At 35.3% G+C, this 72,089-nt stretch overlaps 1 protein-coding gene and 1 long non-coding RNA gene across 3 annotated transcripts; both read left to right on the forward strand.

Annotated features, from left to right (window-relative positions):
• Positions 1-23,591: 23,591 nt before the first annotated feature.
• LOC146921759 (uncharacterized) lies at positions 23,592-27,288 on the forward strand. Of its 2 annotated transcripts, XR_015010798.1 has the most exons (6): positions 23,592-23,949; positions 24,038-24,132; positions 24,889-24,946; positions 25,029-25,099; positions 26,496-26,637; positions 26,734-27,288. It is a non-coding gene; the product is annotated as an uncharacterized LOC146921759 (long non-coding RNA). The 2 variants fall into 2 exon arrangements; XR_015010799.1 differs by lacking the exon at positions 24,889-24,946 and having other exon boundaries at positions 26,734-27,287.
• Positions 27,289-31,818: 4,530 nt separating this feature from the next.
• LOC146921760 (uncharacterized) lies at positions 31,819-43,732 on the forward strand. The gene has a single exon (XM_085715050.1). It carries the CDS (start codon positions 35,535-35,537, stop codon positions 37,023-37,025), a length of 1,491 nt encoding a protein of 496 aa, XP_085571176.1. The 5' UTR covers positions 31,819-35,534; the 3' UTR covers positions 37,026-43,732.
• Positions 43,733-72,089: the final 28,357 nt, after the last annotated feature.

Raw genomic sequence — 72,089 nt, forward strand, 5'->3', positions numbered from 1 at the left:
CGAAACTATTTCATATTTCTCTCTTCTATTTTCCGAAACAACTATTTCATATTTATCTCTTCTATTTTCCGAAACTATTTCATATTTCTCTCTTCTATTTTCCGAAACAATTATTTCATATTTATCTCTTCTATTTTCCGAAACAATTATTTCATATTTATCTCTTCTATTTTCCGAAACAACTATTTCATATTTAAGAGATAAATAATTTCTTCATTGGCATAAGTATTACTTCAAAAATTTATTATCATTGTCTTTTATTAGCGCTTCGACCTCTAAATGTACGAAATTTATTTTTAGATTTACCTCCGGAAGGTGTTAATATTTTTCTGAATGTTAGATAGTCATTCACCAAGTTGGTATGCTTGATGGAGAAAATTCAATACTGATTTGGCTTGAGTAACTAGATCCCGCGCATTCACATGTTAAATTAAAAGTACAGATTGAGAAAACCAAGTTAGTATGCTTGCCTTTGCTTAGTATGTGTTCAAGCGAAGGAACATTTTATAATGTTTTAAACAAGTATGTAAAAAATCATTAAAAAATTTAAAATTTTAAGCATAATTAAACAAATTTTAATTTAATAGGGACTAAAATTACGTGCTGAAATTTTTTATAGGAACCAAAATCTATCAAAAAAATTTATGAGGACTAAAAACAAAATTTGATATATTTATAGGGACTAAAAACTTAATTAATTCTTCGTTTTATTATATATCAAATTATTCCGGCCCGTGAGACCCGTGCGATGCACGGGTCGGCGTTCTAGTCTATATATAAAAGTTGTCCCAAGCCAATTTTGAAGCCCTAATTTTTCCAAAACCCTAATGGCTACAATTACTGTTTTACCCTAACTAAATCGTTAATCTATTTATCTATAAAAGTTAACCCGAAAGCTTATTCTAGCCCTAATTTTAACCTAAACCCTAATGCTTAAATTTACTGTTTTAACCCTAATGCTTAATTCCAATTTGTTTAATCTATCTATATATAAAAGTTGTCCCAAGCCAATTTTGAAGCCCTAATTTTTCCAAAACCCTAATGGCTACAATTACTGTTTTACCCTAACTAAATCGTTAATCTATTTTTATCTATAAAAGTTAACCCGAAAGCTTATTTTAGCCCTAATTTTAACCTAAACCCTAATGCTTAAATTTACTGTTTTAACCCTAATCTATCTATATATAAAAGTTGTCCCAAGCCAATTTTGAAGCCCTAATTTTTCCAAAACCCTAATGGCTACAATTACTGTTTTACCCTAACTAAATCGTTAATCTATTTATCTATAAAAGTTAACCCGAAAGCTTATCTATCTATATATAAAAGTTGTCCCAAGCCAATTTTGAAGCCCTATTTTTTCCAAAACCCTAATGGCTACAATTACTGTTTTACCCTAACTAAATCGTTAATCTATTTATCTATAAAAGTTAACCCGAAAGCTTATTTTAGCCCTAATTTTAACCTAAACCCTAATGCTTAAATTTACTGTTTTAACCCTAATGCTTAATTCCAATTTGTTTAACCCTATTAACCCTAATTTTTCCAAAACCCTAATGGGTACAATTACTGTTTTACCCTAACTAAATCGTTAATCTATTTATCTATAAAAGTTAACCCGAAAGCTTATCTATCTATATATAAAAGTTGTCCCAAGCCAATTTTGAAGCCCTAATTTTTCCAAAACCCTAATGGCTACAATTCCTGTTTTACCCTAACTAAATCGTTAATCTATTTATCTATAAAAGTTAACCCGAAAGCTTATCTATCTATATATAAAAGTTGTCCCAAGCCAATTTTGAAGCCCTAATTTTTCCAAAACCCTAATGGCTACAATTACTGTTTTACTTACCCTAACTATGAGAATGATGCTTGATTATATTTTGCTTTCTTTAGTCTTTAGATATACATTGATGAATAATTTGGAGGCTTATTACTTATCATGTTTTTTGGTTCCTGTAGGAATTTTGGAAGTTGTTTTGATGTATTTTACTTTTTCACATGCCCTGAGTTTTTCATGTCTCGATAGAGAAAAGATATATGCTAATAGAGTATGTTGTTTTTACCCTGACATATCACAACCAAAACCTGGCATAATGTGGTCAACTAAAGCTATATTTGATGAGATGCTCTACATGTTTTCTTTAATCTTATTGTTTTTGACATGTTTTCTTATCCAAAAAAGGGGAAGTCAAGTCATGATAGTTTGGTCATTTTGCCTTTGATTTAGCCTGTCTTCGAGTTGGAGTTGTTCTGTCTGAGTAGTGTGTTGTAGTTTTTGCAGTGTTGATATATGCATACTGTTTCAGGATTTTGGTTGCTGTATTGTATCTTCAGTGGGGAGTTGATGTATCAATCAAGAGAGACGTAGCTAGCAGACTATCCATATCACTGTTTTTCAGCTTGCCGAATTCATTTAGACTGTTGTATTTTGTGAGAGGTGCCTTATAATTGTGCAACTCATGCTTCTCTGTGGCAGAAGTTGCCTCTGTATAGTTTGCTGAGTATAAGTGATCAAGTTTCTTTCAATTGAGGCAAATAATGTGTCTTGATGAATTTTTTTAGTGGCTTTGGTGTTATAACACTCTTTTTCCCACATTATAATGGTGTAAGTCCGTGACCAACTTATTGGTGTTGAATACTTATGTAAACTATAGTTATAGTTATGCTGAAATATTCTAATACATTAATTTTACTAACTATATAAAGAACAACCATCAATTCTCCTAAAAAAGTCATATTGTTTTAAGCCAAGAGCACTCCCACGTGATTTTTTATAGTGAAGTGATGTCATCTTGGATCAGTGGCTTTCACACTCTTATAAGGGTTCTATTGTTGTCTGATGTATCAAATTATTTATTTTTTAACAGCAAGTGAAGTATCAATTTATTTCCAAGTTTTCAAAAACTACAGGTTTTGCATATTAGGTATGTTCCTAATCAATTGGCACACTTTTAGTAAAATTGAAAGAGAATAAAGAGTAAAATACAATTGTATTCCACTGAAGTGTGTTTATGTCACATTACTAATTCAATCTTAAAAATCATAAATCACTGATATTGAACAATGAATTAATAAGCTTCCTAGACACACTTTTGCGACAAGCTATTGGTTTTTTTTTTTTTTGAAACAACAAAATAAGCTATTGGATGTATAGAGAGTGAACTGAATTGGATCACAGAGGAAACAATCAAACATGTGGAGGACATTAATATGATTAAGTTGTGATCAAGTTGTCTAAAAAATATCAAGTAGTGATCACGTTCCTATTACCCCATCCAGCAAAAACTTATAACTTAGACTACTTTTGTAAGATAAAATCTTATATTAGTGTAAAGTTGTGATAAATTTATTTTGTTTCATGTCATTATATTCGATTGTCTTATTGCGAATATAATATAAATGTCATACATGTTAGTCGCAACTAGCAATTTAAAAATCATTTGTTCAAAAATAATCTTCATCTATATCAGACCCGTGCGATAGCACGGGTGAAAAGTCTAGTTATATATAAAAGTTAACCCGGATGATTATTTTAGCCCTAATTTTAACCTAAACCCTAATGCTTGGATTTACTGTTTTATAAAAGTTAACACGGGTGACACACCAACCACCAAAACAGGTGCTAAGAGGTCTTATAATAGCATTGACTCTGTGGCTGTTGATGATGGTGAAGCTGGCCAGGCGTCGGCCACAAAACCTACCAGATTTGTTCGTGTCAAAATTGAGCCTAAGGACGACAAAGATGTTTAGCTTGCTCGAATGCTGTAGTTGTTTGCTTTGTTATCGAATTCCTTCAATCTGCATAAATCAGACGTTTAATAATCCGTGTTTGGTTCAGTCTTTGAAAAATGTTGGTGTCTACCTACTGTCTCCTGTTTTTTCACATGGACAATTGTATGTCGCAATATCGAGGGTTACTTCAAGGGATGGTTTAAAGATGTTGATCAATGATGAGGACGGCCAAGATACTGATGTGACATCAAATGTGATTTGCATAGAAGTTTTCCGTAATGTGTAGCACTTTGTTTTGTAGTATTGTTGTTATTGCATATTGGTACTATTTTTATGTTGACAGACGTTGGATTTTCTTTTCTTCAATAAACTATGTCATTAAATTTATATGTTATGTTACCGTAACAGGGTCGATGTCGTGGAAATTGTTTAATATGATACATTACAAAGGTTTCTGACAATTTATTTTATGAATTGAATTATACTATTTTTTCGATTCAAGTAAAATGTTTACTTTCATATTTGCGTAATATTTGTTCTTTCGTATGACCCGTGCGTTAGCACGGGTCGATGGTCTAGTTATGTAAAACCAAGGGGTAAATTAACAGAAGGTATTCATCCATCAATGAATAGGGTTTCAATCCTACCAGATATGTCTTCATCAGTTACTTACAAATTTTTATTATGTAAAACTTTCATGGAACTTACGAATTGTATCATAACATTCAAATATTAAATAAAATTTGTGTGTAGTTTTTAAAAGAGGTAATAGTCATTTTAGCCACGGGATGTGTAACAAGAAGCTACAATACTCCCTCAATATATCAAAATTTTAAGGGTTAATATGTCTTTACCCCCTTTAAAAAAGATTCTTTTGATTCCAACCCTGAAATATGAAGATTCTTTCGAAAACCCCCTGATCCCATCTGCCACACTCCAGGTGCTGACGTGGCATGCTGAGTCACCTTTTTCTGATGATGTGGCGCGCTGACTGTATAATTGATTTTATTTTTTATTTTTTTATAGGGTACACATGGCATTTGAGATTTTTTTAAAAATCTAAAAAACGAAAAAAGTTCTTAAAAAATTAAAAAAAATACCGAAATTTTTTTAAAAAATTGGAAAAATTAATAAAAATGAAAACAAAAATCTGGAAAATTTTTAAAAAAATAATATTTTTTAAAAAAAATTCTGGAAAAATTAATAAAAATGAAAACAAAAACCTGGAAAATTTTAAAAATAAAAAATAAAATCTGGAAAATTTAAAAAAAAAATAATTTTTTAAAAAAATTCCGGAAAATTAATAAAAATTGATAATAATGAAAAAAATACTGAAAATAATGAAAAAATTCGCATGACATGTGTGTATATACATACCACATCATTAAATCATTTTAATAATAAAAAAACATTAAAAATTGAAAATCTTTTAAAAATAACAAAAAATCAGATTATTTTTTTAAAAAAATAAAAGATTGAATTTCAAATTTAAAAAGTGAGTACCTCAAGTTGCTCTTCCAATCTCTTTTGAACTTCAATTTGTTGCCTCAAGGCGTCTGCTATTGGGATTTCTCTGTGAATTTATAGTTAAACTAGTTAGGAAATATAATAAGTTGCATTTACCTAAAAATTAAAATGCTAATTATACTGGCAAGAAGTTTTAGATGAGAATTTGGCTCACGGAAAATATAGTCATACATACATATAATGAATGATAACGATTAAGCAATATAAGTGAATTTTGATTAAATTCTAAACATCCACTTGAATCATAAAGATTCATACATATAATTAGAAATCGACTCGAAAAAGATTTTATAAAAATTTAGGAATAAAATTTTCGAAAAATATCTGAAATTAAAATTTTAATAATTAAACTAAAATTGATTTTTTTTCTTAAGATTATATGATTTTCAAAATTTAATTTTCATATTGTAATTGGATTTTAAAAAAATATATATCCAGATTTTTAAAATTTTAAATATTTTCCAGTTTTTTTATTTCGAAAAAAATTTAAACTTTTTATATTTTGAAAATTAAATTCCAGTATTTTTAAATATCTTCTAAATTTCGAAAAAAATCCAAACTTTTTTCTAATTTTATAAATTATGAAAAGAAATCTAAATGTCTTTTCTGCTTTTTTCTTTTATTTTTTGATAAAAATAATCTGATTTTTTGTTATTTTTAAAATTTTAAAAAATCAATCTTTTATTTTTCGAAGAAAATAATCTAATTTTTTGTTATTTTTAAAAGATTTTCAGTTTTTAATGTTTTTTTATTATTAAAATGATTTAATGATGTGGTATGTATATACACACATGTCATGCGAATTTTTTCATTATTTTCAATTTTTATTAATATTCCAGAATTTTTTTTGAAAAAATTATTATTTTTTTAAATTTTCCAGATTTTATTTTTTATTTTTAAAATTTTCCAGATTTTTGTTTTCATTTTTATTAGTTTTTCCAGAATTTTTTTAAAAAAATATTATTTTTTTTAAAATTTTCCAGATTTTTGTTTTCATTTTTATTAATTTTTCCAATTTTTTTAAAAATTTTCGGTATTTTTTTAGATTTTTTTTTCGTTTTTTAGATTTTTTTTAAAAAAATATTTTTTAAATAAAAAAATCACAAATGTCACGTGTACCCTATAAAAAAATAAAAAATCAAATTAATTATACAGTCAGCGCGCCATATCATCAGAAAAAGGTGACTCAGCATGCCACGTCAGCACTGGAGTGTGGCAGATTGGATCAGGGGGGTTTTCGAAAGAATCTTCATATTTCAGGGTTGGAATCGAAAGAATCTTTTTTCAGGGAGGAAAACCGGAACTCGCCTAAATTACAGGGGATAAAGACATATTAACCCAAATTTTAAAATGTTTCTTCATTGTGCACTTTGTTAGTTAAAACAATCTCTAACATTAAAATAGTCCCTCAATACTGACATTTAATCTTTTTACATAGGACTTATATGATAATAAGTATATTGAGGGACTGATATGATAACATTAACGAAACATTTTAATGTAAAAGACTATTTTGACTAACATAATAGACAATCATAGACTATTTTGAAATTTTGATAGATTGATGAACTATTTTGATTACTCGTTACACAGTCAAGAACCAAAATTCAAAAATATTAGTTTGAATAATTAACATAGACATAAAAAAAATAGCTTGAATATATTAACATAGACATAAACTACCTTTGGTGGATGGATTTGAGACTAATCAATTTTAGTAGAGACGTTCTTATTTACAAAACGGTAATCACACGCTCATTTATTTTGTGTGCGTTTCTCCCAAAATCAACGAAACCGTAACTACAGTAGAAACTCTTTAATTTAATACTCGGTAAATTAATAAACTCTCTAAAATAATAAATTTGTCAGGTCCCGATTTGGGCAAATGTAAAAAATTGAAAAACTCGATAAAATAATAAGATAATAATTTTTCGGGAGATCCCTTTATAATTTTCGGTCCCAAGAAAATCATAAATTAATAATTCATAGAAACTGAAAAAAAATATATTAAGAATACATTGAACACATTTGTTCCTCTTGTTTACATTTACTGTACTTCAAAAGTCATATTGATTTCCAATGCATATGAACACAGTAGTTACTAATTTACGTTGAGTCCCAAGGTTTGCTGCAACGTAATTCTAATAGGCATAGACTAATTTGCCTTTTTGTTTGGTATGTACAGTATAATTACTTAAAAACTCTTTAAATTAATAATTATTAATTTATCGATAAATTAATAATTCTCTAAATTAATAAATTTCTCCGGTCCTGACATTATTAATTTATAGAGTTTTAACTGTATAACCCCTTTCTGATACTGAATGAAAACAACCTTCTACTTGAATCACCACCTTCCCAATTATAGCCGCTTCAACCTCTCATGTTTCCTCAAAACAAAACCTCCTCTTGAAGACTATTTCTTGTCGCCCGCTTCCCTTCCTTCGAAGTGCACACTACTGAGTTGTTATTTCTCTACGGTTAGTTTTGTTTTTGTTTTATTCAGATTTTGTCATTCCTTTTATTAGAATTCTATGGAATGTGATTCCAGAATTTTAGGATAATTTATTTTATATTCCTTTTTTTTTTTCCTTTATGATATTTTCATTTGTTATTTGCAATCCTATGAGCTATGAAGTTTCACTTGGAGCTACTGAAAGTCATTGTTTTATTCAAATGAATATTCATCCATGCATTTTTCAAAGAGGAGTTATTCTATTCAATGAGTTCAGGTGTGAAGTTCCTTTCATCCATTTCTTTTATATGATGTTATATTTACCTTACATGGAATTTGGTTTTTCTCCATTTTGGGGTCTCAATTTGCTTTGTTTTATTATTGTATAACATGTTGGATACATGAACATATGGTGTATACAATGTTTAAGAGGGCATAATTGAATTGAATTGGCAGAATATAGTGAGATATAGTTCCCTTCTAGCAGCACCATATAAATTTGTTTAAATCTTCTCTTTTGAACGATCTTTCTCTTTATAAGTATTTCCCATAGTTGGCCTACAATTCCAGTCCACCATGTGCAGTACTTTAACAACAAGTGGGTAAGTACCTCTTAGAGAGTTCAAAACATTCTTCCAAATCATTATGTCTAAAACAACATTTTGCACTGATTTCATCTTTTACTCTTAGAAGGTTTATTAGTCTTCCACTTTTTTTTATTTGAACATACCAATAAATTCACTTTGATGTTCATTCAAACACCTTAATTTCAAATAGATGTTGTAAAATGAGTCATTTCCTTAATCAACATCTCTTGTTTTCAAAATCTTCCAACATTAAGTCGGTGCAGTGAGCGGCACATGACTTTGATCTCTTCTTTATCAATGATTCCCCCGTTGACTTTTAATTTGCTCCATTGTTCGTAACTATTTAGACAACATTTTCTTTTCCAACCTCTTCAACAACATCATCTATATATTATCTTGAAATTTTTGTCAACAATCTTGGATGTCAGATCCATCAATAGCCTTAAAAAAAATACACTTCCCTTGAGCTATGTGCCTAAAATTTAAGTATAGCCATTCTCCTCCTACAAAGGAATTAGGGCTTAGAGATTTCAATCAAATCAATTTAAGGATTCAACATCAACAACTAGGGCATGGAATACTTTTAACAACTTTGTTCATAAGAATTGTTTTCAACCGAGGTGAAAATTGTATCAAACCTAGGTGAAAAATTGTTTTTCCATAAGAATGCATTAATAACTTCTATTTGAATAGAAGTTATTAATACATAAATTGTGTCCTGCTTTTGCTTCAATTAAATGATAAATCTTAATCTATCATTCTAGTGTTTGCTTCCGTAATGCCTAGCAGAGAATGCTTTGTTCTTTTATTGAATTTATTTTTCAAAATGAAATCTTTTGAATAAACACTTTTCAGTTTCAACTTGTATTTTATATCATGTTTAAACCATTGGCAGACTCGTATATGATGGCTAAAGGAGATTCTTTGGGAGAAGAAATATGATATGGATGTATACCGTTGCAAAGGAGTCTTAAATGTTCAAAACTCTGATGAATTGCATACTTTGCAGGTAAATTATTCTTAATATCGTTACGATATTTTTTTCAAAATTTTGTTCATACACTACTAGAATGTTCTGTTTCTAAGTAGGGGGTTACCACCCCTTACTAACATAAGTAGGGGGTAACCCCCTACTAACATAAGTAGGGGGTATTCCCCTACTAATATAAGTAGGAGGTAACCCCCTACTAACATAAGTAGGGGGTAACCCTTACTTATGTTAGTAGTGGGTAACCCCCTACTTATATTAGTAGGGGGTAAACCCCTACTAACATAAGTAGGGGGTTAACCTAAATAGGGGGTAACCCCCTACTATCATAAGTAAAAATATCATACTAATTATTATTATTTAATTGTGTTAATTAAATAATTAATCTGTTATAATTCCCTAAACCCTAAACCCTAAACCCTAAACTATAAACACTAAACCCTAAACCCTTTCGGCTACACGTTAATTGAGGCTATACCAATAGCAGGTTTGATAGAAAGCTAGAGAGGGAAATAAAGGGGAAGTCCCGTGGAAGGCCTAACGGTGTACCACAAAGCAGTCCTATGGAAGACCTTATAAAAAAAGTACTTTGTTGCAAATATTCAAACTATAATGGATATCTACAATGGAGCAACGACTAGAGTACAAATATATGGAGGGACAACAAGGAATTTTTCATAACAATAACATAACAATGGAATACACAAGAATGTTAAGTCACACCCAAGCTGTGAAAGTGATCTATTAATGTTGCCAGCTTCCTTCAAACAGTTTCCTGCTGCACCTGTTGATTTCTGACGTTCTGACCCAGCTAAATCAAGAAGATTGATTTTACTTGTTTTACATCTGATAATACAATTTGCAATACTCTGCAAATTGAAAATATGAGCTTACATCAGTTACTCTTTTATTTTCAGTTATATTGTGATGCAATTCAATTTTCTTATGCGTTGTTATTTGCTTTCAAATAAGGTACTACTAGCTTAATAAAGGAAATATAAAATATTATTTGATAAAATAAGAATAATAGTATTTGTTTGAGTTGAATTTGTCCCAGCAAGGCATATTTATAAGACGTAGGTTATGTGATATATAAAGCTTGCAACGGGATACTGTATTTTTGCATCTTAATATGATTTAATTCTAAAATATATATGAGTAAGGGTTGAGTTAAGGTAGGTATATGTAGTACAATCTATGGAAAACAGATGAAGTGCATAAACACATGTGTCTAGAGACTAGTAAAATAAGTGATACTTAATAGCCAGTACGATACTACAAAATGAACATAGTTATACATAAATAAACATGTAAAATAGCCCCTTAAACAAAATTATGAGTTTTGGGGTATGAAGTACTCATCAAGAAGAGACAGAAAGCGTTCCAAGGATATTCAGGACAATTAATAGATTAATAATAGAAAGTTAGTCATTGTATGTCTTAGGTACTGTCTTTATCCATGCCGATCTCCTTACTACAGGCTGAGGTGCAGCTAACTTCCTTCGGGTTTTAGGCTGAGGTGGAGGCGAAGCAAGTGCATGATCACCCAAGGATAAAGAGGCCACATCCTCCGTCAAACTTTCATTCTTCTCCATCTCACCCACATCCTCCGTCAAACTTTCATTCTCCGTCTCATCCGGCACATCCTTTGTCAAACTTTCATTCTCCGTCTCGGCCGCCACATGCTCCTTCAAACTTTTATTCTCCGTCTCGGACGCCACATTCTCCTTCAAACTTTTATTCTCCTCCTCGGCTGTCACACAACATTCACATGGTATAATATGAAAAATGAAAGGAAAAAACCAGAACCAGTGGGCCTATATGTTAGGAAAAAGCCAGAACCAGTGGGCCTATAAACTTCCATAACAATCTCACACTCCCTCACCTCACTCTATATACTACTAAGAAGCATAACAAATAATGCAAAAAAAATACCTCGTCGGCTTTGATAGTTTTTAACACTTCCCAATCATTCCTTTTATAATTATACTTTTGAATTGGTGGGTAATGAAAAGACGATAGGTTTAACTTTAAAGAAGGTATTCTCTCAAACATAACAGCCTAACATTAATTAAGTAAAATATGTTAGCAAAAAATAAACGACATGAAAAATATAAGATAATAACAAAAAAATGGAAATTAACAATTACCTCGAAAACTGGCGCACACCCTTTAAAATTGTGTTGTTTTGCAAATCCTGTTTTGATTTCATTTTTGAGGTTATTGAATGATACATGTAAGTCATCATAGATTGCTTCAGCCCAGTTCACTTTTTCATATATATTAAGATCTTATACCATTGCCCAAGCCAACGTACGCGGTTTCTTGGGATTCAGGGAGGGTATAAAAAACATCTCAATCAAAAAATAGCAGAAGAGTTTCTTAAAATTTAATTTACTTTCCTCGTCAATCACATCCATTTGACTCAAAAGTTTCTTAATTGTTGCTGTAGAGATTTCCCTAGAACTACCTAGATCACATTCTTTCATTAGGTCATAGACAAATTTTGGAACTCTTTTTGCAGCAGGGGTGGATAAAATAAGCCCGGTATTTTCAAGACCCAACACATCTGCCACCTCTTTGGCACAGAAAGAAAAAGATGTGTTATTGTTTAATACAAACCTTCTAGTTGTTGGATCGTAAAAATCACTAAATAGTTTAATCAAAGATGTTGAACTCTGTTTGTCATTTTGTATGTTTGTAACATGAGAAAATACAGAGTCCCGCATGAGGTATTTTTTTTCCTCGGACAAATTAAGTTTGTGAAGAGTCGCTAAGCTAGCACCAAGTTTTACTGGTTGTCTATTTTCTTCAGTATCCTAGAAAATAATTACAAAATTAAAAGTATTCAATAGTATTCAATTGAAATTTACCCTAATAAAATTGAAGAGAGACTCTTACCATTTTTGAGGATGAAGTCGTCATTACTGCCGGAGCCTATCCTAGTTCAAGGGGTGCAAAAAATATTCTCTATTAGTCAAACCGTTATATTTGGTTAGTGAACCGAACTGTTATTTTACTAACGGTTCTGAACCGAACCAAATTAAAATTATCCAAACACAAACCAAAACTAACCAAACTGAACCATGAGTGAAGTTGAGATACTGGAGATTTGGTGAGAGTGCTATTGTTGCTAGTGACAATTATGTCATCAACATACACTAGCATGTAAACCAGATCCGAATTTTGTGAATAAACAAAGAGGGATGGATCACTAAATAAGTGTGATCCATCCCTCTTTGTTTATTCACAAAATTCGGATCTGGTTTACATGCTAGTGTATGTTGATGACATAATTGTCACTAGCAACAATAGCACTCTCACCAAATCTCCAGTATCTCAACTTCACTCATGGTTCAGTTTGGTTAGTTTTGGTTTGTGTTTGGATAATTTTAATTTGGTTCGGTTCAGAACCGTTAGTAAAATAATAGTTCGGTTCACTAACCAAATATAACGGTTTGACTAATAGAGAATATTTTTTGCACCCCTTGAACTAGGATAGGCTCCGGCAGTAATGACGACTTCATCCTAAAAAATGGTAAGAGTCTCTATTCAATTTTATTAGGGTAAATTTCAATTGAATACTATTGAATACTTTTAATTTTGTACTTATTTTCTAGGATACTGAAGAAAATAGACAACCTGTAAAATTTGGTGCTAGCTTAGCGACTCTTCACAAACTTAATTTGTCCGAGGAAAAAAAATACCTCATGCGGGACTCTGTATTTTCTCATGTTACAAACATACAAAATGACAAACAGAGTTCAACATCTTTGATTAAACTGTTTAGTGATTTTTACGATCCAACAACTAGAAGGTTTGTATTAAACAATAACACATCTTTTTTTTTTCTGTGCCAAAGAGGTGGCAGATGTGTTGGGTCTTGAAAATACCGGGCTTAGTTTATCCACCCCTGCTGCAAAAAGAGTTCCAAAATTTGTCTATGACCTAATGAAAGAATGTGATCTAGGTAGTTCTAGGGAAATCTCTACAGCAACAATTAAGAAACTTTTGAGTCAAACAGATGTGAATGACGAGGAAAGTAAATTAAATTTTAAGAAACTCTTCTGCTATTTTTTGATTGAGATGTTTTTTATACCCTCCCCGGATCCCAAGAAACCGCGTACGTCGGCTTGGGCAATGGTAGAATGTAACGCCCATACCAGACGTATCTAGAAAGTCTGGCACGTGCGTTTAATTTAGTACTGGATACATTAAAATATACAACATAAAAACTTCGAATGAATTTATATACAACAGAACGCATTTGTACATTATCAATACATCATATCTTATCTAATTTAAAACATGTACATCCTTGAGATCCATATTCTTCATGCTTCTTGTACGAACGAGCTCTTGCTGAAAATCCATCCGGCTACTACCTTGACATCCAACCTGTTTATCTGAAACAAAAAGGATTGGGATGAGACATAATGTCTCAGTGAGTTCCCCTAAATCCTAGACTATAGGTAACCTCAAGGGAAACCTACGGTCACCACGTGTCTACATTACAACCTGACGGTTGATTATTCGTGTGTGGGGACTTGCATACTAGACGGTCGTGCATACTAGGGCCGTCATAGTCTCACCTTAACTTGTTATAGGCTTCACTTCCTATACGTGTCATGGCGGCCGAGGGAACCTAGGACCGCATTGCCAAGAATATGCTTACGTATCGAGGCCTAAACATAACATAATCATGGCACGATTCTAAACCGGACGATTAGGGGAAACCTAAGATCGTCATCGGTATCATGTTCTTTACTTGCTCTAGTCCATGCCTTGTACTTATCATGTAGCATCTAATGCTCTTATTCTTAAACATAAACTTGCATGGATTACTCTTGCATAATCATGAACATAACATAATCATAATCATATCATACATAAACGTATCTAAGTTCATTCATTATGTTAGCGTTGAACAAACAGTTATCTTAGTTCATTTTACGGAGAGCCCCGGGTGGAGTAACCCTGAGAACAATCCCATACATGACCGATGTACGTACATCGGACTCACTCGGTGTCGTGCGGGTCCCTTGCGGCTTGAACCATTCCCCTTAGGTCGAGAACCTCCCGTATCCCCCTGGCGTGGATAACAAGAGACACGAGCACTGCCATGCGGTTATAATCTTAGTCTTGCTAATCAAACCACACTTATCATGCTTGTAATCAAACCACACTTATCATGCTTGTAATCTTATTCTTAATCATGTGCGAAGATATATACTTTGCGTCCTATCATTCTAGGAAATCATGCTAACTTGCTAGTTCTCGACGACTATGTCGAGGCTCTAGTTTTCCCTTGCTTAATGGATAACTTGCTACCCCGTTCATGACATGATTCTCTCAAATGCCATGCCTTACTAACATGCTTAATACTTGCTTCACATCATAAGAATCATGCTTCCTTTAATCATCATTTAGGACCTTGGTTTGAGGGGTTTACATTTGTAAAAAGACACCACGGAGAAAACCGCGTCGCGAATCCCCATGCCTGCCCGAAGCAAGCAAAACAGTGAGATTTCTCACTGTCTTACTCGCCTAGGCGAGTGATTCTGCTGGGGAGGTGAGTGGTAGCTCGCCGTGGCGAGTTGGGGGCGAGCAGGACCCCCCTTTCGGAGTTCTAGCTCGCCGTGGCGAGTAATAGCTCGCCGTGGCGAGTAATAGCTCGCCGTGGCGAGTTAGGACAGTCCAGAACACTTAAAAATGGTATTTTTGACCCAAAAACCTCAAACCAAGTGTCTCTATGTGTTTTGGAACATATTTGATCATTGGAAACTTATAAAACATTCATTTGGCAAGTACAAACATGTTTAGTAAGCATGGCAAGAAAAGGGGCAACTAGACTAATACATAAACCCTAGAATTTCTTGTTATTCATATTAAACATACATGGCATAATCATAATCCCAAAGGGTGGGGAAAGCTATCTATGGAACTCACCTAAAACAAGTTCTTGAAGCATCACTATGTGCCAAGCCCAACATGCTAAAACCCTAGCTTTGTCCCTCTTGCTTCCTTTGCTCAAACCATCACTATCTTGATGTCTTTCTTGCAATCTAAGACATCATGATCCTTGATTGATCATGAAGAAACCATACTTGAATCATCTTTGAACTTACTAACCAACAACCCTAACTCTTGCTTCTTGCCTTTCTTGAAACCTAGCCCTTGATTCCAACTTCTATTCATCTTCTATGTTCATGGAGAACCACATCTTGCACTAGATCAAGCTCCCACTTCCAACATAACCAAACCCTAAATTCTTGATTCACTTATTGAGAGAAAGAAGTAGAGAAATCAAACACAACACAAGCTTCCCTTAGTTCAAAAGATCATGAGGATACATAGTTTAGAAGCTTGCCAAAGATGGGAGAAGATTTGGAAAAGTTTGGTTGAGAGAGAAAAGAAAGATGGCGTGGGAGAAGAGAAGAGAGAAGGAGAAGAAAATATTTTCCCAACCAAGAGAGAGAAAAGGATAAGGGAAATGAGATATTTTCCCACACAAAACATATAAATATTCCTTTTCGTGAAATTACGGAAATGCCCTTGCCTTAGGCGTATTTAATACGTCACTGATACTTTATCCGTAATAAGCTGACATCTCATAAAATATTTTCATTAACTTACTTTCCATGATTTTAAATCCTCTGACATGATCGACTGGTAATATATTGATACTGACAGGCGGGATATTACATAAAAGATCTTAATATATATGAAAAAGTGAACTGGGCTGAAGCAATCTATGATGACTTACATGTATCATTCAATAAGCTCAAAAATGAAATCAAAACAGGATTTGCAAAACAACACAATTTTAAAGGGTGTGCGCTAGTTTTCGAGGTAATTGTTAATTTCCTTTTTTTTTGTTAATATCTTATATTTTTCATGTGGTTTATTTTTTGCTAACATATTTTACTTAATTAATTTTAGGCTGTGTGTTTGAGAGAATACCTTCTTTAAAGCTAAACCTATCGTCTTTTCATTACCCACCAATTCAAAAGTATGATTATAAAAGGAATGAATGGGAAGTGTTAAAAACTATCAAAGCCGACGAGGTATTTTTTTGCACTATTTGTTATGCTTCTTATTAGTATATATAGTGAGGTGAGGGAGTGTGAGATTGCTATGGAAGTTTATAGGCCCACTAGTTCTGGTTTTTTCCTTTCATTTTTCAGATTATACCACGTGAATGTTGTGTGACAGTCGAGGAGGAGAATAAAAGTTTGAAGGAGAATGTGGCGTCCGAGACGGAGAATAAAATTTTGAAGGAGCATGTGGCGGCCGAGACGGAGAATAAAAGTTTGACAAAGGATGTGCCGGATGAGACGGAGAATGAAAGTTTGACGAAGGATGTGAATGAAAGTTTGATGGAGGATGTGGGTGAGATGGAGAAGAATGAAAGTTTGATGGAGGATATGGCCTCTTTATCCTTGGGTGATGATGCACTTGCTTCGCCTCCACCTCAGCCTAAAACCCGAAGGAAGTTAGCTGCACCTCAGCCTGCAGTAAGGAGATCGGCAAGGATAAAGACAATACCTAAGACGTACAAAGACTAACTTTCTGTTATTAATCTATTAATTGTCCTGAATATCCTTGGAACACTTTCTGTCTCTTCTTGATGAGTACTTCATACCCCTAAACTCAATTTTGTTTAAGGGGCTATTTTACATGTTTATTTATGTATAACTATGTTCATTTTGTAGTATTGTACTGGCTATTAAGTATCACTTATTTTACTAGTCTCTAGACACATGTGTTTATGCACTTCATCTGTTTTCCATAGATTGTACTACATATACCTACCTTAACTCAACCCTTACTCATATATATTTTAAAATTAAATCATATTAGGATGCAAAAATACAGTATCCCGTTGCAAGCTTTATATATCACATAACCTACTTCTTATAAATATGCCTTGCTGGGACAAATTCAACTCAAACAAATACTATTATTCTTATTTTATCAAATAATATTTTATATTTCCTTTATTAAGCTAGTAGTACCTTATTTGAAAGCAAATAACAACGCATAAGAAAATTGAATTGCATCACAATATAACTGAAAATAAAAGAGTAACTGATGTAAGCTCATATTTTCAATTTGCAGAGTATTGCAAATTGTATTATCAGATGTAAAACATGTAAAATCAATCTTGTTGAATTAGCTGGGTCAGAACGTCAGAAATCAACAGGTGCAGCAGGAAACTGTTTGAAGGAAGCAGGCAACATTAATAGATCACTTTCACAGCTTGGGTGTGTTTTAACATTCTTGTGTATTCCATTGTTATGTTATTGTTATGAAAAATTCTTTGTTGCCCCTCCAGATATTTGTACTCTAGTCGTTGCTCCATTGTAGATAACCATTATAGTTTGAATATTTGCAACAAAGTACTTTTTTTTATAAGGTTTTCCATAGGACTGCTTTGCAGTTGCATAAGACAATAGTTACAGATTAATCTATGAGTAAAATAGCAAACAATGTCAAAAAATTTAAGAGAATAGTCGCGCAGAATTATATGTTCAAAATTCAAGACCTAATTATAACAGATTAATTATTTAATTAACACAATTAAATAATAATAATTAGTATGATATTTTTACTTATGTTAGTAGGGGGTTACCCCCTATTTAAGTTAACCCCCTACTTATGTTAGTAGGGGGTTTCCCCCTACTAATATAAGTAGGGGGTTACCCACTACTAACATAAGTAGGGGGTATTCCCTTACTAATACAAGTAGGGGGTTACCCACTACTAACATAAGTAGAGGGTTACCCCCTACTTATGTTAGTAGGGGGTTACCCCCTACTTATGTTAGTAAGGGGTGGTAACCCCCTACTTATATTAGTAGGGGGTTACCCCCATAATTGTATGGTCCGTGAGTGATGCGGTGAAGAGTTGCTTCAACTTGTAAATGTAACAATAAGTTAGATGTGATATGAGTTGTTGAGTAGGTGGAATGTATTGTGGATACTGGATGGGATGAATTGAAAGTGGTTAGAGCGGTGAGTGAGTATGTCAAGAAAAGTTAATGTGAACTCTCAGAAAAAGATACGAGTATCAAATATTGTCAAATGTCATGCTTTATATTAATTGATTAGATAAGGCAAAAAATATGTATCTTGTCATCATTAACATATCTTACCAAGATTGAATATTGACCGTATATAGATTAATCTATTGCAGTAGCATAAGACAATAGTTACAGATTAATCTATGAGTAAAATAGCAAACAATCTCAAAAAATTTAAGAGATTAGTCGAGCAGAATTATATGTTCAAAATTCAAGACCTAATTATAACAGATTAATTATTTAATTAACACAATTAAATAATAATAATTAGTATGATATTTTTACTTATGTTAGTAGGGGGTAGGGTGTTCGCGGGGCGGTTTGGTTCGGTTTTGAGCAAAAAAGTCATCCAAACCGCAAGATAAAAAAGCATGCGGTTTGGTTTGGTTTGGTTGATTTTTAAAAAGACATCCAAACCAAACCAAACCAAACCAATGCGGTTTGGATTGGTTCGGTTTGTGCGGTTATCGCGAGATAAAAAAATATTACATTAACTCTAATATTGCCAACTTGTTACAAAATAAACATAGGACATTTTATTTTGATGTTTATATGATAAAATATTAGGTAAAACTTATATCAAAATATAGGTAAAATTAAGAAGAAACATAAGCATGAAACAAATTATTGGGAAGTAAAGAAAACAAATTCATCACTGGAAATGAATTGAAAGAGATGGAAAGCAATTATAAACGAACCTGATGGTGCAACGATGGAAAAATCAAATCAAAAGAGATTATTCTTGAGCTATGTAATTGGGCTAGTACATATTTAAGTAATATTCATTATTCTTGCGGTTTGGTTTGGTTTGGTTCAGTTGCTGAGATGCAAACCGCAAACCGAACCGAACCGCGTGGTTCAGTGCAAAAGTCATCCGAATTCATCCGAACTAAGTGCGGTTTTTTGCGGTTTCGGTTTAAATTGGTTTGGTTTGCGGTTTTTCTATTGGGTTGGTTCGTTTTGAACACCCCTAATTGGGGGTTACCCCCTATTAGGGTTTAGTAGGGTTTAGGGTTTAGGGAATTATAACAGATTAATTATTTAATTAACACAATTAGATAATAATAATTAGTATGATATTTTTACTTATGTTAGTAGGGGGTTACCTCTTATTTAGGTTAACCCCCTACTTATATTTGTCTAGTGCCTACCATCATAATGGCCAAAACAAACTATTCTCATAGGTAAAGAGCCGTTCCGCTCAGGGAACACCTTTTGGAGGGTTACCCCCTACTTATTGTTGTAGTAGAAAACACTGAACTCTGGACGTTGAAGGTAAAGAGTTCATTCTGCTCTACTTTTATTCACCATTGCCTAATACACATTGCATATATTGAGAAGACACTTGGTTTGGAACTTCCTCCGCTTGCATTTTTTGGTTAATTTGTCTTGGTGTATTTGAATGTGTGGTTTTCTTGTAAGTTGTCAAACATTTTAAAGATATTTGCACTGATGATGGTATCTGCATTTTGCATTTTAGGTCTTGGAAGCAATGACCGCAAAGTCATGCAAGGAGACCTTTCATTATGAGTCACTAGAAACACTTGGAGATTCTTTTTTAAAATATGCTGTTAGCCAACGACTTTTTAATATGTATCAAAATCAGGACGAGGGTCTTCTTAGTGTGAAAAGGGAGAAGATTATTTGTAATGCTGCGCTCTCTAAGTTAGGTTGCGATTTTAAACTTTCGGTATTCTTTCTTTCCCTCTCTTTCATATGTTATTCTTCAATCTTTTATGCTTTACATCTCTTATGATGCTATCTTTTCAGCATTTTTCATATTTTATTTGATGTTATTTCATAGAACGTCCATCTGTATATAAATAATTCACTTGTAAGACTGATTTCCCATTTAGTTGTGTTGAGATATGATGTTATAAATAGAATATTTGATTGGGATATTATGTCCCTTATTTTCTTCGATGTAAATATATTGTTAATTCCCATGTATATATATTTCTGATGTGATTAGTTAGGTATAAGGCCACATTTAATCTCTATAATCATGGGATTCTCTCTGTAAAATTTTTTGTAAATGCCAAATGTTGAGATCTATTCTTTCAACTATTTAGCACCAAAAACATCATTCTCAACTAGTTGGTGGCAGTTTGTAAAAGATTATTTCTAAGTTAATTCTGTTGTTAGATGACAAACATATAACAAATACATATAACAATAAGTTCATATAAGCATATCAATATTGTACAACTCATTAATCATACAAATCTTTTTATGAACAAACTATAAAGTTTAGTGACAAGAGTGTCAACAATAATATCATACATGCATTGAATATCTTAATAGATTATATAACCTAAACAAAAAGTTTCGCCTCAAACACCTAAATTACATACCAATCTTTATTTTTGACTAATGTATATAACATGTACAAAGATTGGTATGTAATTTGACAAGGAGACGGAGAACCTGAACAGAAAAAAACAAGTAATATAAACTCTTCATAAATATCATTAGGATCTTGGAATAATGATTCCTGACTTTCTTCACTATCCTGATTGCAGGGATTATAAGGCCATTTTGACTCCATTTATCTTCAATCTCCATTCACTATTTTGATAGACCATCAAACGTTCTGGGCATCTACTATTCTTATAATTCATATAATACCTAACCAATGACCGTCCATTATGAGTATCTGATTTCACCTAGGTTTAATACACAAATAGCCTTAAAAAAAATACACTTCCCTTGAGCTATGTGCCTAAAATTTAAGTATAGCCATTCTCCTCCTACAAAGGAATTAGGGCTTAGAGATTTCAATCAAATCAATTTAAGGATTCAACATCAACAACTAGGGCATGGAATACTTTTAACAACTTTGTTCATAAGAATTGTTTTCAACCTAGGTGAAAATTGTATCAAACCTAGGTGAAAAATTGTTTTTCCATAAGAATGCATTAATAACTTATATTTGGATAGAAGTAAATATGTGTCTATAAATAAACATAAGATATCATTCTCTAATATTTATCCAAATCACAAACACTTGCTCATATATCACTTATCACATCTTTTTCTCTTTGCATCAATGGCTTATAATAGAAAACAAGAGTTTGTTTAACTATGTGGCTATGTAGTCCCAATATGCCAAACCATTAATGAGGACATGCAACAAGCTCTGAAGTTCAGGTCCAGTGTAATCGTGGGCGGGATAACTATCACTTCTAAAGACGCTAATGCATGATGAAAAGACGCAAAGCAAGAAACTGCTAGAATTTCTTTGTAGTGTTTCACATAGAAGATTAAAGAATTTGAGTTGTCTCTTTTGTTATTGAGGTATAAAACTGTTAATATTCTACCTCACTAGGGTTACATATTTGCCTAATGTTGTTCACTAATTTGAGTTTACCATACATACATACATACATACATACATACATACGTACGTACGTATGTAGGTATGTATGTATGTAAAAGAATTCAATATCAAAAGTTTCAAAATGCATAATTGACAAAAATATGCTCAAATTAGTGAACAATAGTTAGCAAATAAGTAAATATAATTGAACCTGAATATTAACTGTTTTATACCTAGAGAACAAAAGATCACATGTCACCTTTAATCTTCTTAGTGAAAGACTCAAAGGCAATTCTAGTAGTTTCATACTCTACGTCTTTTCGTCGTGCATAGGTGCTTTGACAAGTGATAGTTATCTCACTCATGGTCACGCTAGACTTGAACTTTGGATCGTGATGCAGGATTTCATTAATGGTTTGGTATGCTGGAACTACTTAGCCAAGTTTTTTAACAAATTCTTGTAACTCACTCATGGTCACGCTAGACTTGAACTTTGGATCGTGATGCAGGATTTCATTAATGGTTTGGTATGCTGGAACTACTTAGCCAAGTTTTTTAACAAATTCTTGTAACTTACTCTTGTATTCAGTATTTGCAAAGATAAAAGAGCTGGTGAGTCGTATACTAGCAAGTATTTGTGCTTTAGATGAATATTTAATAAGGATACCTTATGCCTATTTATAGACACATACACTTATATCCAAATAGAAGTTATTAATGCATTCTTATGGAAAAACAACTATCACCTAGGTTCAATACAATTTTACCGAGGTTCAAAACAATTCTTATGAAAACAATTGTTCAAAGTATTCCCCACTCTAATTGTTGTTATTGATATAGTTTATTAACATAATTACTAACTCCACATTCAATTCATAAGTTAGGGATTCAACTGCAGTAATTCAGGGTTAGAGATTTTAATCAAATTAATTTAGGGATTCAACATCAACAATTAAGGCGGGGAGTACCTTCAAAAACATTTTTGCATAAGAATTGTTTTGAACCTTGTTTTATCTTGGTTTTTCGGGTGTCAAACATTGATTACGTTTGAACCTTTCTAACTGGTGATATCTTATTTTTTTCTTGGGAAGGGAAAAAGTAAGCAAAACCCTTGAGAATCGAGGTTCGGGAGTTGTTTTCGCTACGGGAAGGTGTTAGGCACCCATAACGACTATAGTATCCTATAGGAACCGTCTTTAATTTCTACGCGCGCGCTTTATTTTTAAATGCTATTTTGAAAGATGTTATTTAAACCTAAGAGTTTCTAAGTGAAGAATTGGAGGGAGAAGAATGTTTTTGGATTTTTATTTTATTTGAATTGAAGGAATTGTGTTCCTTGCCTACGTACCCGTTTAAGGGATCAAATCCACCGTAGTTCTCTTCCAAAAATGTTTTTGTTTTTGTTGGTTGATTTTAAGTTTGAAAATTGGAGTTTTGAAGAATAGAAAGAGGCCTCAAGGGCATGAGGTTAGGAAATTGTGAGGTTGGATTAGTGAATTGCAAAAAGAAGTCAAAGTTTGATTATTTTCATTGAATTTTTGATTAAGAAAATAAAAGGAAAATTCAATGGGGTTTTGACCCCAAGGTTTATTATGAAAATGGTTTGAATGATGTTGTTCGACACTACTAGAAAAAACACATTTCACAACAGGATATCCACATCAGTGGTCAAATACCTGATGGGAAATGTCAAACGGAGGGGTATTCACATCGGTGCATTAAATGACTGAGGGGAAAATTTGTAACCGAAGCTTTTTCACATCAGTGGGAATAACACCTGTAGGGAAAAGCAAACGCGGTGGCATTTTTGAAATTTTGATGAACTTGGTTTGACATCAGTCGCATATACCTGTGGGGAAAAACAAGTCACGTTTACAATTTTATTCAAAAAAAAAAAAAGTCACTTTTACAATTTTCTCTTTCCCTTTCAGTTTTCACACTTACGCGTTCTTCACTTTCCTCTGCAGAGAAACCATAACATCAAACCCTTCTCCTCCCAAACTCAATCAATCACTCACAAAAACGTTTTGGTTTTCCCTCTTCACTCCAAATCGAACAACAAACTGAAATTGGAGATGTTTTTTACCCTTATCCCCAAACGACTGAACCCCAAAATCGAATCTGGATCCCAACCGAGTGAACCCTAAAAATCGGACCTGAATCACTCTATCTGAATCTCAATCTGTTGAACATGAATCTCAATCTGAATCACTCACTCAATCTCGATGTGAACTCACTCGTCGAAATCTGAATCAGGTGAATCTCGATGTTCTTATTTCTCTCACTCACATGTTTTGATTTTCTTTTAATCCGACCTCTCAATCACTTTTTAACTCTGAAACAGGTGAATCCGTTCTTATTTTTCTCACTCACTCGTTTTGGCTTTCTCTCACTCACTCAATCGAATCTCGTCGGGTCGATCTCGTTATCTGAAAACAGGTGAGTCTTCATATATATTTGTTGTTGATCCAAACACACACCAAGTATGATTGTCTTATTGAGATTGTTGTTGAGTCAATTGGGATTGTTGTTTTTGAACTATTGCACGAGGAAAGTATGCGTATCACAGCATGAGAAAGTGATGTGTTGGTTTGATTTATTTGATGGTTATAGTTTTTTGTTTGTTCTTTCAATATATATGTACTGGTTTGGTTTTCCAGATTGGAATTAGATGTTATGCCCAATCACTTGTATGTTTGTAAATATGGATGTCGATTTCTCCAAAATTTCATTATTGTGCTGCGAAAACAAATTGTTGCTGGGATGCCTGAAGCAATGTGAAGTTTTTTTTATCTATAGTTAGAGTGATATATTTCTGCCAAAAGCAAAGAGTTGCAATTCTAGACAATTTTCATACTAATATGGAGTCACGTTTATATTATGTAATCATAGAAAATAGGAATTAGGTCTATGACTTCTGCAAATTGTGTCGACTACTTCAATTAGTGTTAGTGTAGGTATTGAAGTTGATGATCATCTATTGGGATTTTAGGTACAATCCATGAGATAATTTCATTTAACCTACTTTTGATTTATATATACACATTGACTATTTGATACAAAGAGGTTAAGCTTCTAAAACAATCATTTCTCAGAAAATGTCACAGTATCTTAATTTTGTTGAGCCTTTTGGTTCAATAACGTGTTATTTATGAGTTATGAATATTCTAATTGAATATATTGTGCTTTGTTCAGAAAGAGAATTACAGAACAAGCTGGTGTTGTGCTCACCCTTAATCCAAAACCATTTAAGGTACTATAATCCTTTTAGTTACCATTAGTTCTTACCTTATGCTTATTAATTTTACTACTTGTTTTGGTTTGAACCTTAACAGGGTGACTGGAATGGTACATGATGAATTATTCTCAATCTGTGTGGTAAGAGACACTGAGAAGAATGACAAAGGTGAATTATGCCACTGTTAACATTTAACTTTATTTTCCACTGTTTTCTATTAATACCAAGGCCACTTTACTGCTAAAATCTATAAGTATACCGTATATGGTTTTGATACGCATATGTTAGTTATTGGTTATACCCTGCTATATTTACCTGAATTCTAACAATTGCACAAATTTTAGTACATTTCAATTAAAGGCATTCTCCATTAATATTTTTTTACAATTTCGGTCCAAAGTTTTCATATATAGCTGTAATAACTCAGTTTTGTCCTTCTTCAAAAAAAAAAAAAACTCAGTTTTGTCCACCGTCATCATTTTCCAATTTTTTTAAACAAATTATACATGTGATACAGCCATACACAGCCCTTGCTTACGTATCAAAAGTCCAACATTGAGACTTTGAATTTCAAAATAAAACATAAAATACATGAGGAATAAGGCATATATAATTGAATAGTTGAACTTTGAAGTAGTGGTTTTCTGATTTGGTAAAAAAAAGAATCAAAATTGATTAAGTAGTGGTCCCACAGGCTCTCATACCATATCAGCTTAACTTAAATAATGGTATTTAGTTCTAACCATAGTTAGCTAAATGTTGAGTAGATATAACCATAGTTAATTGAACTATTTCTTTGTTAACAGGTGTACATTGTTTTAGCTCAATGTGTGTATATAAACAATTCACATATCAAGCTTGAGTTTAGACTTCAAGATTTAATTAATTTATTATGTACATGGAGAAAATTAACTTTCTTTTTTTCAGTTCCTTTCAATAAAGCTTGAAACAGTTAATTCCAGATTGAATATACACTCGTCTGTTGATTGTTTCCCTTCAAAAGATCACGTGAGTCTTTCGAATTAAATATTAGTTTGCAGATTTGTTGACTTAAATAGGAGTACTTTTGCAGCATATTGGTTTTTATTAAATAAACTTGCAAGTATAGTGGTCCATACAAATATCTTATAGATGTTAGTAACTAGTAGTAACCAAAAAAAAAGTAGTATATATATGCATTCACAGTATTCGATTCCTTCAAAAAAAAAAAAAATCTTGTATTCGATATCTGGAAATGCATGTGTAACTGGTAGTATATGCATCCGCGTTGGTAAAATTGAGTCATTGTAAGAAGCAGATTGAATGACATTATAACAATAAATGCTACAACTTTTTTATCGTATTGTTTGCTAACAAATGATTGAAATTGATATACGTAATGACCCTGATAAGCCTTAACAAAAAATCTGCTTTCATTCATAAGAATATGAAAGCAAATGAAAGCAAACACCCTTCACACATCTTCCATGTTCCTCATTTTTCTTTCAACCTTATTTCAGTCACTCAGCTTACTAATCATTCACCCTGTTTTCTTTCCTTTTATGATGATCATTGTCTTGTGCAGGAAATGAATACCTTGAAGATGATTGGCAAAGCTAGAGTGGCTCATGGACTATATGAAGTTGATCTTCCTCATTCTAATCCGGTTTCATTTCCATTTAAACATTTTGCAAATAATACTTGTACAACTTGTTCCTGCACTCAAGGTATCTGAACTTTATCTTGGTACCCTGTACTATTAGCTTGTGACTTGCATATTTTATATTTGGTGGTTATGTTTGTATATTCTAAATTTTTTATAGGTAAGAACAAGCAGTCTAGCTGCATTTACTCGAGCTACTGTTGTTATAGCTGTGAAGTACTCTATAGTTGAACGTCCAGAGAAGATAGATGAGATCATATACCCTGAAATATCATCATTTCTGATGCTTATAAAGGATAATGACAAGGTGAGTTTTTAATCAACTTTCTGAATGTTGATAAAGTAATGTAACAATTTTCTTTGGATGTGGCTTTTCTGAAGTAAGAGTCACTTTATAGGAAAAGTGAGTAGTTAACGATACTGATTAAAATATGCATGCAAATACTTAGTTGCATTGACCCCTATCTTAATATACGTATGCCATAGTAGTATCTTGATGCATAATCTAATCAAACTCATTATAGTAGACTGCTCCTATCCAATTTATATTATTTTATAATCACTAAATATACACTATATTATAATGTTCTGATGGATATAGTGGCCACAAATTATGACATGTTATTGGATTCTATTAACTATAATTTGAATAAAGATTCTATTAACTGTGCAAAAAATGTCAGTTTTTTATTAAGATACTTTACTAGAAATAATAGGCATGAACCTTAAAAATTCCTAATAGTTATTATAGTGAATTTGTGTGAATAATATTAATTCACACTTTTTGTGCAGTCCACGCCATAACCTTAGCATTAATCTATACATCCATTTAATCTAGAACTAGAATCCTTATAATCTCATACAATTTGCCATCAAGTTTGATTCAGGCATGTACATCACAAGATATTTTAAAATCCTCTACATCAGGTTGATCTTCTTAGGCATTTTGTGAGAATACAATCAAACAAAGAATTCAAATTAGTATTTTTAATTTTATAGGAGTTACTTTATGTTGCTGGTATATCAAGTATCAACATGCATATCACTCACCTTTTATCTTATTATTATTACTATTATAGATTGATTATTGTCTAGTCGAGTCTCGAACTTTGTTCGAGTTGGTTCGGTTCATTGCCAGCCCTATGTGGCAGCAAGTGCATGTGGCCTAGTGGGTCAAGAACCTACAAGGATTAGTGCTCTGAATTAATTTTCTATATGATAATTCTTTTGGCTAATGTTCATCATTGGCCTGATAAACCAACCATGCTCTTTACAAGTTGCGGAAATCCTGAAGATTCGGACTTCGTGGTATCGGAATAGCCAAGCTGTGGATATAATGAATCCTCTTCAATGGTGTGGGAAGTTGTTGAAGCCTTAGGCTGAAGAAGTATTATATGTTGTTTCTGGGTTTTCCGCCAGGTTATGAATTATAATAGCACAAAAATATGAACTTTGTTATTATTGAAAACACACAATAATAGATTGTGTTGGCCTTTGTTAAGTTTTCGTTTGCTGTCCTATTATGTCTCTCTATCTTCTTATTTAAGCACCATTAGAAACTTGGTTGTATGGTATAATTTGGTAAGTTTACATATTATTGATAGAGTTGTATTTTTTTTTCTTTTCATTTTTATTGTATGTTTGAATTATAACTTACAAAGCATAAAAATATTTATCTGCTTTGGGCTCTAATTTGTTGCAAATTTGGTACTGCAGTAAGCTTTTGCACAATAATAATATATTATCAATTATTTTCACATTGCTGGGAATGTCAACCGATGTGAAATATGAATCTGAATAAATATGGGACTTAAATTCACATCGGTGAGTCTTCTGCCTGATGTGAAATAAACATATTTGACATCAGTTACAAAAGTAGGACCGATGTGAAACCGTATGCTTTAGTTTAAATTAACGAATATCACATCAGTGATTGGCTGCCCGATGTGGAAAAGAACTTTTCACAACGGGTTCCAACCCGATGTGAAATGTCGTTCACATACAACATCACCTTTAGTTACATCGGGTGGGACCCGATGTGAAATGTCGTTTTCCACTGATGTGAAATGTCATTTCTGTATTCACATTTTTTGGAAAATGATTTTTTCTAAGTATAAGGCCTAAACATACATCTAAACATACAATCCTAAACATACATCTAAACATGCATATTCTAGCTATATAGTGATGTGTGTGCATGTGTCGGTGCTTGTGTCGGTGTACATTATTAGAGTCCATTGTCCTTTACATCATACCCTAGATACATTCTATGGCCTCTTTGCCAAGAAATTAAAAGTGCATAAAGGAAAATATTACAAAACTCCTAAGCATTACATTCTAAACCTTGGTACAAATTAAATTGCAAGAAGATAAAGGTGAACATGAGATGAAATGCTTAAGAAACATGTAACAAAAGGGTTAGTAGCACATGACAATATTAAGAAGTAAAAGCAAGTAAAAATTACCATGAAGAAATTATCACAAAAACATAGTGAAAATGATGCAAAATAGAGCTAAAATCCTACTACAAAATGCAAGGTTCACATGACTTATAATCCTCACATTTTAACACATTTTAAAGACATGAACTCAGATTGTAAAATAGGGATCAAAGGGATGTGATAGACCATGCATTTTAATAGTGAATTTAAGCATATTTTACATTATTTATTCACAAACAAATCTTGCAAAGCAAGCAACTAGGCACAATACACACACATACAGCAAAAACACATTCAAACAGCAGAAAAGCCTTCACAAAAAATCATATATCATGAATCAAGAATATCCGTCAAGAATTGGAATCGAAATTAGGCAAAAAACCACAAGTTTTTAACATAAAATCTCACAATTAAAGAAAGAAAACACCACACTAATTTTTTTATCAATTTTCAACACAACCAATATCATAAAAGACCACAAAAGATAGAAGAAAAGCGTATGAATTAATTTGGAATTTTTCGGCAACAAAACACATGACTGGGGGTATGAACAGCAAGAAAACAATTAAAAGGCACAGGAATGGGGGGTGTATGTAGCAAAACGTGTCCAGGCATGGCACAAGGCAATCATTGGGCTTTGAACAAGCCTGCTGGGTGATGGGTCAAGGCTGGGTCGGTTCATGGGTTTGGAGCGGTTCAGGTTTGGATAGTGGCATGGGTCAGGATCCATGGATTGGACTTGGATTTCTTTCTTCTTCATTTCTTAAAACACGTATCTTCCTCCTTCCTTCTAAAAAACGTTTTGCTCTCTCCTTTCCTTAAGCTTCGTCTTCTACACAATTTTCCGGCGGCGGTTGGCCGGCCAGGGGTGGCGGCGCCGCCGTCGGAATAGCTTAAACCGCCTCCGTTTTCGAAAATCTTGACAGTTTTCAAATCATTTCCTCACCCTCTATTCAAATTCGAACTCACAATTTTCAGAAACAACACCGAACTTCCTAGATCTAATTTTCAGAATTCGAAAAAAAACAAAGAATAACACCTTCATACCTTCGTTTTGGACCGATTTATCACAGCTTGTGTTGTTGTCGTCGTTATTGGTGTGCGAATTCGAGCCTGGCCTTGCTCAGTTTCCTTCTGCTGCTGGTTCACGCTTTCCTCTTCCTCGGAGCTATCCTCAACTCTGATTCAGTTCTGGATTCGAGCTTCTCCTGTTTGTTCTTGCTGTTGAGGAACATGACGCATTGAACCTTGCTCGATATGATTGTTTCCAGCAACATCACCATCAAGGCCGGACCTAACAAGGATCGAGAATTTGCGGTGGAACGGAGATGGATTTGGACGAATTTGACATCGAATTGAAGGTTTGTGTTGTTGTGAATTCAGCAATGGAAGAAGATGAAGACTGCAGCCGCAATGAGTTTGTGTAGGTTTCGTTTCGGTAACGGAAAAATGTGAATTGTTTTGAAAGTGATGATGAAGGTTTTGTGAATTTGTTGATGGAAATTGGAATTGGTGATTTGTATGAGGATGGTGGTGATTCGAAGGTGCGAAAATTGCGTTGATGATGGCGGTGGTTATGGAAGATTGTGGTGAAGTTGGTGGTGAATGTTGATGATGATGAAGGTGGAAGAAAGGTTGTTGTGGTAATTTTTGGAGGTTGAAAATGGAAGTTGAGAGTTAGTTAGGGTGGTTATAGGTGGAGGAGGAGGTTGTTATGGTGGAGAGAGAGAAAGTTGTTATGGTGGTGGGAGTGGTGGAGAGAAGTGGTTATAGTTTGTTAGAAGGGAGGGAAAAAATGAGAGAAGATAAATATGAATTTTTGTGGAATTTTGTAAAAAAGTGATTGAATGTGAAAAAAATGATTCATTTCCCAAAATTGACCATAAGTTTGACTTATATAGGTGATGTGGTAAGCCTTGGACCAATTGGAATGAGACATGTGGCACTAGACTTGTAACAAACTCTTAAGGACCAATAGCATTTGGACACATGACACTTGGACTCTAACAAACTTAAAAGGGATTAAAATGTAAATAACAAAAGTACGAGGACTAAAGTGAAAATTAAACTAAAATTGAATTGAAAAAGTAAATTGAAAATTAACGTAAAACGAGACGATTAAAAACAACAAAGCAGATTAAAACGAATCAGAAATATTATGTGAAATGACCAAAACGCCCCTAGGGACTAAAACGACTAAAACGACTAAAAATGACTCAGATGCAATTTTAAAGTGGATTTTTAACAGGGAATTAAAGCAAGAGCTTATACAAGCAAAATAAAAGACTCAGAGACAACATTTAGAATTTAAACAGGGTTTTAACACGTGTGTCATACCCCAAATTTCGACCACCTTACTCTGTTTTTACCCATTTTTGTCTATATTTCAAAACGGATTAATTTCTTTTTTTATTCGCTTTAACCAGTTAAAATTTCTTCAGTCGTTGTTTAATAATTTAAAGTCTTTTATCTTGCAAGTAAAATTTTGTTCGCGCTTTATCTGGTTGAAATCGCTTTATTTGGTTTTTTTAGACATTTTAAATTTTTACGCGTGCTTTTAAAGTCTTTTATTCTTTTCTTTGATAAATAAACCTTTTTAGGTAAATTCCTTTTGTTCGTATGACTAAACTATTTAAAAAGTTTTGTTCGTGTTTTAAAAACACCGCGAGTCTTAGTCGTCTCAGTCGAAGTTTTGACAGCTTTAAATTTTATTACTCTTTTATCACTTTTATTTTATTTTACAATTCAATTTTATTTTATTTCATTTTTACCATTTATTCTTTTTGCTTTTAATGTCATTTTTATTTTGTTTTTATCAACAATTTGTTTTGTCTTAAATCCACTTGTCACATGGTTATTGGCCCAAAGAGCATCCAAAGCATTTTCTTTCTCTCCAAGTTTCATTAAGGGTAGTTTAGTCTTTAGTCTATTCATCCTTTTTTTTTAACCTAGTTTTGGCTATAAATAGTCTCCCAATCATTGGTGAAAGGGGGCTGCACATTTCTCAAAGAGGCACAGAATTTCACAGAAAAAACACTGATACATTCAGCAGCTGCCAAAAACCCACACAAACAGAGTCCAATTTCGGCAGTCCCAAAAATGGCTCAAACACCCTTTCTTTTCAAGCTTTTCCCGTAAACAATTACCAATAGAAACTTGCAGCAACACATTTTTTGGAATTCAATCTTCAAACCAACAGTAGTATTAATACCATCATGAATCCATTTTCATAAAATCATCATCATTCATCACCGATTATACCACCAGCACATCTTCAAGATCTATTTCAATAATCACAAGCAATGATCCTAATCCATAACATATCATCCCAACAACATCAAACTTAAATCATTCCCAAACCGTAAAACCAACACACTCAAGCAACAACCAACACAAAAACCATCAATTCATACCAACACGCAGATCGAATTCAGCACATATAACACCACTATTCACAGATCAAAACACCATTTCTGGTTTCTTTTCATCATTTCATTTCGTCAAAACCGAATTGGATTCAACAAACGCAAGTCTCAAACGTATTAAACTCGGATTCAAATCGGAACAGAGAAGGAGGAACAGAAACGGATACAGTCCGAAGTAAAGAAGAAGTAGTGCGAACTCAAAACGAGATCGAATCTGTGCAAGGATCAATACTTAAGTCGAACCAGATTCAGCAGAGCTGAATCGGAACAACAAACAGCAACGTACACAAATTCAAGTCCAGAATCACGCGAGGAAGAAAGGAGGGAGCAAAAAGGAATCGATCCACTACAAGCGTTGCCGGATCTGAAAGAGAGAGGTAAAATCTTTGGCTTCCATTGCTTTATGTTCATGTTTGTGTGTTTGGATATAGGTCATGTGATTTTCTTTGATTTTAAGAAGAAGAAGCTTTTGTTTTAAACTGGAGGAAAGTTAGTAAGCTCAGAACGCATATCTCCCTTCAATTTGTTTTAACCCGTTTTCTAACTTACCAACCCATGGATCCAAACCGATCCAGCTCTTTAACCCTACCCGTAACTCATTTCAACACATCACTCAGCCCATTTTCAAATTTGCTTTAAGTCCATTACTGTTGTTTCTGTTTTCTGCTTGCTGTTGATACACGCCTGCATGCTCACTGCACCCCCCTTGCATCTCACCTTTTTTTAAACTCACGTATTTTTTTTAGTCATTTTATCATGTTCATTTTTTGGCATATTGTTTAAATCAATTGTCATGCATTATTGTTTCTAGCTCGTTTGTTGCTTTAATTTTATGCATCTTCTTGTTTAAATTTCGATATCATACATTTTTTACATATAGTTTTTTTTTATCTCCATCTCATATATCATAGTTTATGCAAGCTTTTTAAACAAAAATTACTCATGTTTTTTTTTTTTTTTAACTCATTTTTGTGACTTTGGTTCTAAGCATCTTGGAATACCTTAATCTTCATGATTTTTATTTTGCTTTAATATTTTTCAAACATTTCTTCATGCATTTTACTCCATAACATCTTTTGGGTAACTCTGCTTTAGTGTTTCAATTTCTATCTTGTGCATCCTTTTAATATTTTGACATCATGCTTTCTTTTGATAATCCATGCAATGCTTTTAAGTTTCTTATCATGATTGCTTTATTTCTAGTCTAATCTCATGCATTTTTATTCTTGCAATTTATTTATTTTTCCAATATCTTAGTGTGTATTTTAGGCATTGATGTAATTTATTTTTGAGCATCTTTATTTCTTGCTTTAGAATGCCCCTAGGATGGTATGTAATAGCTTAGTAATTGCACACACCGACACAAGCACCGACACTACACCATTTTATCCATGCTTGCTTTACTTTTCGCATCGTTACGCCAATTTACCGTTAGTTTAGTAAAACCTTTTTCATTCCAAAAATCAAATAAGCAAAAGTCAAATTATTTTCTTAATAAACCTTGGATCCAAATCCAAGTGATTTTCCCTTTATTTTCTTAATCAAATTCCTAATTGAACTTTAATTAAACTTAGACTCAATTTCTCAAAATAAAATGAAACAACCTCACTTCTATTTTATTCTTCTATGCCTTGAGGTCTCGCAACCCTTCTCAAAAATCATTTTCAAAAACCAAACTAAAATCAACCTAACCCACAAAAAATGTTTTTTATAAGAGTGAACTACGACGGTTTTGATCCCTTTTAAGGGTACGTAGGCAGAGGCTTTAATCCTTTCAAATCGATCAAATAAAAAAACAAAAACTCCCACTTCTTCTCCCTCCATTCTTTCACTTCAATTTTAAACAACAAATTTTCAAATAAAAATAAAGTTAGAAAGAGGTTCTCACGGAGTACCGTGAACGACGCGGGTGCCTAACACCTTCCCGAATCGTAACTTACCCCGGATCCAAAAAGGGTTTTTCAATCTCATTTTTCCCTTCCCAAGAATAAAATCGAGCAAGTCCGGTAGATTGAAGGTTCAAGTCCAATCAATGGCTTGACACCCGAAAATCTTGGTCTACACAAAATGGCGACTCCACTGGGGATCCTTCGCGGGTTAAGCCCACCTTTCTTTCTTTATTTCTTATGTTTTATCATTTGTATATACTTTGTAAATATTTATACGAGAGTGGTGAGATAAGCTCTATACCCGGGCTTGAGTGAACTTAAGATAGGATCGGGTATAATCATAGTATCCATGCCAAGAGTACTCTTCGGCATTGGTACATGTGATAACCCACTCAATGGAGGGACCTTGGAGGTATACCGTTGTTGTCGCGAGTACTCGCGTATGGCATGATACTTTCAAGGGACCGTCGAAGTTGAGAACCTTTAGTCACCTTTAACCCATCTTGGCCTTTTAGGACGTAGTGCGGTGGCTAGTCGAGAGTACTCTCGTATTGGTCGTCACGCGATACTACACCCAAACGAGACTAACCGATGAATATTGTTGGAACGAGAGTACTCTCGTCGCCTAACAAATATTCGGACGTGGTTGAAAACTTTGGGAACCTTGGTAGAACCCTTGTTACAAGTGCAAATGGAAACCTTTAGTCCTTACCAAATGGCGTTGTTATCCTTAAGCTCCAACATTGTATATCTTAAACCTCATCATGTATTCCTTGCATAATCATGCATACATGCATTCATCCATAAACCTTTTTTGCATCAAAAATATTGAAGGATTTAGACAAGTTTTTTTGTAAATATCAAAGGAATGAACCTTGTAAGAATGAACACCAAGCAATACAACTTCAAAAATCTTACCTAAGCTTTTGCTTTTGTTAAGAACTTCTTCTTTGGTTTCGTTCTTACCTTTTGAAAAGAAAACCGCTTGCAATATCTTTACAATTTTCAAATGAAACCATGTTCCTCTACGATGTTTACAAATTAGCTTCAATAAGTCCTTCAAAAAAAAATTCACATTTTTTGCATAAACATATCATGCATCATCTTTGCATTCATAGTTTCTAGTCCGTGTCTCATACTTTGTTTCTGCCTACAAAAGGTCAATCTATCAGTCTACTCGCATCTATAACACTCGAGCAAATCAGAATGGATCATCTTGAACAAGAGAATCACAAGCTTCATGAAGAGGTGACAACCCTCCGGGCCGAAAATGAGGTTTTGAGGAACTTGGTATCTTTGATGACGGTTGCACAGAGTCAGCCATTATCTCTTCCAGTTTGCAGCACTCAAGCTCAGACGGTTGCTTCCACAACCCCGATTTCAACAGTGTTTGCTAGTACTCCTCAACATGCTATGCTGGAAGGTTATCTTTGGAGTACACCTTTAAGTTCTGGTGAAGTATTTCGTCCTGATGTCTCTAAGGTTCAAGCTCCTTTTGTGCAACAGACAATGCCTATCCCTCAATTAGGCCCTTTGATCCCTCAAGCTGCTATGACCTACTCAGCTCCTTTGATTCATACTACTTGGCAGGGCCCTGGGTCAATCCATCGCTCAGAAAATGTGGTTGCATACGACCGGATAGCTGAACTGGAAGAAAAGTTTGACAGAATACAGTTGGAATTGAAATCTCTACGTGGGAAAGAACTGTTTGGGAAAAATGCTTATGACCTTTGCTTGGTTCCTAATGTCGTGATACCACCCAAATTCAAGGTCCCTGATTTTGAGAAATACAAAGGGAACATTTGCCCTGAGCTTCATTTGGTAATGTACGTGAGAAAGATGTCTGCTCAAGTAGGCAATGATGAGCTCCTTATCCACTGTTTCCAAGATAGTTTGACTGGTGCCGCACTGATATGGTATATGAGTTTGAGCAAGAATGATATCAAAACTTTCAGTGATTTGTGTGAGGCTTTCGTCCAGCGATATAACTACAACTTGCACTTGACCCCAAACAGAAAGGAACTACAGGCCATGACTCAGAATGATAATGAATCCTTCAAAGCTTATGCCCAACGTTGGAGAGATTTCGCTGAACAAGTTCGTCCACGTCTAGAAGAGAAAGAATTGACCGAGATTTTCCTGGAAACACTGGATCCGTTCTATTTTGAGCATATGCTTGCAAGTGCATCTGGCGATTTCGTGGATATGATGACCGCGGGCATGCGTATTGAAGATTGGGTTCGAAAAGGACATTTGATCAAAGAAGTTGTTCCCATTAATGGTCCAGAAGAGGAAGACCAGGAAATGAGTGTGGCAGAAAGTCAGCCTCAACAACAGTATCTGGCTTATCACCCTGTTTCCGCTGTTATGCCTGTCACAAATGCTCTACAAAATTCGGGTTATCAACCCCAGTTTCAGCAAAATCAACAACAGCCTCGACAACGGACTTCAAGGAAAAAGATTGATCCTATTCCCATGACGTATGCAGAGTTGCTTCCAAAGTTGCTTGAAAGGAATTTGGTCTATACCAAGGCACCTCTGCCAATGCCAGCAAAATTGTCAGCCCGTTACAGACCCGACCTCTTTTGTGCTTTCCATCAAGGGGCACCAGGTCATGATATTGAGCACTGTTGTGCATTGCAGAAGATAGTTCAGAAGTTGATCCAGAAAAATCTCATACCTTTTGAAGAGTTTTGAATTTGAATATGCAAGTTAATCCGCTATCGGATCTTGGTGCATGGAATGTTTAGCTGGAATTGGGTCTTTGCTGATGTTTATTTCAACTACTCATCTGTTTAATTAATATGTTTGTTTGTTGCTTTATGTTTTTCAAAAAAAAATCCTTTCGTCCCACCCGAGACGGAAGTGAACTTGTTTAGGGCTTTTTGCTTTATGTATTGTCATCATTAATTAAAAGGTCGCTTTGATCCCGACTTTGTTTTTATTTTGTGCTTTTTCTGGAAAAATGGTAATACAAAAAACCAAAAAAAATCTTTTTTCTTTAAATCATTTCCACATGTATGCATAATCAAAATGTTTATATCAATAATCAAATCATGCATTAATAAACCCGTTGAACACTTGAACCATGTGCTCTCTCTCGACTTTGAGTTCCTTGTATCTGAGACTGAAGAGAAGGATGATGAAGAAGTTTCCAATGTGATTTCTCGCCTACTGGGGCATCTTGTCCATCGAAGCTGCAAATATCAAGAAAGATTGTCCAGAAGAGGACTTTCATGTACAAAGACTTGCACGAGATGCTTCCATCTGCCTGCAGGGATATTGTACTTCAAGTGCACACTTTAACAGGGGCAACCCCCCCACCATCCCTCAATATACAATATAAAAGCAGTGCCCCACATGGAGGTCAAAGTTCTGTCAAAAGGATAAAGCAAGTATTTGACAAAGAAGGCTCGTCCCCGTGAAAGTCAAGAAAGTGGCTTTGTGCTAAAAAAATGTGTTACCTGATTCTAGGGGCAATGTATGCCTAATTACAAAGGATAGTGATGAACTTGTATGTCCTGTGAATACCGATGCAGTCAAGAAATACTTTGTAAAAACACAAAAAAAAAAAAAAGTAAAAGCTCGATAAGTCGCACACCTTAAAAGGCGGCTTAGGCAAAAAAGAGCGTCTCGATGGACTGAAAACCCGAAAGGGCGGTCCATGCAAAAGTTAGAGACATGTAAAAAAAAATGATGAAAAAAATGAAAAAGCTCGATAAGTCGCAAACTTGAAAAAGCGGCTTAGGCAAAAAAAAGAGCGTCTCGATAGACTGAAAACCCGAAAGGGCGGTCCATGCAAAAGTTAGAGACATACAAAAAAAAAGAAGAATGTTTATCCTGATAGATTGAAACCCGCAAGGGCGATCTATGCAAAAGTTAAGGATCATGACAAAGTAACTGCATCTGGTCGGACATGACTCACTTGGGGCACTTCAGCCAACAAAAGATTTCCGACTTATGGCAAGGTAACTGCATCAATTCAGATATGATTCATCTGGGGCATTTTCAACTGTCAAAAGACCTTCGACATGAAGCATCTGCAAATCAAAGCCTCAGAACAGTGGAATTCAAAGTTGTTAGAGAGCATAGCGGTTATCGTGTTCAATGTACCTTTTCCAATATAATTACCATTTTCCAAACTTTTTAAATCTTTGGAACCACGCCTTTGGCAGGTCACCACTCCTTTACATCTAATTTGAGCCTGTGCCCATTTATTTGAAATTCTCATTTATTCTGTTTGCATAATTTTCTTCTATTTTTGATGCGAATACCTAAAGCAAAAAATAAAAAAAAATCTTTTTGTAATGTCTTTTGAAAAGCATAAACAACAGGTACATCTTCTTTGAACTTATGAGTAGTAGAAACATACATCAACATTCGTCCCAAGGACAGTTAAACTCTGCAAGATAGTTATGGACAAGTGCTGTGCGATGACCTCTGTCAAAAAAAAAAAATACAAAAAAAAAAAAGAAGAGCTCGCTAAGTCGAAAACCCGAAAGGGCGGCTTAAGCCAAAAATGAGCGTCCTGGTGGACTGAAAACCCGAAAAGGGCGGTCCAGGCAAAAATTAGGGGCATACAAAAAGAATATATTCCCGGTGGATTGAAAACCCGAAAGGGCGATCCAGGCAAAAATTAGGGATTCAAAAAAAAAACAATACAAAAAAAAATGAATGAAAAATAAAGACAGAGGCATCACAGTTCAAGTGGGTCGAATGGAAAGAATGCACTTTGTGCTCGCTTACAAGTGGCGACTTCTGCCAAATTCTTGATTGATGAGTTGTTTCCCCAAGTGGATTGATTATTGGGCTTTCTCCCCTCAAGTGGTTTGATTATGGGGCATTCTGTCTCCAAGCGGTTTGATTATGGGGCATTCTCCCTTCAGTGGTGTGGTTATGGGTTGTTCCTCCACCAGTGGTCTGAGTATGAGCTTTACCCTGACAGTGTTTAACTCATCTCCAGTAATGTTATCCACAATGAAGATTGCCGAGTGTTTGTACTGCGGTGTCAGTCCATCTCTCATCTTACCTATCCTATTTTGTTTCATCAAGTTCACCTGTCATATACAGTCATACATTCATACATTCATGTACTCATACATTCATTCATACATATATTCATGCATATAAACATTCATGCACATATTGCATGCATACAAAATATCATTGCATTTACCACCTCGTGTCTTATTTCAACTGTATCTCATAAAAGCGTCTACCCCAGTGTGTCTGGTCCAGAGATGTCATTCACTGTAAGCCCGGTGGATTCCGGCGAACTCTTACCAAGCCGAGTGGATTCTCGCAAAACTCTTATGAAGCCCAGTGGATTCTGGCCAACTCTTATCAAAAGTCGAGTGGATTCTCGCAAACCTTTCATCAAAAGCCGAGTGTATTCTCGCAAACCTATCATCAAAAGTCGAGTGGATTCTCGCAAACCTCTAATCAAAAGCCGAGTGGATTCTCGCAAACTTCATCAAAAGCCGAGTGGATTCTCGCAAACCTCTAATCAAAAGCCGAGTGGATTCTCGCAAACCTTTCATCAAAAGCCGAGTGGATTCTCGCAAACCTTTCATCAAAAGCCGAGTGGATTCTCGCAAACCTCTAATCAAAAGCCGAGTGGATTCTCGCAAACTTCATCAAAAGCCGAGTGGATTCTCGCAAACCTCTAATCAAAAGCCGAGTGGATTCTCGCAAACCTTTCATCAAAAGCCGAGTGGATTCTCGCAAACCTTTCATCAAAAGCCGAGTGGATTCTCGCAAACCGTTCATCAAAAGCCGAGTTGATTCTCGCAAACATTTCGTCAAAAGCCGAGTGGATTCTCGCAAACGTTTATTTTGCTTCAAATGGTCAGTCCCCAAACCACGGACAGCTTGTGTTTACCTGTCATTCCCTTAATATGTCGTCCCCAGCTTGTGTTCAAGAGGCGTCACTAATCCAATACATAAAAAGGTCATCCTCAAGGTGTTTAATTCATAAATGTCACCAATCAATTTGTGTTCAAGTGGTAGATCCCATCCAATAATCACTTTATCAATACTAATTAATATAGACAAGCTTTATCTTCTGTACTTCCGTCTTAAGCTTTATTTTCCGTCTCAAGCTTTATTTGCCATCTCAAGCTTTATTTTCCGTCTGAGCTTTATCTTCAGTCCAAGCCTTTATTTTTCGTCTGAGCTTTATCTTCAGTCCAAGCCTTATCTTCCGTCTGAGCTTTATGTTCCGTTCAAGCTTTATCTTCTGTATGTTCGTCTTTACCACAGAAAGGTAATAGACAGTCTTTTCTCCCCAGTGACCTATCAGTTTGTTCCCCAGTTAGTTTATTTTTGTCGTCTTTGCATTCATACTTGCATCGTTTGCATTCATATCATTATATTCATAAGCATCGCATTCTTAGCTTTTCAGCTGGTCAAAATTTGGTGTACTTAAGTATTTAAGTCTCTTCGACCCATCGATTTAAAAGTCTTCTTTCAAATCTTCGTGACGAAGAAACTTAAATAGGGGCATCTGTCATACCCCAAATTTCGACCACCTTACTCTGTTTTTACCCATTTTTGTCTATATTTCAAAACGGATTAATTTCTTTTTTTATTCGCTTTAACCAGTTAAAATTTCTTCAGTCGTTGTTTAATAATTTAAAGTCTTTTATCTTGCAAGTAAAATTTTGTTCGCGCTTTATCTGGTTGAAATCGCTTTATTTGGTTTTTTTAGACATTTTAAATTTTTACGCGTGCTTTTAAAGTCTTTTATTCTTTTCTTTGATAAATAAACCTTTTTAGGTAAATTCCTTTTGTTCGTATGACTAAACTATTTAAAAAGTTTTGTTCGTGTTTTAAAAACACCGCGAGTCTTAGTCGTCTCAGTCGAAGTTTTGACAGCTTTAAATTTTATTACTCTTTTATCACTTTTATTTTATTTTACAATTCAATTTTATTTTATTTCATTTTTACCATTTATTCTTTTTGCTTTTAATGTCATTTTTATTTTGTTTTTATCAACAATTTGTTTTGTCTTAAATCCACTTGTCACATGGTTATTGGCCCAAAGAGCATCCAAAGCATTTTCTTTCTCTCCAAGTTTCATTAAGGGTAGTTTAGTCTTTAGTCTATTCATCCTTTTTTTTTAACCTAGTTTTGGCTATAAATAGTCTCCCAATCATTGGTGAAAGGGGGCTGCACATTTCTCAAAGAGGCACAGAATTTCACAGAAAAAACACTGATACATTCAGCAGCTGCCAAAAACCCACACAAACAGAGTCCAATTTCGGCAGTCCCAAAAATGGCTCAAACACCCTTTCTTTTCAAGCTTTTCCCGTAAACAATTACCAATAGAAACTTGCAGCAACACATTTTTTGGAATTCAATCTTCAAACCAACAGTAGTATTAATACCATCATGAATCCATTTTCATAAAATCATCATCATTCATCACCGATTATACCACCAGCACATCTTCAAGATCTATTTCAATAATCACAAGCAATGATCCTAATCCATAACATATCATCCCAACAACATCAAACTTAAATCATTCCCAAACCGTAAAACCAACACACTCAAGCAACAACCAACACAAAAACCATCAATTCATACCAACACACAGATCGAATTCAGCACATATAACACCACTATTCACAGATCAAAACACCATTTCTGGTTTCTTTTCATCATTTCATTTCGTCAAAACCGAATTGGATTCAACAAACGCAAGTCTCAAACGTATTAAACTCGGATTCAAATCGGAACAGAGAAGGAGGAACAGAAACGGATACAGTCCGAAGTAAAGAAGAAGTAGTGCGAACTCAAAACGAGATCGAATCTGTGCAAGGATCAATACTTAAGTCGAACCAGATTCAGCAGAGCTGAATCGGAACAACAAACAGCAACGTACACAAATTCAAGTCCAGAATCACGCGAGGAAGAAAGGAGGGAGCAAAAAGGAATCGATCCACTACAAGCGTTGCCGGATCTGAAAGAGAGAGGTAAAATCTTTGGCTTCCATTGCTTTATGTTCATGTTTGTGTGTTTGGATATAGGTCATGTGATTTTCTTTGATTTTAAGAAGAAGAAGCTTTTGTTTTAAAATGGAGGAAAGTTAGTAAGCTCAGAACGCATATCTCCCTTCAATTTGTTTTAACCCGTTTTCTAACTTACCAACCCATGGATCCAAACCGATCCAGCTCTTTAACCCTACCCGTAACTCATTTCAACACATCACTCAGCCCATTTTCAAATTTGCTTTAAGTCCATTACTGTTGTTTCTGTTTTCTGCTTGCTGTTGATACACGCCTGCATGCTCACTGCACCCCCCTTGCATCTCACCTTTTTTTAAACTCACGTATTTTTTTTAGTCATTTTATCATGTTCATTTTTTGGCATATTGTTTAAATCAATTGTCATGCATTATTGTTTCTAGCTCGTTTGTTGCTTTAATTTTATGCATCTTCTTGTTTAAATTTCGATATCATACATTTTTTACATATAGTTTTTTTTTATCTCCATCTCATATATCATAGTTTATGCAAGCTTTTTAAACAAAAATTACTCATGTTTTTTTTTTTTTTTAACTCATTTTTGTGACTTTGGTTCTAAGCATCTTGGAATACCTTAATCTTCATGATTTTTATTTTGCTTTAATATTTTTCAAACATTTCTTCATGCATTTTACTCCATAACATCTTTTGGGTAACTCTGCTTTAGTGTTTCAATTTCTATCTTGTGCATCCTTTTAATATTTTGACATCATGCTTTCTTTTGATAATCCATGCAATGCTTTTAAGTTTCTTATCATGATTGCTTTATTTCTAGTCTAATCTCATGCATTTTTATTCTTGCAATTTATTTATTTTTCCAATATCTTAGTGTGTATTTTAGGCATTGATGTAATTTATTTTTGAGCATCTTTATTTCTTGCTTTAGAATGCCCCTAGGATGGTATGTAATAGCTTAGTAATTGCACACACCGACACAAGCACCGACACTACACCATTTTATCCATGCTTGCTTTACTTTTCGCATCGTTACGCCAATTTACCGTTAGTTTAGTAAAACCTTTTTCATTCCAAAAATCAAATAAGCAAAAGTCAAATTATTTTCTTAATAAACCTTGGATCCAAATCCAAGTGATTTTCCCTTTATTTTCTTAATCAAATTCCTAATTGAACTTTAATTAAACTTAGACTCAATTTCTCAAAATAAAATGAAACAACCTCACTTCTATTTTATTCTTCTATGCCTTGAGGTCTCGCAACCCTTCTCAAAAATCATTTTCAAAAACCAAACTAAAATCAACCTAACCCACAAAAAATGTTTTTTATAAGAGTGAACTACGACGGTTTTGATCCCTTTTAAGGGTACGTAGGCAGAGGCTTTAATCCTTTCAAATCGATCAAATAAAAAAACAAAAACTCCCACTTCTTCTCCCTCCATTCTTTCACTTCAATTTTAAACAACAAATTTTCAAATAAAAATAAAGTTAGAAAGAGGTTCTCACGGAGTACCGTGAACGACGCGGGTGCCTAACACCTTCCCGAATCGTAACTTACCCCCGGATCCAAAAAGGGTTTTTCAATCTCATTTTTCCCTTCCCAAGAATAAAATCGAGCAAGTCCGGTAGATTGAAGGTTCAAGTCCAATCAATGGCTTGACACCCGAAAATCTTGGTCTACAACGTGAAAAGACTAAAATGCCCCTAGGGGCAAAATTGACTCGAAATGACTTCAAATGCGAATTTTGAAATGGATTCTGACATAGAATTGAAATGAAGACTTATTCACACTATTTGAAAGGACTCAAACAAATTTTTAAAAGACTGAAAGAATTTTAACATATGAAATGACTAAAATGCCCCCTAGGGGCTAAAATGACTAAAAAATGACTCAACTGAATATTTTCTGAAATGAGTTTTGACATGAGATTGAAACAAGGACTTATACAAACCAATTTAAAAGACTCAAACAATTTTCAAGGATAAAAATGAGTTAAATGCAGGAAATGACTAAAATACCCTTTTACATGAATTTTGCAAATAATATTGAAATAAAATGCAGAGAAAGATGCAATTGATCAGAGACATATCAAATGACTTGAAATGCAAGAAAAGAAGAATTGAGTTGGTATTTTTAGGTCCAAAATTAGGGTATAACAGCTGCCCCTATTTAAGTTTCTTTGTCCGGAGAGTCAAGAGACGAAGTCTTTGAGTTGACGGGACGAAGATACTTAAATATTAACATTTGCACTGCTTTTGGACATAAAAATACACTTTCAGATTTTCAAAAAACACATGAATGCCATGCAACATTTCATTTATGAATGCAGGACAATCGAACCGGAATCTATGGGCTGTGTCACACCACCAAGGGATTTATAGACATCAAGGTAGAAAGAACGGGCAACAAATAGATAGGTACAAGCTGTTCTTTGGATCGAACTTGCCACTTGACCGAGAGATACAAACAAGAGACGGGTACAAGCTGTTCTTTGGATCGAACTTGCCACTTGACCGAAAGATACAAACAAGAGACGGGTACAAGCTGTTCTTTGGATCGAACTTGCCACTTGACCGAGGAAATACAAACAAGAAACGGGTACAAGCTGTTCTTTGGATCGAACTTGCCACTTGACCGAGGAAATACAAACAAGAGACGGGTACAAGCTGTTCTTTGGATCGAACTTGCCACTTGACCGATATCACAACATGTAAGTTGGTGCAAACTGTTCTTTGGATCGAACTTGCCGTTTGACCGATAACAAAACATAAGCAAAGGGTACAAACTGTTCTTTGGATCGAACTTGCCGTTTGACCGGAAACATAGACACATAAGCAGGTACAAGTGGTTCTTTTTGGATTGAACCTTGCACTTGACCAGTAACAAGATACAAATTGAAAGTCTGGTTTAACAAGATACCAATTGAGGGTAAATTGTCATTGACTTGATTTGAAAATAGACATGACCATTTTTGTTGGCCCAAAAGTAAATTGACATTGATTTGAATTGAATTGAAAGTTGAATTTGACATCGACATTGACATTGGCTTGGAAATTGAAATTGACATTGACATTGACATTGACATTGACATTGACATTGACATTGGCATTGGCATTGACATTGACATTGACATTGACATTGGCATTGGATATTGAAATTGACATTGACATTGATATTGGATTGGCATTGACATTGACATTGACATTGGCATTTGACATTAACATTGACATTGACATTGACATTGACATTGGCATTTGACATTAACATTGACATTGACATTGGCATTTGACATTAACATTGACATTGGCATTTGACATTAACATTGACATTGACATTGGCATTTGACATTAACATTGACATTGGCATTTGACATTGGCATTTGACATTAACATTGACATTGACATTGACATTTGACATCGGATATTGACATTGACATTGAAATTGACATTGACATTGGATATTGACATTGACATTGGCATTTGACATTAACATTGACATTGGCATTTGACATTAACATTGACATTTGAAATTGAATTGAACTTGACAGTTGAAATTTGGATATGCAACATGTATGTATGGTATAGCAAGATTATTGGATGTATGAGCACACAAAATGCATGATTATGCATGTATGAATGCTTGAAATGCATGATTGGCTTGTAATTTGGCAGAGAAAGTTTCAAAGGCAGACGAAACATTGGAAGATTGGGCACGTAGTGGCTCGTGCTGCAACATATTCACAGGGGGAAACCTCTTTGGAGAGACCGTCGTTTGAGAGACGTATCAAAACCATGGCTGAGGGCAGTAAACTTGTAAAGAAGGGACCCTTGGAAGGTTCTTGGATACAGGTCGCCGTTGCTAGGCGTGTCAGTGCTGGGTAAACGTTGGACATTCGCATCTGTGGTCAATGCTTTTATATTCTTTTTTCATTTTTCATTCTTTCAATCCCATTTTTGCCTGAACCGCCCTTTCGGGTTTTCGATTCACCGGGGAATAAGGTTCTTTTCATTGCCCCATTTTTGCCTGAATTGCCTTCATAGGTTGTCAATCAGCGGGGTGCTCATTTTTGCCTAAGCCGCCCTTTCGGGTTTTCAACTTAGCGAGCTTTTTATTTTCTTTTTTTTTTTTTTCATTTTTTCACTTTCATTCTGTTTTTTCATTCTTGCCATTGACCACAGATCATCCTGGGGAGTAACCTGCTTGTAACATGTATTGGAATAGACATTGACACTCATTCATTCATGCATGTTTCATTGAAATGTACCCTGTTGCTCAGGTTTGCTTTCAAAAATAGACAGAGAAAGATTTTTCAATTTTTCAAAGATGTTTGTTTCAGATATTGACATTATCAAATAGAAAGAAAATGTTTTGTATATAGCATTGAAAATAGAAAGAAAAATATAGAGTTTCAAACAATAGAAAGGCTCAAATTGATGTATAAGAGTGAGAGTTAGCCAAAGGCATGACTTCACGGATTTACAAAGCTTGGAAAATGGTAATTTTATTGGTTGGTGATACATTGAACACAATGACCGCTACATTTCATAGAAATTTTGAATCCACAAGTACAGAAGCCTCTGATGAAGATGATCATTGACAGTTGCAGATGCCCCAAGGGGTGATGGTGATTTGCCAGATATAGTTACTTGTCTTTTATTGTCAACCTCATTTTTGCATGAACCGCCCTTTCGGGTTTTCGGCTCATCGAGGCGCTCATTCTTGCCTGAGTTGCGTACAATCTCAGCGAGCTCTTTCATATTCATTTTTTTTTGTCCCTAACTTTTGCCTGGATCGCCCTTTCGGGTTTTCGATCCACCGGGAAGCGCATTTTTGCCTAGGCCGCCCTTTCGGGTTTTCGACCTACCACGCTGTTCTTTTCTTTCTAGACAAAGTATTTCTTGACTATATCGGCATTAACAGGATTTGGGAGTTCCACACCATCCATGTGTGTAAGAATCAAAGCGCCACCAGAGAAAGCCTTCTTGACAACATAAGGACCTTCATAGTTAGGTGTCCACTTGCCCCTTGGGTCGGGTTGCTGACTTATCCTTCTTTTCAATACAAGTTCCCCTTCCTTGAATTCTCGAGGTCGGACTTTCTTGTCAAAAGCATTCTTCATTCGCACTTGGTACAACTGTCCATGAGCCATAGCATCCATACGTTTTTCTTCAATCAGATTCAATTGGTCATACCGACTTTGACACCATTCAGCCTCAGTCAACTTGGCTTCCATGATTACTCGAAGAGATGGAATCTCCACTTCCAGAGGGAGAACTGCTTCCATGCCATACACAAGAGAGAAAGGGGTTGCCCCGGTTGAACTACGCACTGTGGTACGGTAACCATGCAGGGCAAAAGGTAACATTTCATGCCAGTCTTTGTAAGTAGTGACCATCTTTTGAACAATCTTCTTGATGTTCTTGTTAGCGGCCTCAACTGCACCATTCATCTGAGGTCTATAAGGAGAAGAGTTGTGATGTTCAATCTTGAATTCTTCACATAAAGCTTGCATCATACTATTGTTCAGATTGGAACCATTGTCAGTGATGATTTTGTTGGGAACACCGTATCGACAAATGATGTTATTCTTGATAAACTTGACAACCACTTGCTTGGTCACATTGGCATAGGAGGCAGCTTCAACCCACTTGGTGAAGTAGTCAATTGCCACTAGGATGAAACGATGTCCATTGGAAGCCTTCGGTTCAATTCTTCCGATCATGTCAATGCCCCACATAGAGAAAGGCCATGGGGAAGATATAACATTGAGAGCATGTGGAGGCACATGGATCTTATCAGCATAAATTTGACACTTGTGGCATCTTTTAGCATGTTTGTGACAGTCACGCTCCATAGTTATCCAATAATAGCCGGCTCTTAACAGTTTTCTTGACATAGTGTGACCCGAAGCATGGGTCCCAAAAGTACCGTCATGTACATCATGCATCAATTTCTCAGCTTCTTGCTTATCAACACACCTTAACAAGACCATGTCATAGTTCCTCTTGTATAGGATTTCTCCGTCCAGAAGGAATCTACTAGCCCACCGTCTCAAGGTCTTTTTATCTCTGCTAGAAGCACCAGGTGGATATTCACGATTCTGCAAGAATTGCTTGATGTTGTAATACCAAGGCTTTTTATCATTCACATCTTGATCAGCCTGATCTGGCATATTTTCAATAGTAAACACGTGAGCGAGTCTATCAAGACGTTGTACTTTGATTACGGGCACATCATTCCAGTGATTGACACGAAACATGGAAGACAAATTAGCAAGAGCATCAGCCATCTGATTTTCATCCCGAGGGATGTGGTGCAGTTCAACTTTGATAAAGTATGTCAACAGACGTCTTGCATAGTCACGGTACGGGATCAGCTTCTCATGATGAGTCTCCCATTCACCTTTTATCTGATTAATAACAAGTGCAGAATCTCCATAGATGTCAAGGTGCTTAATTCTCAGGTCAAGGGCTTCTTCGATGCCCAAGATGCATGCTTCATATTCAGCTATGTTGTTTGTGCATTCAAAAGTTATTCGAGCAGTGAAAGGAATGTGGTGCCCCTGCGGAGTTACAATGATGGCCCCAATTCCTTTACCATAAGCATTAACAGCACCATCAAACACCAATCCCCACTTGCTATTGGGGTCCGGCCCTTCATTGATCAGTGGTTCTTCACAGTCTTTCGCTTTCAAATACATAATCTCTTCATCAGGGAAATCAAACTTAATTGGCTGGTAATCATCAAGAGGCTGACAAGCAAGATGCTCAGCAAGGACACTTCCTTTGATTGCTTTTTGAGCCTTGTACACAATATCATATTCAGACAACAACATTTGCCAACGTGCAATCTTTCCAGTAACAGCAGGCTTTTCAAAGATGTACTTGATTGGATCCATTCGGGATATCAACCAAGTTGTATGATTTACCATATAATGACGCAGGCGTTTGGCAGCCCAAGCTAAAGCACAACAAGTCTTTTCAAGCATTGTATACCGAGTCTCACAGTCGGTGAACTTCTTCCTTAGATAGTAGATAGCATGCTCTTTCTTACCAGTCTCATCTTGCTGACCGAGAACACAACCCACTGAATCATCTAACACTGACAGATACATAATCAAAGGCCTTCCTTCCACTGGTGGGACAAGGATAGGTGGCTCCAACAGGTATTCTTTAATGCTATCAAAAGCTTCCTGACATTCATCATTCCATACGACAGGCTGATTCTTTCTTAGCAATTTGAAAATTGGTCCACAGGTAGTAGTCATGTGAGATATGAATCTTGAAATATAATTCAGACGTCCGAGGAAACCTCTGACTTGCTTCTCAGTTTGAGGGGCCGGCATCTCTCTGATGGCTCGGACTTTATCAGGATCAACTTCAATGCCTCTTTGGCTGACAATGAAGCCTAGCAACTTTCCTGATCTTACACCAAATGTGCACTTGTTAGGATTCAGCCGCAGCTTGTACTTTCTCAATCTTTCAAACATCTTTTTCAAATATACAACATGCTGCTCTTCATCACTTGACTTCACGATCATATCATCAACATATACTTCGATCTCTTTATGAATCATATCATGAAACAGAGTGGTCATACCCCTTTGATAGGTAGCACCAACATTTATCAAGCCGAACGGCATCACTTTATAACAGAACGTTCCCCACGGAGGAATGAAGGACGTCTTTTCTCTATCTTCAGGTGACATCCGTATCTGGTTATAGCCAGAGAAACCATCCATGAAGGAGAACACTTTGGATTGAGCAGTACTGTCAACAAGCACATCAATATGAGGCAATGGGAAGTTATCTTTTGGACTGGCTTTATTCAGATCTATGTAATCAACACACATTCGAACTTTCCCATCTTTCTTCGGTACTGGCACAATGTTGGCAATCCACTCAGGATATTCAGCTGTCATGAGAAAACCTGCATCGATTTGCTTCTGCACCTCAGCCTTGATCTTAAGAGCCATGTCTGGACGAGACCTTCTCAATTTCTGTTTGACAGGAGGACATTCAGGTCTTGTCGGTATCCGATGTTCCACAATCTGGGGATCTAGACCCGGCATATCTTCATAGGACCATGCAAAGACATCTGGATAATCATGGAGAAGCTGAATAATCTTCCTTTTCACTTCTGGCTCAAGTGCAGCACCAATCTTGATCTCTCGCTTGTTTTCTTCAGTACCCAAGTTGATGAGTTCAATCTCTTCCTGGTGAGGCTGAATGGCTCTTCTTTCTTGCTCAAGCAGTCGAGTGATCTCATACGGTATCTCTTCATCATCATCCTCATCTTCAGCTTCATATACAGGGAATTCAAAATTTGGAGGAACCATAGGGTCACTGTGTTCAACGGGTTTATTATGGTTCAATCTGCATAATATGATTGGGATGATTTTAGAAAAAGTTTTTCATGCAGATTTTTGAAATTAATAAGAAAAATACAGATGTTTTGGTTTTTTCTGGCATTACCATTATTTCCAAGAAAAAGGCACTAAAAAGTAAAAAACAAAGAGTCGTGAGAAAAACGACAACTTTTATTGATGACGGCAATGCCGAAACAAACATGCCCTTACAATGATATCACTTTCGCCTTGGGCAGAGCGAAAGGATTGTTATTTTGAAAACAAAAAAACATGAGCAACAAGACACATTACATGGAAGCATGCATGACTAAAGGAACATCAATGGCTTCCCAATTTCTCACAGTGCCTCCTGGTATAACAAATGTAGGCACATGGCTTCTTTCAGCAGCATCTTCAGCAATAGCATTGATGAACCCAGCACTGTAGAAGGTTCCCTTTGAAACAGCAGATGTCGGGGAGAATCCAAGGCCCTCTTTACGCTTGTTTTCCAGAATCTGAATTACCTTGCCCCAGCCAGCAGCTTGTCCTGCTTGAACAGCCTTCTGGGCGTCTTTCAGTGAAGCCATAGCAGTACCAGCCCTTCGGGGTTCTGCACCCTCCACGGTCAAGCCTTGAAACGACGTCCCTTCAGCGGACCCTGCTTCAACACAAGAGAAGGATGATACTTGGCTAACTAGAAATGCCTCTTCACCATGCACAGTGACAATCTTACCATTCCTCATGAACTTGAGCTTCTGATGCAATGTAGAAGTTACCGCTCCAGCGTCGTGGATCCACGGCCTTCCGAGGAGACAACTGTAAGAAGCGTTGATGTCCATGACTTGGAAAGTGATTTGGAACGTCTCTGGACCAATGGTAATTGGCAAGTCTACCTCTCCGAGAACGTCCTTGCGGGATCCATCAAAAGCTTTAACCAGATAGCTGCTACCCCTCAGGGAAATTCCGTGATGACTTAATTGCCTTAGTGTGGACTCAGGCATTACATTCAACGATGATCCAGTGTCCACCAACACGTTGGATATCATGTCAGATCTGCAGTGCACCGAGATATGTAGAGCCAAATTGTGGTGTTTCCCTGCTTCGGGGAGTTCATCGTCACCAAACCCCAAGTTGTTGCAGGCAGTAATATTACTCACTATCCCATCACACTGATCCACAGAGACTTCGTGGTCAACATAAGCTTGCTCCAGTATCTTCATTAACACTTTCCTATGAGCCTCTGAGCTCATGAGCAGAGACAGGATAGATATCTTTGACGGGGTTTGCAGCAGCTGGTCAACAATCTTATAATCGCTCTTCTTGATGAGCCTCAAAATCTCGTCCAGATTAGACTCTTCAACGGGCTGGCCCGAGGGGCTGGCATTCTCTTCCTCATGGTTAGCCATGTACAATCTTGTCTGATAAACTCTATCTGGTTGGTAGACTTTGCGAACACGAGCCACTTTTCAGACTGCGGCGGACAAAACCAGGTAGACAATGAGCACGGGAAGCCATTTGTGACCGATGAATGATGCATATGATGCATGATATGCAAATGCGAGAAGACTCTTTTTTGTTTTGTCAGAAGACTTGTCAAAGTGGTTGTGAACATCACGGAGAAACACATTTTTATTTGAAGATCTTAAGCAAAACTAGAAGTTTAGTTGAGATGGTATCACTTGGTGTTCACATCCGTGATGTTCAAAAGATGACTTGTCTAAATCCTCCGATAAATGCATGGAAAAAAGTTTATGCATGTATGCATGAATGCATGATTATGTTCAAGTTCGGAGAAAACATGGTGGGTTGAAGTTCAAAGTCGAGGAGTCATGGGTGGACACGGTGTCCGGTGAAACTAGGGCTTTAGGAAATAGTAACCGGGTTCTAAAAAGGTTCCCAAGTTGCAACCTCTCCGACGTATATCACGGTGTCACGAGACAACACTCGCTCCATGATTATCCGCGGAAGGTCTAACTTGAGTGTAGTATCGCGTGACGACTAAAACTCGAGACAACACTCGGTTTAGCCTCCGCACTACGTCCTAGAAAATGGCCATGGATGGGTTTGGTTATCTACGGTTCATAGCGTCATAGAACAATTAGAAGTAAAGTGCCTAAACGCGACAACACGCGCCGACAACATCACCCCCAAAATGCCTCAGCTATGTGGGATTGATCGCATAATTCAAAACACGAGGCAACCCCCGGAATGAATTGTCGATTATATCCCCCCTAAATCCTAAGTTCACTCAGCCCGGGTGCAGGACTTTTGATATTCTCACCCCACACGTTTGCAAGAAATTAAACATTTATTCACATAGGAAAGCAAGTAAAAGAAGCAAGTAAAAATACAAGCGCAAGCGTGGAAATAAAGACTAGGCGTAACTCTCGAATCTCCCCAGTGAAGTCGCCAGCTGTTTTATCTTGGTTTTTCGGGTGTCAAACATTGATTACGTTTGAACCTTTCTAACCGGTGATATCTTATTTTTTTCTTGGGAAGGGAAAAAGTAAGCAAAACCCTTGAGAATTGAGGTCCGGGAGTTGTTTTCGCTACGGGAAGGTGTTAGGCACCCATAACGACTATAATATCCTATAGGAACCGTCTTTAATTTCTACGTGCGCGCTTTATTTTTAAATGCTATTTTGAAAGATGTTATTTAAACCTAAGAGTTTCTAAGTGAAGAATTGGAGGGAGAAGAATGTTTTTGGATTTTTATTTTATTTGAATTGAAGGAATTGTGTTCCTTGCCTACGTACCCGTTTAAGGGATCAAATCCACCGTAGTTCTCTTCCAAAAATGTTTTTGTTTTTGTTGGTTGATTTTAAGTTTGAAAATTGGAGTTTTGAAGAATAGAAAGAGGCCTCAAGGGCATGAGGTTAGGAAATTGTGAGGTTGGATTAGTGAATTGCAAAAAGAAGTCAAAGTTTGATTATTTTCATTGAATTTTTGATTAAGAAAATAAAAGGAAAATTCAATGGGGTTTTGACCCCAAGGTTTATTATGAAAATGGTTTGAATGATGTTGTTCACATTTTTTGGAAAATGATTTTTTCTAAGTATAAGGCCTAAACATACATCTAAACATACAATCCTAAACATACATCTAAACATGCATATTCTAGCTATATAGTGATGTGTGTGCATGTGTCGGTGCTTGTGTCGGTGTACATTATTAGAGTCCATTGTCCTTTACATCATACCCTAGATACATTCTATGGCCTCTTTGCCAAGAAATTAAAAGTGCATAAAGGAAAATATTACAAAACTCCTAAGCATTACATTCTAAACCTTGGTACAAATTAAATTGCAAGAAGATAAAGGTGAACATGAGATGAAATGCTTAAGAAACATGTAACAAAAGGGTTAGTAGCACATGACAATATTAAGAAGTAAAAGCAAGTAAAAATTACCATGAAGAAATTATCACAAAAACATAGTGAAAATGATGCAAAATAGAGCTAAAATCCTACTACAAAATGCAAGGTTCACATGACTTATAATCCTCACATTTTAACACATTTTAAAGACATGAACTCAGATTGTAAAATAGGGATCAAAGGGATGTGATAGACCATGCATTTTAATAGTGAATTTAAGCATATTTTACATTATTTATTCACAAACAAATCTTGCAAAGCAAGCAACTAGGCACAATACACACACATACAACAAAAACACATTCAAACAGCAGAAAAGCCTTCACAAAAAATCATATATCATGAATCAAGAATATCCATCAAGAATTGGAATCGAAATTAGGCAAAAAACCACAAGTTTTTAACATAAAATCTCACAATTAAAGAAAGAAAACACCACACTAATTTTTTTATCAATTTTCAACACAACCAATATCATAAAAGACCACAAAAGATAGAAGAAAAGCGTATGAATTAATTTGGAATTTTTCGGCAACAAAACACATGACTGGGGGTATGAACAGCAAGAAAACAATTAAAAGGCACAGGAATGGGGGGTGTATGTAGCAAAACGTGTCCAGGCATGGCACAAGGCAATCATTGGGCTTTGAACAAGCCTGCTGGGTGATGGGTCAAGGCTGGGTCGGTTCATGGGTTTGGAGCGGTTCAGGTTTGGATAGTGGCATGGGTCAGGATCCATGGATTGGACTTGGATTTCTTTCTTCTTCATTTCTTAAAACACGTATCTTCCTCCTTCCTTCTAAAAAACGTTTTGCTCTCTCCTTTCCTTAAGCTTCGTCTTCTACACAATTTTCCGGCGGCGGTTGGCCGGCCAGGGGTGGCGGCGCCGCCGTCGGAATAGCTTAAACCGCCTCCGTTTTCGAAAATCTTGACAGTTTTCAAATCATTTCCTCACCCTCTATTCAAATTCGAACTCACAATTTTCAGAAACAACACCGAACTTCCTAGATCTAATTTTCAGAATTCGAAAAAAAACAAAGAATAACACCTTCATACCTTCGTTTTGGACCGATTTATCACAGCTTGTGTTGTTGTCGTCGTTATTGGTGTGCGAATTCGAGCCTGGCCTTGCTCAGTTTCCTTCTGCTGCTGGTTCACGCTTTCCTCTTCCTCGGAGCTATCCTCAACTCTGATTCAGTTCTGGATTCGAGCTTCTCCTGTTTGTTCTTGCTGTTGAGGAACATGACGCATTGAACCTTGCTCGATATGATTGTTTCCAGCAACATCACCATCAAGGCCGGACCTAACAAGGATCGAGAATTTGCGGTGGAACGGAGATGGATTTGGACGAATTTGACATCGAATTGAAGGTTTGTGTTGTTGTGAATTCAGCAATGGAAGAAGATGAAGACTGCAGCCGCAATGAGTTTGTGTAGGTTTCGTTTCGGTAACGGAAAAATGTGAATTGTTTTGAAAGTGATGATGAAGGTTTTGTGAATTTGTTGATGGAAATTGGAATTGGTGATTTGTATGAGGATGGTGGTGATTCGAAGGTGCGAAAATTGCGTTGATGATGGCGGTGGTTATGGAAGATTGTGGTGAAGTTGGTGGTGAATGTTGATGATGATGAAGGTGGAAGAAAGGTTGTTGTGGTAATTTTTGGAGGTTGAAAATGGAAGTTGAGAGTTAGTTAGGGTGGTTATAGGTGGAGGAGGAGGTTGTTATGGTGGAGAGAGAAAGTTGTTATGGTGGTGGGAGTGGTGGAGAGAAGTGGTTATAGTTTGTTAGAAGGGAGGGAAAAAATGAGAGAAGATAAATATGAATTTTTGTGGAATTTTGTAAAAAAGTGATTGAATGTGAAAAAAATGATTCATTTCCCAAAATTGACCATAAGTTTGACTTATATAGGTGATGTGGTAAGCCTTGGACCAATTGGAATGAGACATGTGGCACTAGACTTGTAACAAACTCTTAAGGACCAATAGCATTTGGACACATGGCACTTGGACTCTAACAAACTTAAAAGGGATTAAAATGTAAATAACAAAAGTACGAGGACTAAAGTGAAAATTAAACTAAAATTTAATTGAAAAAGTAAATTGAAAATTAACGTAAAACGAGACGATTAAAAACAACAAAGCAGATTAAAACGAATCAGAAATATTATGTGAAATGACCAAAACGCCCCTAGGGACTAAAACGACTAAAAATGACTCAGATGCAATTTTAAAGTGGATTTTTAACAGGGAATTAAAGCAAGAGCTTATACAAGCAAAATAAAAGACTCAGAGACAACTTTTAGAATTTAAACAGGGTTTTAACACGTGAAAAGACTAAAATGCCCCTAGGGGCAAAATTGACTCGAAATGACTTCAAATGCGAATTTTGAAATGGATTCTGACATAGAATTGAAATGAAGACTTATTCACACTATTTGAAAGGACTCAAACAAATTTTTAAAAGACTGAAAGAATTTTAACATATGAAATGACTAAAATGCCCCCTAGGGGCTAAAATGACTAAAAAATGACTCAACTGAATATTTTCTGAAATGAGTTTTGACATGAGATTGAAACAAGGACTTATACAAACCAATTTAAAAGACTCAAACAATTTTCAAGGATAAAAATGAGTTAAATGCAGGAAATGACTAAAATACCCTTTTACATGAATTTTGCAAATAATATTGAAATAAAATGCAGAGAAAGATGCAATTGATCAGAGACATATCAAATGACTTGAAATGCAAGAAAAGAAGAATTGAGTTGGTATTTTTAGGTCCAAAATTAGGGTATAACAAACCTATGTGAAAATTATATTGAACCTAGTGATTTTTTTTAAGAAAAGATTTAATAACTTTTATTTGGATATTTCGGTCGTGCTCGCGCTCATCCTCTGTGTCACCTTTACTATTCTCTATGAAAGACTCCAAGACAATTCTAGTAGTTTCTTGATCTGTGTCTTTTCGACGTGGATAGATGACTTGAGAAGGGTTGTCTTAGACATTGTGGCATGATCATTATCCTTCTCACCTGCATTTATGCGTCCCAAATCTTTCTTCTTTTGTGGAAGGCTCTTTTGTAGAAAATGGCAAATTCTCATCTAAGTGAGATTTTGAGATCAGGGACGGCAAAAGGTGTAAATGGATGTAAAATTGATTTTGTTTCTCTCAAACAGAGCAATTGACAATCATACAGAGGTCATAATCCTCAACAATTATTGAAGTTGTTTTGAGGCATTACCTTGTTTTAAATAACTTACTATTATTATTATTTGTCATTTTCTTCTTGTTGTAGTTGTTTCGAAGCATGAGAGTATTATCTTGTAATTGTGTTGAACTCATGTTTTTTTTCATTGTTTCTAGCTTTCTAATTTCAGTTTCTTTTTTTCACTTTCGACGTTTGCAGATTAGATATTTTCAAACGACAAATTATAGAGAGCAGGTGAACATCTTTCTATTTTTCGACCTACACAAGAGTATAAGATTATTTCTGAAAGGGTCTAGCTTTGATAAGTTAAATATTGTTGGCCTCTTATGGATGACCTTCGAGAATGTTTTGACTGTGAACACAACACATTCGACCTAGGCCAATGTTGTCTGTTAGCCCAAAATCGGGCCCCAAATTTCCAACCGATTTTGGGCAGTTTTTCCTTCTTTTGGTTTGACAAAACACGGCCCCCGATTTTTGTGAGACCACCTGGGAAAAATCAATTTTTTCACTATTTTCTGTTTTGAACTGAGTTTCGGTGTAAACATAAAAGTTGTAGCTATGGATGTTAGCTTTATTTGGGATTTGGTTTTACTCCATTATCACTTCTAGAACTTGAGTTATGATTAAAATACTAGACATTGATCATGTGCATTTTTCATGAAACTTCATCATAACTTTATCAATGAACCATGAAACATCCTCAAAATTAATATTGAGCTTAAGGAAACCATTAGATGCCCGTTGAATCGTTTCCAATATCTCTCATTCGTATAAAGAAACTTGGAGTATCAATGGTTGACTCATGTGGTTGATTTTTTTAGATTCCATGATCTAGATTTTTATAAAGATCAAACATCGACATTTGCAACAATATCAATGTTATTTTCTCTTTTTTTTGTTGAGATTTTACAATTAGTTAATTATTGCACCAAGGACCTAAGGACATTCATTTATTTTATGTTCGATAAAAACATTTGATGATCGAAGGAAATATTATTTTTCAAAAAACATCAAATCGATCGAACCATAAAAATGATCACAGAAGAGTAGATTATTAGTTTCCATGAGAATGAATTATTTTCAATAGAGTATACTACATTGTTTCCACGATAATGGATTATTTTCAAAAGAGTAGATCACAATATGTAACAAGTTGGCTGCAAATTTTTAAGGGATTAACCAAAATAATGGGTGGAGACAAATTTCTTTCATTAATAGTAACTGAAAATGGCACTACTTTTTTATAGGGATTTTGAGAATCTTTTTAGGCTCACCCACTTTTATTAAAAAAAATTGTAAAAAAAAATTATTCATGTGCTGCTGCCATTCCTTGTTTTCCTTACTCAAGATGCCAAAATTATTCAACACAAAGAAAATCATATACATTTGTTATTTTTTTACAATTCATATATATTTGTTTAATTCCTGGGACAACGGAATTTTTTTTTTATATCTTCATGTGTTGTCAATAGTCCTATCCTATAAATGGTGTAATTACTGGTTATAGATCATAGCATTGCACTTTTCTAAAAGAAAATCATATATTTATTTAAGGATTTCATTGTATTTATAACACAAATCAATTGAAGAATTGAAGAATAATAGTAAAATAATATTTTGAACCATGTTCTGTCGAACAAAATAGTAGTTTCAAAAATAGTTTTTATTTTTATTTTTTTGAGATGGATAATAGTTTGAATAATGGATACTATAATCCACTCAATCAAATTGAATTAAAGAAAATAATAATGAAATCTCACTTTTAAGTACATTAATATGCATTGATCTTACTTTTAATTTGGTCAATTATATATTTGTTCAACGCATTTATTAGTTTGTCTACAACATATAGAAACGCATAATTAGATGTGTTACTTAATCACAATGAGTTTTTTTTTCCTTTTCAAATGTCCAAAAAAATCTTCAATGCATTCAAATGTTGTATAAAAATTTATTAAATGATTTACCAAAATAAATGTCTCATATTTCAATTTCAATAAAATGACATATTACCAAATTTCCCTATGAAATGCGTGTATATATTAGACATCCGCGTCAGCCTAATTTCACAAGACACACTTCGAATCAACCTAATTTTCATTTGACAGAGGAGAAAATGAATAATCATGAGCAAACACATCTCATTTCCACAAATTCACTAAATCACATTCAAAATCAAAGGGGTTTTCACATGAGAATGTTAATCATTTATAAAAATTATGTAATTGAATTTCCACTGTGTCTGATAGTCCATTTGTCATACTCTTGTTTTAGTTCATGTTTTTCTAAATACTTAATGAATGTGACTTTTACATGTAATGGAAATTTATAGTTATGTCTTATGTTTGTACAACGGAAAAATAACATTCCATCGTTTATGCCCTAATTTTTCTTTTGCAACAATATGAATGTTATTTCTCTTTTTTTAATTGAGATTTTACAATTAGTTAATTATAACATCAAGGACCTTCCTTCAAAAAAAAAAAAACATCAACGTTCATTTATTTTATTTTGGGTAAAAACTGTTGGAACAAAATGTGTTTAATAATGAACCTTGAGAGTTTTGATGATAACAAGGTATTAAAAATTGTCGATTGCACTAGCTAATATTTGTTCAAGTGTACAGGATCATAGACAAAATTTGACATCTTAATTAGGTTCTGGATGAACAAAAGAGATCTAAGGAATCAACAAAAAGGAAGCTTAAAGCGTCTGAAGAAAAGTGCTCCTGAAGTCAAAAGTGCTCCTGAAGTGATGACGTCATCAGAAGCTGAAGTTCATCAGAAGCAAGATTATCAGAAGCAAGTTCATCAGAAGCTAAAGATCACCAGAAGCTGAAGTTCATCAGAAGATGCAAGACTTAAAGCTTCAAGGGCTGTTCAATGCATTTAAACTCGTCTAAGCATTGCAGAAGACTGGAAATATAATGCAACGGTCATTTTGAATGGATTTGAAGGCAATTGGATGCTTATCTTCAAAAAGCGTTGACAAAAGTACAATTGTACAAAGTGTACAACCACTACCTTCACTACTCTGATTTGCCCCTGCTACAAGACAAGAAAAACAGCTCTGCCTGCAACGATGTTCCTTCACAATGGGAATGCATTTCAAATTGATCTTTCATAGGACAACTACCATATCAGGAAAAAGATCATTGGTGATTGATCAATCTTTAAACGACTCTTTTCTGATGTGCTGGCAATTTCACAACGTCTCTTTCACACCTCTATATAAAGGAGTGAAGACTCAAAGATTGGTAATGCATAACATCAGACTTAACAACAATTTACAAGTGCCAAAACTCTGCTAAAATTGTTCTGCATTCAAAGTTCACTTAGAATTTCTGTTTCAAAGTTCATATCTTAGAAATTCTAGAGTCTTAAGAGTCTGTATCTGATTTGCATTGTGAACACCACTGATTGTATATCAAGTGTTCAACCTCAAACATTTTCTTTGTAATCTTGTTTGATTAGAAGTCTCTTGCAGTTGTGCTTGAGCATTAGAAGTCTCTTGATTGTGTTCAGGAGCATAGGAAGTCTCTTGCTTGTGTCTTGAGCAGTTCGAAGTCTCTTGCTAAGTTTAGCAGTGAGCAATTGTAATCAGATATTACATTATAGTGAACTTTCCTTCGAAGTGCAAGCGGGACAGGACTACTTCCGGTTTGTGGAAGGAACCTGCATAATTGCTTTATGTCTTTCTTCTCTCTCTCTGTTTTTATCCGTTGCAAGTTAGTACAGAATATCACTTCAGAAGCAGTCTTTATTTTCTTCTGGCCAGTGTGTTTCAACTTAGGAGAAAACGAAGAAAAATCTAACACAATTCAACCCCCCTTCTTGTGTTTTTTCTCACCTTCAATTGGTATCTAGAGCCTTGGTCTGTTGTCTTAACACTTAACAGTGTAACAGAAAAAGATTTGAGAAAAACATGTCTGGTGAATCCTCCAATGCTGGACCTGCGCACAACAATGTTGTTCCATTTGATTGTGGTGACAACAAGAAGTCTAACTTTGGAAAGATTCCTAAGTTCAATAGAGATCCTGAAGAATTTTCTTGGTGGAAAACCAACTTCTACAGCTATGTCATGGGGTTAGATGAAGAACTATGGGACATACTTGAAGATGGTGTTGGTGACTTGGTCCTTGATGAAGAAGGAGCTGCTGTTGAAAGAAAGAAACATACTCCTGCTCTGAAGAAACTTTACAAGAAGCATCATATTATCAGAGGAGCACTTGTCACTGCTATACCTAAAGCAGAATATATGAAGATGAGTGACAAATCCACTGTCAAAGCTATGTTTGCTTCTCTGTGTTCTAACTATAAAGGAAGCAAGAAGGTCAAAGAAGCAAAAGCTCTTATGCTTGTCCATCAGTATGAGTTGTTCAAGATGAAGGATGATGAAACTATTGAGGAAATGTACTCAAGGTTTCAAACCTTAGTCTCTGGACTACAAATACTGAAGAAGAGCTATGTTGCTTCTGATCATGTCAGCAAGATACTAAGAAGCTTGCCTGCTGGATGGAGACCTAAGGTTACAGCTATTGAGGAAGCTAAAGATTTAAACACTTTAAGTGTTGAAGATCTTGTCATCTCTCTCAAAGTTCATGAGATAAGTCTTAATGAACATGAGCCTGCTAAGAAGAGTAAATCTATTGCTCTACCATATAATGGGAAGTCATCAAAAGCTCTTAAAGTTATTGAATCTGATGATGAGTCACCTGATGGAGAGACTGATGAAGATCCTACTGAGAAGATGGCTATGCTTTCCAACACGCTTGAGTATTTGGCGAGGAAGAACAGGAAGTTTCTGAGTAAGAGAGGTGGCTACAAGTGCTCCAAGAAAGAAGATCAGAAGGGACGCTTCAACTGTAAGAAGCCTGGACACTTCATTGTTGATTGCCCTGATCTTCAGAAGGAGAAATCAAAGGATAAGTCAAAGAAATCAAGCTTCAACACAAGGAAATTCAGAAAGCAGATTAAGAAGGGTTTAATGGCAACATGGGAAGATTTGGATAGTGAATCTGGGTCTGAAAAGGAAGAAGCTGAAGAAGATGCTAAAGGAGTTGTGGGGTTAGTGGCTACTGAGACTTCAGAAGCAGATCCTGACTCAGACTCTAAAGATGAAAATGAGGTATATTCCAAAATTCCCAGAGAAGAACTTGTTAAGTCTCTTAAAGAACTCCTTACATATTTTGAGCTTAGAACCAATGAGTTGAAATATTTAAAAGAAAAATATGTTGTTTTGATGAAACAACAAGAATCAACTCTATTGGATCTGAATGCTTCTGAAGAAAGACTTAGAGGCTTTGACTTCATTTGTAAAACTTACGAAGAGAAGTTCAAGTATCTTTGTCAGAAGCTACAAGAAAAGTGTAATGGAAAGTCTTTAAGCAAGCATGAGATAGCTTTTGAAGATTTCATTATATCTGGTATTGATAGAAGCAAAGTTGTTTCAATGATTTACAGCATTTACAGAAACAATGGTAAAGGGATTGGATTTTCAGGAGGGAAACCTAATGAAATCAGTCTCAAAGCTTGTTGTGAATGCATCAAGGAAGGATTGAAAACCTTCTTTGTACCTAAAGGTGCTAAGTTAGAAACTGTAGTTCAGTCAGAACCTGAAGCTTCTAGTTCTAAGGCTAAGACTACATCAAAGCCAAAGAACTCTAAGCCAAAGGTAATGAAAAACTTTGATTCAAAGACTTCAAAGATAAAGATTCTGAAGAGATCAGAACCTGTTCCACAAAGTCTGTTGAAACCTGAATCTGTGGTCATGAAGTTTAAGTTTCAGAAGAACAAAGTAGTTACTGCTCCTTGAAAACCAAAACCAAAGGTTGATAGACCTAAAGTAATGGTTAACCAGAAGCTACCAAACTTACAGCACAAGGTACAAGAAGTGAAGAGTAAGACTTCTAGTACTAACCTGAAAGGACCCATAAAACAATGGGTACCTAAATCTGAAAATGTCAATACTGCAGATATGTCTAAGAGCAAAGGAAAAGCAAAAATCATGGTACCTAGACAACGGTTGCTCAAGGCATATGACATGAGAGAAGTCTATGTTCCTCACCCTCACAATGAAAGAAGGAGGAAGTGTGAAGTTTGGAGGCAACCAGTCTGGCAAGATCATTGGTACAAGAACTATTAGTAACTCCTCTATCTCAATTAATAATGTGTGGTTGGTAGATGGTCTTGAATATAACCTATTGAGTATCAGTCAGTTTTGTGACTGGTTATGATGTGATGTTTGAAAAGACCAACTGCACAGTAATCAACAAAGAAAACAAATCCATAGTATTCAAGGGAAAGAGAATGAAAAATGTCTATAAAATCAATTTTTCTGAACTGGTTGATCAGAAGGTAATTTGTCTTTTATCAGTGAATGATAAGAAATGAATGTGGCATAGAAGGTTGGGGCATGCTAACTGGACATTGACTATCATTCAGATGCACTTTGTGGTGCATGCCGGAAGGGGAAGATTGTTAAATCATCTTTTAAAACAAAAGACGTTGTCTCAACCTCCAGACCCTTAGAATTACTCCATATTGATTTATTTGGACCAGTTAGCACTGCATCCTTATATGGAAGTAAATATGGATTAGTTATTGTTGATGATTACAACAGATGGACTTGGGTAAAATTCCTGAAAAGTAAGGACAATACTTATGATGTATTCAGTAACTTCCGCACTCAAAAACAGTCTGAAAAAGAAATGAAAATTTTGAAAGTTAGAAGTGATCATGGTGGAGAATTTGAAAATGAGCCATTTGAAATTTTTTGTGAAAAACTTGGAATTGTCCATGAATTCTCTTCTCCTAGAACTCCACAACAAAATGGGGTTGTAGAGAGGAAGAATAGAACTTTACATGAAATGGCTAGAACCGTGATTCATGAAAATAATTTGGCTAAACATTTCTGGGCAGAAGTAGTGAATACATCATGTTATGTCCAAAATAGAATCTATATCAGACCTATCTTGGAGAAAATAGCATATGAACTCTTTAAGGGAAGAAGACCCAATATCTTTTACTTTCATCAATTTGGATGTACATGTTACATTCTAAATAACAAGCTCTACCTAAAGAAATTTGATGCCAAGGCCCAAAGAGGAATCTTTTTAGGTTACTCTGAAAGGTCAAAGGCATACAGAGTGTATAATTCAGAAACACTTTGTGTTGAAGAATCAATGCACGTTAAATTTGATGACAAAGAGCCTAGAAGTAAAACTCTAGAGCAAGATGAAAGTTTTGCAGAGATACAGGTTCCTGAAGATACTCCAGAACTTGATCAGATAGCTGAATCTGAAGACAGTCCAGAAACATTTGCTCCAGTTGACTGTAAACTTGTTGCACAAGGTTACAGTCAACAAGAAGGCATTGATTACACTAAAACATTTGCTCCAGTTGCAAGATTGGAAGCAATCAGGTTACTTTTATCCTATGCAGTTAATCATGGCATAATATTATATCAAATGGATGTCAAGAGTGCATTTCTAAATGGAGTCATTGAAGAAGAAGTGTTTGTCAAGAAACCTCCTGGTTTTGAGGATCTTAAGCATCCTGACCATGTTTACAAACTTAAGAAACCACTATATGGCTTGAAACAAGCTCCCAGAGCTTGGTATGATAGACTAAGTAATTTCTTGATCAAAAATGATTTTAAAAGAGGCCAAGTTGACACAACACTCTTCAGAAGGACTCTTGAGAAAGACATTCTTGTTGTGCAGATATATGTTGATGATATAATATTTGGTTCTACTAATGCATCTCTTTGCAAGGAATTTTCTAAGTTAATGCAGGATGAATTTGAAATGAGCATGATGGGAGAGCTGAAATTCCTCCTTGGAATTCAAATCAATCAAAGCAAGGATGGAGTGTATGTTCATCAAACAAAATATACTAAGGAGCTTCTGAAGAAGTTTAAGCTGGAAGATTGTAAAGTGGTGAACACTCCAATGCATCCAACCTGGACCTTAAGCAAAGAAGATACTGGAACAAAAGTATACTAGAAGCTGTACAGAGGTATGATTGGTTCTTTGTTATACCTCACTGCATCTAGGCCAGATATTTTATTCAGTGTATGCTTGTGTGCAAGATTCCAATCAAATCCTAGAGAATCTCATTTAACTGTTGTTAAGAGAATCTTCAGGTATTTGAAAGGAACAACTAATCTTGGACTCCTTTGTAGGAAATCCTTAGATTATCAGTTGGTTGGATTTTGTGATGTTGATTATGCTGGTGATAAGATTGAAAGAAAGTCAACCAGTGGCAATTGTCAGTTTCTGGGTGATAATCTGATATCCTGGGCTAGCAAAAGACAAGCAACTATTGCTATGTCTACAGCAAAAGCAGAATACATCTCAGCTGCAAGTTGTTGTACACAACTACTTTGGATGAAACATCAGTTGGATGATTATCAGATTAATGCTAACATTATTCCCATTTATTGTGATAATACTGCTGCTATTTGTTTGTCAAAGAATCCAATTCTACATTCTAGAGCCAAGCATATTGAAATCAAACACCATTTTATCAGAGACTATGTTCAAAAAGGAATCTTAGATATACAATTCATTGATACTGAGAATCAGTGGGCTGATATATTTACTAAGCCTTTAACTGTGGAGAGATTTGATTTTATGAAGAAAAATTTCAACATGCACTTTGTGTCTGGTTAAAATTTGCTTGCTCCTGAATAGGAATTTAGGTTCTGAAGTCTGTTCAGAAGCTATGGTCCATCAGAAACTCTAAATTGAGGTCTTGAGGAAAATGTGCTTCTGATGATGACTTCAGCAATTGAAGTCCAGAAGCTGGGTTTTGTGCTTCTGAATAGCAGAGTTAGTGGAAACGCTGGAAGTTACTTTTTAGTGACACCTGGTCCACTTACATGGCAGTTATTCTGAGAACTCCTGATGTGGCTTATGTGTACGGTTGTATAACGTAAGAGCGCAATGATGATTTTAGCTTTGAAAATACTTTCACGCGCCCCCTATGTCATTAATGTCGTGTTTGTTTGTCCCCTTTACTGAATTGCAAACGTTTTACTAAAAACACTTAGACAAATTCACACACTACTCACTTCACAACAAACACTTTCTATTCTCAACCTGTAAGCGCATCCTCTGCAACTCAAAACCTAGAACCCTAAAATCATTTTCCATCAACAATGGCATTATCAAGCTCTGTTCCTGAATCAAGCATGCAACAAGAAGTTCCAGAATCAACATCACAAGAAGCTCCTGCTTACGAGATTAAAGGAAGGACTATGTCCTTAGAAGAATGGGAGTTGAAGATTCAGACTGAGAATCCAGTTGATTTCAACTCTCTCGATTTTCATGGATGTGATATCAGAGGCTACTACGAAGCACAAGGGCTTATGCCATACTTTAATATGTTGAATGGACCAACATACAAAACATTGGTAAAACACTTCTGGGTAAGAGCTTCGGTATATGACAAAGCTGCCTTTGAAGTAGAAGAACAAGAGAAGATTCTGATTAATCCCAATTTGAAAGGGAAGACAAGAGAAGAAATGGGGCTGGAACCGTTCAGATGCACAGAGATTAGATCAAGCATCATAGGAATTCCAGTATTTATCGCAGAATGGGCAATATCATCTGTTCTTAGAAGTGATGCTTCTGGTAAATACTCAGGGTTAGAGATACCTAATTCCAAGACAAGTCCCTGGAATGAAGTTGTAAACTTGTCCTTATTCAACTCCAGTACACCAGGAAAGTATGTTGATATGAGCATTGAAAAGAAGCTGCTTCTTAAGATTCAGAATGAGAATCTGCTACCAAAAGGTGGTGGCAGTGATCAACCTTCACTGGGGCATAAAGTTTTCCTTCATCACTTCATCAACAAGGAAAAAGTCAATGTACCCAAGTACATATTCAAGCATATGATCAAGGAACTGAGGGAAAGTCAACTGAAAAACAAGTGTTGGGTTCCTTATGGGGGGCTGATATCAAAAATCCTTCATCAAGGAGGGATTCTGGATGCACTCAATAGTGTCAACATCTTTTCAGATGCGCAGCTTGGCATTGAAACTGGGAAGTTCATCAATGCAAAGACACTCAAGCATATGAAGCTGATTAAGAAAGTCTCAAAGCTCAATACTGACTTGAGTGAATCAAGTGCAAAGTCTAACTTGATGGAGAACTTTCCTCCTATCTGCAAGAAGGACCCCATTGAAGTCCAGATGCACTTCATCAAAGACCACTATGAAACCTATGGCAAGGTCATCAGGCTGGATGATATACCTGAAGAGATGTATGGTGGTGCTCTGCCAGTTGCAAGAAGCAGTACTTGGAAGAGGAACAACCTTCCGAGAAGGCTAAAAAGGAGAAAGCTTCTGAAAAGCTGAAGATTGGTGGTGATGACACCTTGTCATTACGTAATTTTTTATGTAATTTGTTCACAAAATGGAGTTCACAAGGAGACTTATGCAGCAAAAAGAGCAGAAAAACTGAAGAAAATGCAAAAAGGAAAACGTGTCACGATTTGGTAAAAACGTGAAACGATTTGGTGAAGACCAGAAACATGGGTTCGACATTAAGGAAAACGTGTCACGATTGGTAAAACGTGACACGATTTTGGGAAACCCTAATTCAGTTTCTTGCTTTACAAGGTGAAAACGTGTCACGATTTGTAACAGCCCGATGTTTTTCAATAGATTTATTTTATTATTTATTTATGTGTGTTATATATGCTCGTATGTGATTGTGTGCCTTTGTGTGTAATTGTGGTTGGGACTTGTAGAATTCGGTGCTAGAAGGGTATTTTAGTCATTCTGGACTTAGGGGTATTTTGGTCATTTCAGGAGTATGGGTAATTTTGTAATTTTGATGAGGATTACTTTTAGTGCTTAGTGAGAGTGGGTATTTTACTAAGTTACTAGAGAGAGTGTAATAATTATTTTATTACTGGTAGTTGACTGTTGTTATTACATTTTACCGTTAAGTGAGTAGTAACATTTTGGGTTAGAATATAAATGGGTTAGGCCCATTAAGACATTATGAGTTGAGCCCAATTAAGTAAAGCATATTTAAACACTAGTGTTAGCAGTGAAATAGGGTTTTACCAACATTTGCCATTTGGGAGAAGAGGAAGAAAGAGAAAGAGCAAGAGAAGAGAAAGTGTTTGAAGAAGGAGAGCTAGAGAGAGCTAGGGATTCAAGTTGTGGGAGCTAAATTGAAGCCTTAGCTTGAGTTTGTGAAGAATTAAGGTAAGGGGGTTAGTCTTTGGTCTTAATTACTTAGTTGTAGCTTCTACCCTAATTCTTTAAGTAAGTGCTTATTTGAATAATTGATTATTGTGGAATTAATTGTGAAATTCGTGCTTATGTTGTGATGCAAAGTTTGGGTATGTAAATTGAAAGTTAATTGAGTTGATGATGATGAAATTGCAAGCTTAAATCATGTACATATGTATGTTTTGTGTTTTGCCCAAAAACTGTTGATATGAGATGTTGTTGTTGATGAATTGTGATGAATTCATGATTGGTTGTTATTGTTGATGTTGTGAGGTGTTGTTGTTGATGAATGGAACAAGAAAGCTGAAGATGCTGCTGCTGCACTCCAGAAGGCTGTGGAGATTGCAAAAGAAACTGAGATCCCTGCACCCAGCCTTGCTAGAGAAGATACAGCTACAGATGCTCTAGATGTTGTTAAAGCTGCTGAAGATCTTCAAGGATTAGTTGCTTCAGAAGCTGAAGGGCTGGTGATGGTAGCCACTAAAGGAGTCCAGGAGAACATTGTTGCTGGATCAGATGATGCTTCAGAAGCTGGCACAGGTATTTCTGATTCTCCACACTCTAACACTGTAAAAGAAGTAGAATCAGACTCAACCCAATCCTCATCATCCCAATCCACCTCATCCTTAAATTCTTCCGAGTTAGATGATTTACCCATAGGCTTAGTCTTTCAAACCACTAAAAAGGGCCAGTCATCAACAACCAAAACTCTTAAAAAGCTTGCTGTTGACACCACTCAAGAACCTGTTAGATGAAAGAATCATTGGCCTGTCTCAAAGGAAAGCAGATCTCTACAATAGATTTCCTGTTAGCAATAATCCATTAAGACCACCAATGATTCAACCACTTAACATGGTTCCCTCTGATGAGAATATTGAACCCTCATGATCATTTCACCCACAAATAATCAAACTAGTCTCTATAGTTGATCCTACTGTCACTATTGAGTCATCATCATCTCAACCATCCTCACCCGAGCAAATCCAAGACACAGCTGTCCTAGATAATCTGGTTAGTCACTACTCTGGTGAGCTACCAGAGGTTAGAAAAACCTCAGAAAAAGCCTCTGAAGTAGCCTCTATGGAAGTTGCTTCAGAAAGCCCCCAACATCAATCACCAAACCAAAAGATGGCCTCAACAATTAGCCCTGATCATGTCACTTGATCTGAACATGTTTCTACATCTGAGCATGTTTCAGTACCTGAATCTGTTGTTCCTGAACACATTGTTCTTGAACAACTTGTTCATGAGCAAACCTTATCATCTACCATACCTGAAACCATCAGTGAACCTAACAACATAATCACATCAGATGCTATTGATATGGAGATTGAGCAATCTGTCTCTACTGTGGTTATAGCGTCTGTCTCTGATCAACCCTCAACCACCTATTCAACTCCAAACTCCACAAATAGCCAACCATCATCATCATCACATAGAGCAATTGTACTTACTGCCCCTCCAAAACCTACAAAAATACCCTCACAACCAACCATCTTCCTTGATTCTACTCTGTTATAGGATGTGTGTGAGGATATAGGTCAGAAGCTGGTAAAACTTATTCAAGCCAGGAATGATTTGGTTCACACAGAGAGCTTTGAGAAGCAATGGAACAGACTGAAGGATAGAGTTGATTATATCATGTCTGCACTCCAAACAACTTGCTCTGATGCTCAAGATTTAGCTCAGCAAAAGCTTCAAGAATGGCTGAAGGGGGTAGATAACAGTCTGCAGGAAGTCAAGATCATAAGAACTTGGGTGCAGAATCCTCCAAGCTTAAGAGGAAGAGAAGTTACTGACTTCATCCCTTCTGGTGTGCATCCAAGAGAACTAGACTTGACCTTTCTCAGCAATATCAATCTTAAGACAGCTTCTCCTAATCTGAGTTTATTGCAAAGGAATGCTGTTATGGAATCTGAGAACAGGAAGCTGAAGAAAGAGCTTATGGAGCAGAAGCTACTCTTGCTAGAGTATAAATCATCAACTGAAGTCAAGCTTGAGGAAGCTAGAATTAGAGAAGAGCATCTGATTAAGAGTAATGAGGATTTCAAGCTTGAGATGAAGAATCAGCAAGAAGCTATGCAAAAGAAACAAGAAGATATGCAAAAGCAACAAGAGAAGACCAACTTGATGCTACAACAGATGATGGATATGCTCAACAAACAAGCTCAACCTTAGTTGCACACCATTTAGCTTGTTTAATTTTTTAGCATCTTTTGGAATTTTTTGCTTCTGACTTGAGTTTTTACTTCTGAACAAGTTTTTGCTTCTGATCATACTTTGCTTCTAACTTATATTGTCTTATTCTGATATATTTCTTGATTATGATCTGATATATATTTGCATGTGTGCTTTACTACAATTTTATGTTTTTAGATATTTTTCTCACTATTTGTTTTACTTACTTCCTTCTTTTTGTCTTTAGTTTTTAAACTTTTTGTTGATAACAAAAGGGGGAGTAGTATGGATAGTATTTATAGGCTCTGTGCCCCATTAATTTAAAATTTTTAATCATTTTAAATTAATAGGACCAACTTCTTATCTCTTAGTCTATTTAATGAGAGAATATTATGAGTTTTATTTCGTTCTTAAATGATGAATTTAATTAACTTGGATAGAACTCAGGGGGAGCTTACAAAACTCACCTTAAAGTATTATTAGACTCAGGGGGAGCTTGCAAACCTCAAACCCTTAGTCAACTTGTTAATTGGATTTACAACAATTGTACATTTTAAATACTATTGTTTGTCATCATCAAAAAGGGGGAGATTGTTGGAACAAAATGTGTTTAACAATGAACCTTGACAGTTTTGATGATAACAAGGTATTAAAAAATTTCAATTGGACTAGCTAATATTTGTTCAAGTGTACAGGACCATAGACAAAATTTGACATCTTAAATAAATTTTGGATGAACAAAAGAGAGCTAAGGAATCAACAAAAAGGAAGCTTAAAGAGTCTGAAGAAAAGTGCTCCTGAAGTGATGACGTCATCAGAAGCTGAAGTTCATCAGAAGCAAGATTATCAGAAGCAAGTTCATCAGAAGCTAAAGATCACCAAAAGCTGAAGTTCATCAGAAGATGCAAGACTTAAAGCTTCAAGGTTTGTTCAATGGATTTAAACTCGTCTAAGCATTACAGAAGACTGGAAATATAAAGCAACGGTCATTTTGAATGAATTTGAAGGCAATTGGATGCTTATCTTCAAAAAGCGTTGACAAAAGTACAATTGTACGAAGTGTACAACCACTACATCCACTACTCTGCTTTATCCCTGCTACAAGACAAGAAAAACAGCTCTGCCTGCAACGATGTTCCTTCACAATGGGAATGCATTTCAAATTGATCATTCATAGGACAACTACCATATCAGGCAAAAGATCATTAGTGATTGATCAAGCTTCAAACGACTCTTTTTTGATGTGCTGACAATTTCACAACGTCTCATTCACACCTCTATATAAAGGAGTGAAGACTCAGAGATTGGTAATGCATAACATCAGACTTAACAACAATTTACAAGTGCCAAAACTCTGCTGAAATTGTTCTGCATTCAAAGTTCACTTAGAATTTCTATTTCAAAGTTCATATC

Source organism: Medicago sativa, chromosome 5, assembly GCF_051527215.1.
Source record: "Medicago sativa cultivar Bolivia chromosome 5, Bolivia_mono, whole genome shotgun sequence".
NCBI classification, from domain to species: domain Eukaryota; kingdom Viridiplantae; phylum Streptophyta; class Magnoliopsida; order Fabales; family Fabaceae; genus Medicago; species Medicago sativa.

Coding starts and splice junctions, on each gene's coding strand:
- LOC146921760 (XM_085715050.1), top strand. CDS start 35,535: ATGGATCATCTTGAACAAGAGAATCACAAGCTTCATGAAGAGGTGACA.